Source organism: Azolla caroliniana, unplaced genomic scaffold (assembly GCF_043228905.1).
Source record: "Azolla caroliniana isolate FFs.n. ecotype wild unplaced genomic scaffold, voAzoCaro1.0.p SCAF_11, whole genome shotgun sequence".
Taxonomy (NCBI): domain Eukaryota; kingdom Viridiplantae; phylum Streptophyta; class Polypodiopsida; order Salviniales; family Salviniaceae; genus Azolla; species Azolla caroliniana.
Genome location: NW_028230446.1, coordinates 15,823,063 through 15,884,010, shown reverse-complemented (window position 1 = coordinate 15,884,010; position 60,948 = coordinate 15,823,063). Strand labels below are relative to the sequence as shown.

The 60,948-nt window shown below is 38.1% G+C and overlaps 5 protein-coding genes across 8 annotated transcripts; 3 read left to right on the top strand and 2 right to left on the bottom strand.

The window, feature by feature from the left end:
• The first annotated feature begins 1,488 nt into the window (after positions 1–1,488).
• On the top strand, positions 1,489–5,034 carry LOC147858002 (uncharacterized). Its single transcript, XM_087328024.1, has 8 exons — positions 1,489–1,622; positions 1,775–1,851; positions 2,558–2,859; positions 3,158–3,306; positions 3,412–3,793; positions 4,133–4,439; positions 4,583–4,622; positions 4,738–5,034. The coding sequence occupies exons 1-7, from the start codon at positions 1,583–1,585 to the stop codon at positions 4,589–4,591; spliced, it is 1,266 nt and encodes a 421-aa protein (XP_087184150.1). The 5' UTR covers positions 1,489–1,582; the 3' UTR covers positions 4,592–4,622; positions 4,738–5,034.
• A 2,076-nt stretch (positions 5,035–7,110) lies between these two features.
• LOC147858001 (uncharacterized) lies at positions 7,111–11,882 on the bottom strand. 2 transcript variants are annotated; one of them, XM_087327685.1, is made up of 5 exons: positions 11,601–11,882; positions 9,946–10,145; positions 8,294–8,757; positions 8,117–8,207; positions 7,111–8,080 (listed from the first exon to the last, which is right to left on the bottom strand). In XM_087327685.1, the coding sequence occupies exons 1-4, from the start codon at positions 11,854–11,856 to the stop codon at positions 8,153–8,155; spliced, it is 975 nt and encodes a 324-aa protein (XP_087183811.1). In that variant the 5' UTR covers positions 11,857–11,882; the 3' UTR covers positions 7,111–8,080; positions 8,117–8,152. The 2 variants fall into 2 exon arrangements, with proteins under 2 accessions (XP_087183811.1, XP_087183810.1); XM_087327684.1 differs by having other exon boundaries at positions 7,111–8,207.
• A 20,713-nt stretch (positions 11,883–32,595) lies between these two features.
• Positions 32,596–39,678, top strand: LOC147858000 (uncharacterized). Of its 3 annotated transcripts, XM_087327296.1 has the most exons (6): positions 32,596–32,772; positions 33,640–34,135; positions 34,239–34,400; positions 38,210–38,339; positions 38,957–39,077; positions 39,347–39,678. In XM_087327296.1, exons 2-6 carry the CDS (start codon positions 33,746–33,748, stop codon positions 39,375–39,377), a joined length of 834 nt encoding a protein of 277 aa, XP_087183422.1. In that variant the 5' UTR covers positions 32,596–32,772; positions 33,640–33,745; the 3' UTR covers positions 39,378–39,678. The 3 variants fall into 3 exon arrangements, with proteins under 3 accessions (XP_087183422.1, XP_087183423.1, XP_087183421.1); XM_087327297.1 differs by lacking the exon at positions 39,347–39,678 and having other exon boundaries at positions 33,640–34,090; positions 38,957–39,153; XM_087327295.1 differs by lacking the exon at positions 39,347–39,678 and having other exon boundaries at positions 34,239–34,391; positions 38,957–39,153.
• Positions 39,679–46,920: 7,242 nt separating this feature from the next.
• LOC147857999 (cyclin-dependent kinase B1-1-like) lies at positions 46,921–51,516 on the bottom strand. The gene is made up of 8 exons (XM_087327631.1): positions 51,095–51,516; positions 49,941–50,076; positions 49,595–49,656; positions 49,163–49,274; positions 48,977–49,070; positions 48,101–48,170; positions 47,415–47,550; positions 46,921–47,326 (listed from the first exon to the last, which is right to left on the bottom strand). The coding sequence occupies exons 1-8, from the start codon at positions 51,289–51,291 to the stop codon at positions 47,234–47,236; spliced, it is 900 nt and encodes a 299-aa protein (XP_087183757.1). The 5' UTR covers positions 51,292–51,516; the 3' UTR covers positions 46,921–47,233.
• A 6,077-nt stretch (positions 51,517–57,593) lies between these two features.
• On the top strand, positions 57,594–60,080 carry LOC147857998 (eukaryotic initiation factor 4A-9). Its single transcript, XM_087327039.1, has 4 exons — positions 57,594–57,686; positions 58,058–58,164; positions 58,692–59,122; positions 59,333–60,080. The coding sequence occupies exons 1-4, from the start codon at positions 57,619–57,621 to the stop codon at positions 59,966–59,968; spliced, it is 1,242 nt and encodes a 413-aa protein (XP_087183165.1). The 5' UTR covers positions 57,594–57,618; the 3' UTR covers positions 59,969–60,080.
• The last annotated feature ends 868 nt before the right edge of the window (positions 60,081–60,948 follow it).

The following is a 60,948-nucleotide window of genomic DNA, read 5'->3' as shown; positions in this document are numbered from 1 at the left end:
GAAGTCATGATATATAAAAGGAACTCTAAGAAGACATCATAGGTACGTTCATAGAGTTCTAGAACTCGGACGTATGTATACAAACTAAAACCAATATTGAATCATGAGCAAGAAAATGATCTTGAAAATGACAATGGTAAATATTGATGCGAAAGTTTTTGTAAAAACTAGGGCATGAACTTGCACAAAATCTGGAACAAGATTAGTGCTACTTGATAGTTTATGCTGATGGATAAATATTTGTCAGAAGGATTTATAAAGTTGATCTAATTGTGAGTTTCTGCAATCTCAAAGCAATTAAAATATGCACACTAACAATGAGATTGAAAGCAATGGTACGAGAGACTCCTCTAAAAAAACTATTAAGGGGTGGAATGCATTTTGTAACTACTTTAGATGGAATCTCCATCTTGATTCTAGGAATTGCATGCTTAGAAACAAATGCACTATCTATACGATAAGGATTCGCCCCATTTTGATGAGCCAAACCATCCAATGACCCATCTGTCATCTTCAAAATTACTAGAAATAGAAATTCCTTAACTTATTTGAAAGGATGAAATCCTCAATAAAAGGTTTGATTTTAGACACCAAGGATCCTAGGACCAATGAAGATAAAGGAATGTTTGTATCCAAAGTAAAACGGGCATGAAGAGTGCAATCTAGCAAGGGAAATAAATAGGGGGCACACAATTGATATTGAATGTAAGCAAGTTGGACAATGTTCTAGTTTCAAGATAAATAGGGCAAGTGATAGTTGGAATGGAGTGATCAACATACAACTTTTGATGATTGAGGAAGGGTGCCCCCATTGGTTTGTCTAAATATAAGAAATATGCCACACTCACACAAGAATCCATCAACCTAAAGGGAGATGCGATCAACCAATCATTCTTATGCTCTTTTGGGCTATTTGTTGGAGAAGCCAAGTGTGTTTGTTTGTCCACTGTCATTTGGATTGGGTGCCCCATCTCCCCATCTGGTGAACTAAAAGTGAGTTCCATAATGGGCAAGGCTCGTAAATTTCACGGTCGTGGTAGTCTTGTTTGTGTTCCATCGCCCATTGTATAATATAGGATAACTTATGGAAACAAGGGGAGGAGGTCTAAACTAATGCTTCACACACAACATTGTATACCCACCCACACCCACACAAATTAGGCGCTTTGCATACAACATTATATTAGGGTTTACCGACTGACCGACCTACCCACATATTATATTAGGGTTTAAACACACATACACAAAATATATTAGGGTTTCAAATGCACACACACAAATTATAGTAGGGTTTAACACACACACACACACACACAAATATGTATATATTAGGGTTTCAAATGCACATACACAAATTATATTAGGGTTTAACACACACACATAAATTATATTAGGGTTTAAACACACACACACACACACACAAACTCACTCACTCAATCACTCTCTTAAACACAAATAGAACATAATAAGAAGCGCGCGAAGACACACATACACACAGAGAGAGGGAGGCGACAAACAGAGATACAGAGAGAGGGTGACAGAGCTAGAGACAGAGACAGAGACAGAGACAGAGAGAGATTATATGCGGCTCGAGACCTCTTCTCCTGCGATGGAGTTCTGGGGTAAGCCTCTTATCCATCCATCCATCCATCCATCCGTCTTTTTCCTTCCATCCATTTCAGTCCTCCAACCATTCATTCTGAAGCATTCATTAGCTATGGGGGTGAGCAGACATTGAATTTGTGACTGTCATGTGCTTTTCTTTCTTTCCCAGGTGTTGAAGTGAAGCCGAAGCAGACGTTCAGGCTCGCTCGCTCTGACTATGGCGGCTCACGCCTTCATATCTCCCAGGTTTGCGACCGTTCTCTCATTCCGTCGATTTCTTATTGTTCCATCATTCATCGTCATCGTCATTCAGCATCATCCTGTGTGTGTGTGTGTCTATATGAGCATGGATTTTGACTGTCTCCTCGGATCATTCTCTTTCCGTGTGGGTTCATTTTTAATGCTCTCGCTTTCTCTGTCACTCTGTATCGATTCATATTGTTCTATCTGATCTCCGTCTCCTTCTTCTATTTATGCCTAAACCTCTTTCATCTCTCTCTTTTTCTCTTTCTCCTTCGTTTTTAGCCTCAGGCATGAATGGATTCCATGACACCAATCTGTATATGTTCTATTTTGCTCTGAACAAGTTCAGAGTAGTGTATATGTATATGTATATATGTGTATATATATATATATCACACTTGTCCAACCAATGCTCTCCACCTTCATCTTCACATTTCTGATTTACTTTCTCAGGCATTCCTCAACCCTGCACAATCACCCCCTTTTTACTTACTCCTTAGGGGATAGTGAGCATGCACAAAGCAGCAATATTTACAATAAAAATTCTTCAATATAGACACCCACTTACCAAATCCTTTACGTGGAAAATTTTCACTTTGTACCCATAGTTCATTTCCTTACCTCCAACCCTACACCCTTTCTATGCAGGCTTTTGTGCATGTGATTGTATCCGTGTTTTTCTATAACTTTAATGGTACACCTATTTCAGGCCACTCTGGGGAGGAAGCCAGTGAAGGGGGAGAGAGTCATTGTGAAATGCCGAGCAGGTCATGGATCCTCTCCCTCTCCTTCTCTTTATCTCTGTTCCCTTCTCCCTGGAATCTCCGAGAGCTGCTCCCTTGACCTCTACTTCGAGGACGACATTGCCATCTCTGTCAAAGGATCCGCCAGCGTCCACCTTGTTGGGTATTTTGAAGGCTCTTACGAGGACGATGAGCCTGGTGAAGATGTGGAAGACGATGGATACTCTGATGAAGAGAGTCATGATGAAGACGATGAAGATGGTGGTTCGTATCCTTCAAACATTAATATCTTACTCAGTTCAAAGAATCCATTTTCCCTTTAATATTTATGTCTTTATTGCAGATAAACCTAGTTCTATTTTCCCCTTGTTAGTTAGTGTATAATGCAGTTTAAAGGATCTACTTCACCTTCGATTAGCCTTTAGTTCAGTCTTAAAGGATATATGTTACCTTTAATGGTTCATTTGAAGGGTGTATTGAGTATGGTTGACGTTTGAGAGCAAATACACTGCTTCTTCCTGGTGTTAGATAGTTTCTGCCACTGCTTATTCCATAACCACTTTCAGTATGGATGACTTCATTTGTGACGATGATGAAGAAGAAGAAGAAGAAGATGATGATGACAATGAGGATGAATATGAAGACGATGATGTTTATTCGGATGTTGAGGAGACAACCGATGAAGATGAACTGATTCCCCTTCCTAAATCACGAGGTATATGTATATGTCTATATATATATAGATTTCCTTTCACATTCATGAATTACATAGTCTGTTGTTGGAGATATGATTCCATTAACGTTCAATAAAAACATACAGTTAAACTCAAAGCAAAGGATGATAAGGTCTCTAAAGAAAGAAAACCAAAGATAATACCCATAGTACCATCAAAGGATGAGAATAGTGATGCTGGTAAGGAGAGTAAGAAAGAAGTATCTAATGGTGGTATTAGCAGTGATGGTGTCACTAATGCCATGACCTCTAAAGAAAGCAAACAAGCAATAATACCCACAGTACCATCAAGGGATGAGAACAGTGATGCTGGTAAGGAGAGTAACAAAGAAGTAGTAGCTAATGGTGGTATTAGCAGTGATGGTGTCACTAATTCCATTGTCAGTAGTGAACACGATGATAAGAATGATGCTTCTGTGAGTAAGAAAAGGAAAGTTGAAGCCCAAGATACTCGGTCTACTAAGAAAAGGTTTGTATGATTTTCCTTTGAATATTTTCTTAACCTCTTTTAATTACATGAGGGTTTGGCACCTTGATCTCTGGTTGAATCCTGTGTACTTTTCATTGAAAATTTATATAAAATATTCTTTGGTCTTTTTTTCATCATTTTCTTTTGTTTGTATCCATATTTTTCTACGAAACTAAGAGAATGTTTTTGTATTTCCTTACAATTTCCTATCATTTCCTTCATCAAAAGGAAATTCGGCCAATTAGATCAGCAAACAAAGTTCTGCAATTTTTGTAAATGAGAGTATATATTGTATTTGTATCACCATTCTTTTTGAGACGGAAGATGACAATGTTTCAGGTTATCTGAGACAAAGCCATCTCCAGAGCCCACAAGAGCACCTGAGAATGGTCAAGATACATCAGTGGATAAAACCAATGCAACATCAGAAAGTGCGAAGAAGAAGAAGAAACATAAAAAGAAAAAGGAATCAGAGCAGAAAGAAGAGCCCTTGGATACACAATCATTACAAAATGACAACGGAACTCCTTTGAAAGAAGGGAAAGATAAAACTCCTAGTAAACAACATAAAGTCAAAAAGCATTATGAAACTGAGAATGTGTCTGTGGGAGAACCAAATGGCAAGCAAAAAAAGCCCGGAAAGAAGGTATATTCAAAGTGTTCTTTTAACAGGATCATAAGTTTGAAAAAGCTTTATATTATATCATATTTGGTAGGATAGATTATATATTTGTTAATTAAAATCTAAATGTAGATTATATATTTGTTTCCTTGGTTTTTGTTGCACAGGGTAAATAATGAAAATTGTGAATGTATCACGTTGTTTGAGGTGAATATCTGGTTTTGCGTTTCAATTTCTTTATGGGTCTAGTTGATTAAAATGGTAAAATTTTCAAGTTTAAACATGGATTTGGTCTTTCTTTTCTTGTTGACCTGATTTGCAGGTATTAGAGTTATCACGGAATTCCAACAAATTCAAATTCACGGACTTTTTTAATTTGAATTGTTTTTCAACTATGCCTATGAATTCATGGGTGGTTTTTTTGACATGCTATTGGTGTGTTTTGACTTTGTCAATGAGGAGTGAAATGTTTATAGAGAAAGGTAATTCAGCTTTTGGAGTTTGTTATTGGTTCATTTTCAACCACAACTCCTTAAGTTTTTTTGATTGAGTTCATGGGTAGTTGTCATCTGGATTGGTTGTATGCTAATACAGACATACTGATTATTTGAAATTTTAATTTTGAACTGGAATTTCAGAATTTCAAGGCAGTGTTTAATTCTGTGACAGTAACCTGTGTCTTAAATAACTATATAATCCTACCTTGACGTCTAACCTGTGCTGTGACCATAATGCCGCCTACTCCCTGAGATTTTCAATAATGTATTGGAATGAAATGTCTTAACCATAATGCTGAGGGAACTGTCTACATTGTAGGAATGGTAAGATTTTGAACTGGATTATGTAATGCATTGTGTGGCAGTCTGGATACTTGACAAAATATTCTGGTAGTTGCCAATATGATTTTGATGTTGAAAGTTCTGAATAGATTGTGCTTTGAAGTAGAGGATTTGACGGCGAGGTCAATCTCTCCAATCAGACAACTAATGTGTTATTGTAGGAGCACGAGGACAAACGGCCATTAACTTGATGGAGAAACAGGTGAATAAGGCAAGCCCAGATGTACAGCTTGAAATCTGTCCTGCATATGGGTGGGTACATGCACTCCTTAGTTAGTATCATGCTTGTGGCATCACCTTTGATCAAATAAAATGTGTCGGTTCAATTTCAAATAATATTGTTGTGATTGAAACTGAAACATGTTCTGAAAATCATGGACGTTTGAATAGAATGTGGCATAAGAGCATGGAAGTGGTGATGTGGATGAACAAGGAGATAGGCCAAACCCTACATGCTTGAGTGCAATCTGCTCATTCAGAGGATATGGTTTGTTGTTCGGTATAGAATATGTCAGAGGAAGATCTGCATTTTGTGATTGTGCAGGATAGGGGTCGTGACATGGTGAAAGAGGCATGGAAAAGAATGTGGCAGGATAGGATCTTGTTTGTGTCTCACATGTTGGGCAAACAGGAGAATGACTTCAGAACCATACGCTCTGAACTTTACATTTTTGAAACATTACTCTTTTAGAGACATACCATGTCTATACCTTTTAAAAGTCAACGTCTTGCATGGCAACATAACTACAAAAGTACAGGGAATTATAGCCACTGATATCGTTGGCCTTCTTGTGGCCAATACATTGAAGAGAAATGGAACTTTGAAATAGTAGAATAAAATCAATAATTGTGAACTAACTTATTGCTTACTACTCTGTGAAACACAAGACTTTGTTGATTATCTAGTAAATTGTATTTCTTTTGTAAATTGATTGAGTTAACATCATGGCAGTAGTAAACTAGGGAAGAATGACCATTGCTTCAAAGAACCAACTGATATCAACATTTAAATTGGAACTAGGATATGATTTAATCTCTTGATCAAATTTGGAGACCATTTTGGCCATTTAGAAGCCACTAAGACCTCTCTTTTTCTTTCTTCTACATCAATAATGGAACTTTGATCTAATTCTTGATGTTCCCTTTTTGCATCTGAACCAAACACAAAATGATTCATGCAATAGTTACTTTGTTTTACTGAAATTTGGGGATTTTTTAATGTTTCAGATGATATGATAAAGGTCCTGGCTACGCCCTGGAGGAGACTACACCGACCCTTACAGCGATAAAAAATATGTACTTGATCCGTATTTTTAAATGGTGGGAAATCGCATACCATCAGCCCATATAGCTAGGGGCGCATGGGTACATAATACCGAATGGAAGCCAGGTTAAGGCGCAGGGTCAGATTGAGATACCTGACAATTTACAACCTTCCCTCAACAATTAAACTACTACGTCGTGACCATAATGTGACAAGGTAGTAAAAGGAAATATTAAATGCGCAAAATAATCTAGAAGGGTATTTTCAAGTTTCTGAGACAAGGAATTAAATCCTACATTGTCAAAAATGTTTTGATAGAGGGGATACATACACGTTTAGTTTCTAATTGTTATGCCATCTATGAATGCTTAACATGTATACAATGTCAGGATTTCCTTAAATAGCTAATAGCATTTCACGCTTAAGACCACCTTCGATATCACCTTCAAGACAAAGATTTGCTGGATACACTTGTTCTGCTTCTAAATTGTCATTAGCATTCTTTCGTATCCTAGTATTGTGTTGAGTTCTACTCACATCAAGAACTTTTTATCTACATCTCTTGTCAAATCTACGCCAACACCCATAAATACCACAAATTTTGTATCAAATCATCATAGTTGTAATATCCTTAGAGCCCTCTTATGCTGCATATATAATATCTATACACAATATAGGAGGTTCAAGCTCAATGTAGGCTATACATGGCTCAAGCCAAGTGGACACAGTATATAAATGTATGGAGAGATGGAGTGTTAGATGTTCTTTGTCCTTGAATATAGCAATACTTCTCCAAATTAGGAAGAGAACTCCACAATTGCCAATCTCTCGTCAAGGATTGTGAGCTCCAAATCCTTGTGACACTCATATATCTTTGACAAGATAATTACCTGATAAGGATGCAACTTGGATGAGCCAATAACAAGTGTTTTTGGGAATACAGATGATTGAATCTGGATAATACTCTTATCAATCATAAATAGCAATTTGCATGAAACTGAGATATCTTTGACAAAATGATTATCCAATAATGGTGCACCTTAGATGAACCAATAGCAAGAGTTTTAGGCAAACGAGAATTATATAATACAAATGATTGAATTCGGATAATACTCTTATCAATTCATAAATACCGCTTCGCATGAAACTGACGTGCCACGCCTTGAAAGACCAGGCAATTTGACAGGATACTTCATTGGAATTTCATCAACTGTGAGATACATCGGTCAAGTGTTTCTTATGAAGGAGAAAGAACATATTATAAATATATGTCGAGAATCACTTCAAATGATGGATGAGTACATCTATTGTTTGAGTGTGTTAAACGGAACACAGCCAGCCACATTATGCTCAACATATTTCATATCTATATATTGAATATTCATGTTTTCACTCAAGGAGATTTCGATGTCTTCCCTATGCTGCAAATGATCTCCGAGTAGACTGTTCTTTGAAAGTTTACTGAGTTTCTCATTATACAGATATCACTGTGTTCGATTGTAATCATTTTCTTTGGGTTTTCAAGAACTCGGTGGTGGTTCAAGTTACATGTTACATTCAACAGTATGGGAGCTTGAGGAAAGATACAAATATCTTACTTGTCATAAGACATAAGAGATGTCAGAGATGTAGGATTAAGAACCATCACCATGTCTGTTTATGTCTTCTTGATTCTGAACCAACTTGATCCTGGAGAGCGCATATATATGAGATATTTGAGCATGGGATTAATTTTCCAGAAAATGGTAAAAACAACAATCTTTTGTGAATTTTACCTTGCCCTTACACTTCGCACATCATGCCATATCTGGTTAACTGTAGTTACCTTCTCATTACTTGTCAAATCAATATCCTCAGGCAGAATCATGGTTGCAACATGAATGAAGTCATATAATTGTGTCTCTAATTCTTCAAGATTTTTGTCGATCTTTGACAAGAAACATATATATGAATCTGATCCAGTTGCAGATATGGAATCATCCACCTTATCTAGTCTACTAGTATCTTCAGAAAAACTATGCTCCATCTCTGCATTAGGTATAGCATTGTATGTAGTATCCCCTGCCTCATCCTCATCTAGATCAGAATTATCCAAGCCAACATTTTCTTCAACTGCAAGAGCTTCTGCTTTTGGTGAAACAATTCTTACACTTGTCACTTTGTCAGGGCTCTTGTCATCTATGCCTGGGTTTGATGTTGAAAGTAATGCGATTAGCTGTGTTTCCTTTCCAGAAATAGCCTGCAAAACATTCATATTGCCGAATACATTTCATTTCCTGCCAATACAATCAATCAAATGTGTGAAGCATACACATTGGTAATTATGATTTTTAGACTCTTAAATAAAGATAAAACTTCAAAACATGCTCAGAATTCCCACTATATATCATTACAAACAAATTTTTTTGCATTACAAACAAATTTTTTTGCCAGATACTCAGAATGAATAATCAGATACATTTCACAATGTCCCAGAATGTTTCAAAAAATCATGAAAACAAAACATTGAGATATATCATGCATTAGAATTAATTGAAGAAATCAACTATACGTTATTGGGATTAATTTTGGATAAACTACTCATATGACTACAATAAAAAACTAATTAAGCATGCACATAATCAAGTTTGAGTAAATTTGATGGTTCAGGCATACTTTGGAAGAACTGGTAGAAAAGCTCTTGACAGCAGCTCTAGGCTTTCCACTGAAGTTACAAGGACAGCACTCATCTCCATACCACCTAAGATAGAGGGAGATCACAAAGACATTGACATTGACGATGATGCCACACATTAGTAGGTCTCCATGAATTACTAACCAGATGAATATGGTGACCCACTGGAATGCTTTGTAAAACATTTTTAGTTCCATGGGTCATGTTTCTGGTGCTCAAGGACATTAAAACAACATCTCCGGAGTTGTAACTCACCTCCCAAACTGGCTGCAAAACAAAAGAGAGATTTGCGCCACCAGTGCCTTTGGACATGTGACCAGATATCCAACTTTCCCCAAAGATGAAAAATGCATTCAATATGAATGATGATGTTCCCATGCAGCGACTGGAATGTAGGAATTGCATGGGAAAACCATCACTTTGTATAATTCCCACTACAGGATGTTAAGGCCTGAAACTAATGTTACTAAATCACCTGTTTAAACCCCAAATGCTATTGCCACACCCCTCTACAAGAGCCAACATTCATACCAAAATTTTCATCATCCACTAACAAGAAGTATCATAACAGAGTCCAGATCCTGTTGCTATCATTTACCCCCTTTTCTTGTGCACTATGAAAGCATTCAGTTACTGAATCCTATGCCTCTCATCTCATTGAGAGAATTACAAATGGTTGGCAAACTTTGGCTCAAAAAATCATTCAGAACAGAAGTTATTCATATGACATAGCAAAAATATGATCTGACATACTTCACCAAGCTTATTGGAAAGTTCTTCAAGAACCTCTGCCCGTTTCTTAGACCTTTCCAATGCTTGCATGATCTTTTGCTTTTCTGCTATGAGTTGTCTAGCACTTTCTTCTTTACCAGCTTTTAACTCGATTCGAGCTCGCATCCTCAGTTTCTCAACAGATTCTGTTAGCCGCATGAATCGTCCCCTTGCTGCATTCGCTGAAACATACAATGGTACTATATCATATAAAATTTACATAAAGCCAGATGTACCTCGCCAAAACATTGGCATTTGAATCCTATTTCATGTAGTTAGTACATTATTACAAGTTTGGTAATCAGTATATCCCTATTAGCTGGCCGGTGGGAGTGAGAAGTGCGGGATATGTCTGTTTTACATTCTCCTAATTAGCCTAATTTACGCCCTACATTAACCGATTACAGTTTCCAGGGTCTTCAACCCTGTCCCAAAATTCACAGAGGTGTCTGTATGGTGGCGATTTTCATTAACCAATACTTCCTAACACAAAGAACCACCCAAACAACAAATTTATTTACATACATCGTTACATGACAAAATATTTTGTTGTGTGTCAAGATTAATTGTGTCACTACTCTCTCGTATCGTTACATGACAAAATATTTTGTTATGTGTCAAGATTAATTGTGTGACTGCTCTCTTATCAGTGAAGATACATGCTTCCCAATTTTCGAAATGGAACAAAGTCCAGTTGCTGAGGCCAATTTGTCATTCACTTGTGATGATGTTAAACTTTTGTATAACCAAAATAAATGGAACTATCTGCATTCTTGAATTTTGCATGGGGATAGGGTCCAACTACTCTGGCAATAGGTTTGTTACATGATTTCTTCGAGCGAACAGGGTTCAACACCTTTGACAACAGTGGCAGTCAAGAATGAGGTTAGAGCTGTTAGCATACTCATTCGACCAGTGTCAAAAATATGGCATGGGTGACACTCACGAAACCCTTTTTGTGAAAGAGTTGACAGGTGATAGATATGAATCTGGGAAGGAAGCAAAGAAAGTGAGGATACAGAAAAGTGCTAAATTCTGAAGTGATCCATCCCTTTAAATACTATTTAAGAATCGTTATATTTGTCAACCAATGTCCATGCAACTATCCTAAGAAAGATCCACACTTGGCTTGGTTGGAAGCAAATTTAGAAATTCTGTTGGTTGACCGAAGATTTACAGTAATTTAAGGTTCCATTTCTGATAACACACCCAATAATGACCGCAAATATTTACCAGGTATAGATACATACAAAAAGAATTTATTTTTCTCCTCATACACGGAACCAAACTGCGGTTGATACATAACAAAACTTTTCATACATTGGATTCTTGAGCGATCTCACGGGTGCCTGACTCAGAACATGTGTATATTATGAAAGATTTACAAGATACAATAAAAAACGTTTCTTGAGTTCTGAGAAGCTTCCTCACTCCATAAGCTACGCAATATATATTGTCTTCGTCTCTATATAGCCAATGGTCTCCTTTAAAAAATTTAAGACGTTGGTCGAGCACTTCCGTTCTTCTTGGAACACAGGAAAACCGGACATGATGAATACTTACCACACAGTTCTGTGAGCATCCACCACGGATGACTTACAAGCAACGCGTATCATATAATGGAATGTTTTCCGTACCTCGAGCTCGAGTTCTCTCGGCTTCAGAATGTAGCGATTCGAGCTGCGACTTGAGTTCTTCAGAGGAAACCTTCATTGCATCTGAGCGGATGGAGCATGACGCCGTTCGCTTTCCTCTTGTTCTCGATGTTGGGTTGCGGTTGAGGTGTTTCATGGAGAGAGAGAGCTGCGGCAGGGACGATGGAGAAGGAAGGAAGAGAAGAAGGGGGGGTCGCGGAGACGGAGACGGAGATGGAGAGGTACCGAGCTTCGCCATGGATTCTTTTGGCCCCACACATGTGCAGAGAAATAGAGAAACAGAGAAAGAGAGAGAGGTTTGGAAGATTTATTTACATGAATGGAGAGCATGGCCTTCCTTCCTTCGAGCGGCCGGCCATCGAATCGCCGCCCATTTCGAGACCCCCAGACGTAACCGAGAGAAAGAAGGAAGGAATTGCCGCCCATTTCGAGACCCCCGAACGTAACCGAGAGAAAGAAAGAAGGAATCACCACCCATTTCGAGGAGACCCCGACTTTAAGTGAAAGAAAGAAACAAAGAAGGAATTGCCACCCATTTCGAGAGTCCCTGGACTTAAACTGAAAGAAAGAAAGAAGGAAAGAGAGAAAAGGAAAGGAGATAATGCTATATCCTTGCCATCATATCAAGTCAGGTCGTGTTTGACTACCTTAGGTATTGGGGATGTGCTTTAATTGGACCATGAGAAATGGGTTCTGAATCTTCAACACAACAACTCCAAAGGATGAAAGGGAAAATTGATTTGGCAGTTTTTGTAACTCTGTTGTATGGGGACATTGTCCCAAGATGAGGTAGATTTATACCATCTAGTATTACAACACTTGAGAGGGTTTCCCTTTGCCATATCGCTACTACCAAAGTAGTGAAGATAGCAATGGTTGTTTTATCATCTTGTTTTAATGACAAACATGGATTTGCGAAAAAAAAAAGGAAAGGAAAGGAAAGCAACGTGATGACCTGAACCAAACATAGAACTTCCCCAATACATATATATAATCGAATGCTTTTTAGATATCCTAAATCGTGGCACAATGTACCTTCGGAGTGGCCAAGAAAAGCACACCAATATTCATTCATCCTCATAGGGTCATAACGACATGGTTTTTGGGGTCACGAAACTTTCCAAGTCGAGACATTTCTCATTATGACAACATCTAGATACTTAGAAACACGTGGGACACAACTTTCCAACAATGAGGTCGTGAGTCATGACCATCTCAAGGTATTGAAATAATGCCAAGGAGAACGATGAAATCTTGCAAAAAACAACCTTATATAAAAGATGGAAATCTACTAAATAAGTGGTTGTAGTGTTAGAAATTTGAAATATGTGGTTGCTTATTGTTTGAAATTTACATATACATTTTTCTTTGTCAAAATTTGAGCCCCTAATAAAATAAAATAATGGTTGCTCACGTGATTGTATCTTAGTATGTGTGTGTCCAAGCATGCATGCATGTGTGTGTGTGTGTGAGAGAGAGAGAGAGAGAGAGAGAGAGAGAGAGAGAGAGAACCATACTCCATTGTCACACCTATTGTAAGTAGTGTTTTTTACACACATTTATTAATATAATTGTGTGTTTTCACCAAACATATGGTACTACAATAGGTGTGAAAATGAAAAGACAATGGAAAGACACCATGATACGGAGCTTGGGCAAGGTATATGCTATATAAATGTGAATTTAGGAAGCTTCCTCGAATGATCACGGAATTCAAGGTATACCACCTTGAAATGGTGACACTAGAAGAGGACAATCTCCAAGATATGATCTTAGCGAACCTAGTGGAAGTTGAAAATGCATTGGTTGGACCACTAAAGAGGCACGGTATATGTTGAAATGAATCTTAGCTTGCTAACACGGAATATACAAGGAATTGGCGGCGGCCAATTCCACATGAGGAAGAATGTATTAGCTGCTGAAATTCAGTGATGCATTGAGGCAATTGTGCCTGATGTTATCATGGTGCAAGAGCACCATCTAGATGGGGATAAGATCGGCAAAATTGGAAACATTTGCCCTGGGAGTTGGACCAATACATGGTCTGCAGCTACGGGGGACATACAGATTCATGGGGGAGTACTCATAGCCATGAAACCTAAGTATGATGCAACATTCACAGGCAGAGGATAAAACACAGATATGGGCACTTGGCATACTAAACATATATGCCCCAAATTCAGTTGCCGAAAGAAAGGAATTCTAGTTGCAACTAGTGGACAAGAAACCGGATGCAGATTTGTGGATCATTGGAGGAGATTTTAATATGGTGGAGCAACAAGAAGATAGAAGCGGAAATGCAAATGGCACGATGCAAGGGGTGGAAAAAGATGCATGGGATAAGTTTTGTCTAGCATATAATGTGATAGATTGTTGGAACGCACCTAACTTTTAGATGCAAAAAGAAAATTCTCTTCTATACTCTAGAGTAGGAGGAAGCGTGCATGGGAGGACAATGTCCAGGCTAGACAGATGGTATTTGGACCCTCGGCTCATTGATATGAAAGGCAAATGCATAATTTGTCCTGGAACGATGTTCTCAGACCATGCACCAGTCCTGTTGCATATAATAGAAAACATTCGATGCAATCCACATAATGTGAAGGTGAGTAATGAGTTAACAATGCTTGATAATTGGCGACCATGGACGATTCTCACTAATGCCTATACGATCATGGCTAAAGTTGTAAGTAGTTGATTGAAAACGGTCCTAGAGGACATAATACATACAACGCAAACTGGCTTCCTAGAAAACCGAAGCATTGTTGACAATGTGATAACTTTCTGGGAGTATTCAGCATGGGCGGAGGAGCAAGGAGTGTACCTAGCAGTAATGTTACTCGACTTCAAAAAAGCATATGATAGGATCTTATGGGAATTCCTAGAAGCAGTTATGGATGCCCTAGGTTTCGAGCAACAATGGATCCTTGGATTGGTTGCCTTTTACAAGGATGCTTCCAGCCAGGTTTTAATGGCTGGAAGCTTGGGGAAGAGCTTTAGGATGACACGATCGGTACGCCAAGGATGCCCATTGGCCCCGTACCTATTCATTATTGCAGTAGAAGCCTTGCATTATCAGATTGGTGATAGATATTGGCAAATACAAGGCCTTCCCTTACCCGAGGATGCAGGAATGAGGCTTGATACAGAATATGTTGATGATACAACAACCTACGTTAAGGGGGATGCAAACAACTTGGACAGACTGCAAAGTGGAATAAATGAGTTTTGTAGGGGATTGGGTGCTAAAATAAACTGGAATAAATCAGTGGGCATTTGGATTAACAATAAGCCTGTGGTAAATTGGGCTCCAGACCCTAATTTCATATGGTTGAGGAGAGGAAATTGGGCTCCAAACCCTAATTTTAGATGGTGAGGAGAGGAGAAGCTACTAGATACTTGGGTTTCAAAGTCAGGATGGACATTGATCACTCAGAACACTACAATCTACTTGTGGACAAAATAAAAGCGAAGCTAATATGGTGGAATGCAATAAAATTATCCTTTGTAGCCAAGATTGTGATTGCAAATTGGGTTCCAATGGCCACAATACATGTTGGATAATCGCACCCAAGTCGATGAAAGTGATAAAAAGGCTGATCAAAAATTTCTTATGGGGGGGCATAGAGGAAAAACATGCTCGTGCAAAGGTTGCATGGACCACACATTAAAGATAAAAGTGAAGGTGGGGTGGGACTAATAGATCCTGTGGTGCAAACGAAGGCATTGCTAGGCAAATTGGTGGCCAGGAGCTTGCAACCACCTGAGGCACCTTGGAAAATTCTTTAGCGACACAAATGGAAGATGTGGTTGCCAAGACAAGGTGGAAGTTGGCCAAGTAGCGCTTTTTGGGGGTTTGTGCTAGAAATGTGACCCAAATACTGGGGATGTACACAAAGTATATGTGATGTTGGAATTATGAAGCCATGACAAGGAATAAGAAAGGGAATCATTTGTAGGTGGAGCAATGATGCATATGCCCGAATGTACATGCCTATTGTTTGGAACCCACTAATTAGAGATGTGGATGGGCTGATGATAGGACAAAAAACAGGCTTCAAATGGGCCAATTTAATCAATGCCCAAGGGAATACGTTGGCAGATTGGAAGAGATTCCTATGTAATTATGTGGGCACTCAAAAGACTAGAATATGGAGGATAAACATGGGTAAATGCATGCTAATGAGGATTACAAATGCCATTGCACGCAATGGGCAAATCTTGGAAGATGAAGCCATAAGTCCCTCTAAAATTGAATGGACAAGTCACAAGACTTATTGATGCTGAAAATTATCTAATTGGAATTAAGGGAATGAAAGCAAGATCTAATGAGGCATGCTACTACAAAATAGAGCATAGAATGGTAATATGTGAGCAACTAGCCTATCAAACTGAAAGGCCGATTAGATTGCTTGCAAAAAATGGAAAGGATATGATAGTTGACCCCAAGCCGAGTGAGCTCAAACCAACGATAGTGTGTTGGCCGATAGAAGGGCATTCAAATAAGCTATCATGGGACCAACAATGTATTTCTAGAGAACTCAAGGACAAATTGATGGTGCCAAGTTGGTTCAATTTTTCAGGTACAACACGAAAATTGGGAGGCAAATTATACTAAAACAAGAACACAAAGATATTGCAGCTCGTAAATTTTGGATACAAGAGGGCATCAATGAAAGGAGATTAGCTAAATTCTGGAAAATGATATGGCATGATAGTGGTGACCGCAAGATAATGATGTGCTTATGACCTATTGTGCATAGAGCCTTGCCCGGTAGGGGCGTGGGCTAAAGGCCCCAATGTAGATCCTAGATGTAGTGCATGTGGACATCTAGAAAGCATTTCCCTTTGTCTATGGGAATGTCATGAGGCAACGACTGTATGGAGGAGGGCATTACGATGGCTATGCCATGCCTCTAGCTCATTTACCCTCAAATGGGGACATGTTTGTTGGAACTATCTTGATGATGATGTGGAGAAATTTGATAGCACATGCAAAGGAATGTACAAAGGGTAGAATGGAACTATTTGATTGATCACAGATAACAATGCACCTACAAGTAATGCCCAGAAGCAAAAAATTGGAGATTTATGGATGTTGTTTGCACCCATTATCATATGGAACATTTGGACTGCAAGATGTACCAGGGTATTTTTAGCAAACAAACGGCCTCCAGCAGAATCTATTAAGCTAATATGGCACACATTAATAACTACATTGAGGGCCCAATATGAGCGGATTGATGGTAGTACGTAGTACCGAGATGGTTGTTCCCCCTCCCATTAGATGATAGAGGGGCGTGAATGACATGAGAAACATGGAGAACAAACATGTGGGCTATTGAGTGTAAGATAAATAAGTGAGGTAGCCCATATGGAAGTAGATAATGACTAAAGTTGTGTATTGTATGTCATTTTAACTAATGGAGTATATTCTTATTTGGAAAGAGAGAGAGAGAGAGAGAGAGAGAGAGAGAGAGAGAGAGGCTATGACACTAATTCGGAGAGAGAGTAGAGAGAGAGAGAGAGAAAACGCAAAGTTCGGAGATGTTGAAGAAGGGCAAACACTAATTTTGATGTATCTTCTTGCTACATTGTCCGTTTCCTTTGTTCTTTAGCTCGTTTCGAAGCCTGCACATAGAGCTTTCTAAAGAGTATTTGCACGTATCATTTGGAGGTCTTGGTAGAACGTTACGAGTAAAAAATCCATTCGATTGCATGCATCTCATGATCGCTTGCTTTGATTCCTTCTCCAACACAATTACTTGTAAGTGAACTCTCTCCTATTTCTTGTCATATGGATGGTAGTGTTTTCATGAATATGGATGAGTCTCCAAATTCTTCAAAGGATGCGTGCATGGTTGAGTCAATATCAAGCCCAAGAGGGGATGGTAAAAGAAAACGATGTATTGGAGATAATAGTAATGGCATGTCTTATGTTGATGCAATGCGACAAGATGATATTGAGAAAGATGATAGTCATTGGGAACATTTAAGATGCATGGCAAATATATTAATGGAAGATTGTATAAGGGAGAATGTGAAAGTTGCTGAGGAGTTTGTTGACGATGAAGTGACTAAGGTAGAAATAGACAATAAGGAGTTTTTGGGCTCATTTGCTAATTTTTGTGATAAAGGGGTCATATTGTTTTTCACGGGAAAGATACCTTTCCTTTGGAGGGTCAAACAATGGTTACATGGGATTTTACAAGCTAATTGTGTTCAGGATGTTTATGCTGGTCCTCGTGGATTTTATGAGGATGTTTTGGTATCACAAGAGTATAAAGAGAAATTACTCAATAAATTGCCAGTTTTTTATGAGAAAAGTTTGGTTCATATTGTTCCGTGGAGACCATTAGTGGAATACCAAGATATATTAAAGCAAGAGTGTCTCGTATGGGTTGAGGTAGAGTACACATATTCAGTGGTTTGGCCAATATTACGGTTAGCGATGGAAAAGTTGGGAAAGATCTTGGTGCCTCCTAGTGCTAATGCTCAAAATCGATATCGGATGTGTATTCTTTGGAATACTGCTATTGTTACCCGTAAGAATATACGGGAAGGCATAAGGGGCGAAACACGATAATGTGGTTGATGTGTATGTGTAATGTGTATGAGTGTGTGAGGATGAGTATGTCTATGAACACATGCACATTTGTGTGCATGTGTACAAAGGTGAGAAAGTGGGTAAGTGTAACTCCCTACTTATCTCATTCTTTATTTGTAACGGTTACCTCTTGTACTATATAAACCCCACCCATGGGGCATAATGTAATATAGATTTTTCCCCTCTCATTTTGTATCACTTCTTATTTTCACTGTCCTGGTTTCTCTCTCTCACGTAACCCCCTTGGGAGGGGGGTGGAGCCATTTTAGACTTCACCCCCTACCCATTAACAGCTATAAAGAGGCCAAGTTGTTTACAGATTGCATGTTCTAGTATGCCGCCTATGTATTTTCGGCTTAAATGGGGTACATTTGCAGGACATTGTTTCCATTGTGGTGTGTTGGGGCATTTTATGGCTGAATGTCCTAAAAAAAGAAATAATGTAGTGGAAGTGGTACATGAAGAGCCTACAACTCATTATCAGATTCAAGATTTGACAATTTCAGAGCAAACAAAGGAACCACAAATTGTGAATGAGAAGGATGGAAAGACTCTAGAGGATGAAGGACAATGGTCAATAGTTTCTGGAAAGATGAAGAAGTCTAATAAAAATGTTGGGCATAATGTATCTATGGAGAAGGTCACACCGACACATCCCATGCGGAATAAACCATGGGCTCGTCAAGAGGACTATCCAAAGAAATTATCTTTTGATAATAAAGGTAATTTGTATGTTCCTTGGAATAAACGGAAATCGGTGCCTCGTTCACATGAGGAGCCATCGGGGTCTGGAGTTTTCAATTCCCATAGTAATTCATATGCAATCTTAGGGGATTTATTTCAGGATATGGCAAAAATATTAGCAGTGAAGGAGAAGGAGATTTCTCGAATAAAAGGAAAAAATAAAGTATGAAGATCACCACATGGAATGTGAGGGGATTGTGTTCTAGATTTAGAATGCATGAGGTTTGGAGGATTGTGTTAAGTGAGTAATGGGATGTTTTATGTGTAGTAGAGCATAAAGATCATCGAAATGCTGGTTTAATTAGTTATTCTAAGGGTTATACATTATGTTATGCTGGCAAGGTTCATGGGGATTATTCTGGGATTGTCATGTTTATAAGAGATAAATTTCACCCAAAAGTAATTGTTTCAGATGAATTTGGAAGATTTATTGTGGTAGAGATATTTTATGAAGGGCAAGCTCTTTGGTTAGTTGGTGTGTATGCATCAAATGTTTCACAAGAACGAAAGTTGTTATGGAGATCTCTAAACTCAGTGCTTCATAATGGTAGACCTGGTTTATTGATGGGAGATTTTAATGTTTGTTAGGAGACAGATCAATCAACATCTATCCACTCTATTATGGATGGACCAGAGGCTCAAGAATGGGGAGATTTTGAGACTGAAGTCATGTTAAGGGATGTATGGAAATGGATCAAGGGAGATGAACCTGGTTATACCTTTCAATCGGCTCAATATAAGGATACTTGGAGTAGGTTGGATCGAATGTATGTAATGCATACCGAAGGTTTTTTACCAGAGATTTTGGATATTTCAATGTCTTATGGGTCAATTATATTAGATCATTTCCCATTAATTTTTTGGTTCAATCACCACTCAATTAGAGGTTTTCATGAGTTTTTAGGAAAACCACCGTTGATTTTTAATTCATCATTTTTGGATCATGAGGTCTTCCATGCCTATATGTGTCAATTGATTGATGCATTTGCCTATCGTGTTCAATTTGATGGGTATGAAGCGTGGGAAGTATTTGTTGCAAATGTTCAGAGGTTAACTAGATATTATGGAATTCACCATGCTTTTAAAAGGAGAAAGAAATTAAGTCTCCTAGTTAATTTGCTTGATAAATGTAACTCATTGTTAACTTATTGGCCAATGGATGTAGAGTTGATGGGATATCAAGTGGTATTAATTTCTGCGATGCATGACCTAACGGCAAAAAATTATCAACATGCTACACTACATCGTCTAAGACAAGAAGTGGATGATGCTAATTGTCAATCACATAAGTTTTTCCATGACCTTAATGAATCACATGCACGACATAATGTGGTAAGGATAGAGGAAAATGGTATCATGTGTTGCGATCCTCAAGAAATTGTGAAGAAATGCATAGAATATTATACACAATTGTTGGATGTACAAGTGTGTATCGATGATAATGTTAAAAAGTGATGGCCAATAGGTTGCATAAGGTTTTACCTTCTATTATTCATAATGCTCAATATGGGTTTTTAGCAAAAAGAGACATTTTACATAATATTTTAAATGTTCAAATGGCAATTGACTATGCAAAGGAGTCTAAACAAGAATTAGTGTTGCTACAATTCGATATTGAGAAAGCCTATAATAATGTGGATTGGTCATTTATAAATCAATTGATGTCTCATATGGGTTTTGGTGATCGTATGTCTAAGTTGATATACACATTAGGGGAGGGTTCGGTTTCACATGTGATGTTTAATGGAGGAGTAACCCAACCGATTTCTATTCGGAGGTCAGTTAGACAAGGATGCCAGGTAAGTCCTTTACTATTCACTATTGTGACACATCCTATTCTTGTTAAGTTACACAATATGGCTATGGGGGAAGAATTGCTTGGACTAAGGTTGCCATCAGGGAAGCCATGTATTGTTCAAGCTCTCGCAGATGACCATATTATGTTTTTGGCACCTAATCGGGAAAATATTAGTAAGACAAGAGATGTGTGGGAATTGTTTTCAAATGCTTCGGGGTTGAGAATTAATATACATAAATCTGTCCTCATTTCATGTACAGAACAAGATGTGTTAGGGTTGGGGTGGTTAGGAAGGATAGTACATCGTGGTATGATTTGTCGTCAACTTGGATATCCAATTGGGGTGGAAGTTTCTGATGTGAGACTTATAGAGTGGGTATCCAAAAGGTTGGAGGATAAGTTTATGTATTGGAGGTCTCAATTTTGGCCTTTTCATGTATGACTTAAGGTGGTCCAATCGATTATGGTCTCTATGGTATCTTATTATCTTCCTTTGCTCCCATGGTCAAAGAAAGCTCTTGAAATGTTGTCACGCTCGATGCGAATGTTGTTATGGAAAAGAAAAGGGAAAAGTGCCTTGTCATGGTTGGCATGGGATCATGTTTGTACTCCGAAGCGTCTTGGTGGGGCATCAATATTGAATCTATATGAGCATATGGTGGCTCGTCGATTTACTTTCATTTGATTCATGTTTGAAGGTGTACAACCTTGGACAGAAATGGTGGCATACTTTATAGAGAAGAACGGAATAAAGCTTGGAAACATGAAGGTTGAAGCGAATTGGTGGAATGTAATTAATTCTGACAGGGATGTCAAATGTACAGGGTCTATGATTGTTAATCATTTGTTGACATCTTGGCAAAGTATGTTGGATTTTGTGGAATGGCATCCCCCACAATAAAGGGGATGTGCCAATTCATTACAAATGGAGGTTTTGGCAACATCAAGGTTGTTGAGGTGGGAAGGTAAACAAATTCTTAACCTTCAATTTAATCGGATGGCTAGATTGGGTTTGGTAAGAGTTAAGGATGCTACGTTGGTTTCACAAAGAAGATTAATGGCTTTTCGAACAATAAGATCAACATTTCGTATTCCAAAAGGTTATAACTTTATTTGGGATAAGTTGCAACAAATATTATCTTCGCATGAGCCAATTCTTGATTTAGATGGGCGATCTCAAGAGCTTGATTGGAGGTTTGTTGGAAATAAGAGATTGACTATGATCTCAACGAATGTTGCTTATCACAAGTTGATTGACAAACATAAGTGGTTGGAAGAAAGGGTTATAAAGATATGGGGTTTTCATAAGCCCATTACTTGGTGGTTTCATGTGATCAAGGCAGGTTGGTGTTCTCGATTGATGCTACGAGCCAAGGTATTTATTTGGAGAGTTATGGTTGGAGCTTTACCATTAGGGGATGCATTAAAAAGAAGAAACATTACTAAAGGATTGTGTTTCTTTTGTTCGGTGGAATTGGAACATAGTAGGCATCGATTTATTTCATGCCCGATGGCAAGGATGGTTTGGAGGTGTATCAGTTTAGTGTGGATGTCTCTAACAAGAGTAAGTCTATCTTCCTTCAGTTGGGTTTTTGCACATATGGAGAACAATGAATCAATGCCTCATTTTCAAATTATTTTTGAGTTCTTGAGGTATTGGGGGCTATGGTTCAATTGGAATATGCGGAATGCCTTCATTTTTTATTCGCAAGTTGGGGTGAGAAAATATGTTCTAAAGTTAAAAGAACTTCTTTTGTGGCAATTGACAGTGCTAGAGAAGTCACAAAATCTCAACCAGGAAGAGAGAGAACTCTGCAAGGTCACATATCATCATATTCGCCATTTGAATTGGTGTGTAGGGTGGCATTGAGTTTGGTGTCGTAGTTTTCTTTAGATCCCTAGATAGAAGGGGTTCTATAGTTTGTTGTAAGTTAGTCATGGTGGTGTTCTTTCTTTTGTAATGAAAGCCATTATTTACGAAAAGAAAAGAAAAGAAAAGAAGAGAGGCTATGACAATTTGTAGTAAATATGAAATGAGATTATAAACGAAGGAATAATAGGGTTCATAAAGCAATAATAGAAGAAATCATAGAATCTACATAGTTTGCATTGTCTCCTATTGATTCATTTACATCTTGTTTTGGGGTTCTATCAATATGGGCATGATGGAAAATCTATAGCGAATGGTAGTGTCAAATGAAATTTGGGTTCAATATGGTTTGGCACAAAGGTTATTTTAATTCCATTCTTATATGTATATGGGGGTTTGCACAATCTAACCAATATCAAATATGTGATTGTTAATGAAGGTTCACCAAACTCTTTGAATATACATGAGACTCTTAACTTGCCTTTGCTACAATTAACTTAGACTCTTGTAACATTATGGCACTATTGTATACCCACACATTTGTTATTCCTTAGGGCCGGACAATGGCCTAACACAGGGTGTCTACGGAAGACACTTCACCAAAGGGGTGCTACGACGAGATAACTTAAGAGTCGACGATTAATCAGGCTTTAATTGGTTACTTAGCAATATGGCATTAAACTTTATACATGCGTATGATAGAACAATTAGCACAGAACGGTAATCAACACTTAAAGATAAAACAAGAAGCTCTATTAATTATCCGTCAAAGTTTTACATTGTAATCGGGCCTTTATATAGGTTACCGGTGTTGAGTACAAAATGGTGCCAACCGGCACCTGTTCGGAACCGGTCCAGATCCGGATCGGCATACCGATTCCGGTCCGTCCGTTCACGTCTCATAAACTACTTAATTATAATAGATTCCGAATATACAATCCCTTTCACATTCTAGTCTTTAACTCCTTTGTCGGCCTGGTAACACATGGCACGCCCGTGGGACAGTACCTTGTACGTCGAATCCCACTATCCGGCCCTTAGCCTTCGTCCAAGATATCTAGAATACTCTGCTCCAGGGTATCCAATGGTTCTTCGGGAATCTGTTGTTGTTGCTATTGTGGTTGCTGTTGTGGTTGTGGCTGTTGTTGCTCCGGCTCCGGCTCCTCCGACTGTTGCTCCTTGGATGCCGTCTGTTCGGGCTCCCGGTAACGGCGGTGATTCCTCCGTCAGCTGCTCTGCTGGATTTGACTCCGGTTGACTCGCCCCAGCCTTGTTCTCATCGGGTCCTTACCTCGACGATGGCTCCTCATCGTTGAGGTTGACGGTCGCCGCCTGCCTTGCTTCTTCTTGCCGTAGCCTAGTCCACTCATAGCTTTCAAACTCGATTTGAGCATCCAATCGATCATTGTCCAGCTGTGCTACCAGTTGCCGGACCACTGCTGACTGTTCCTCCGCCAGAGTTACAAAGTCTTCTGCTAACTCATCTCTTACGGCGATGAAGTCCTCCTTTGTTAGCATGTAGCAATCGTCGCCATCCTTCTGCCAGTTTTCCGCGTCCGCCCTTAGCAACTAGAGCTCGGTTGTGTGCTTTGCCCATTTGTCCCACCATTGCACGGAGCTTTCGTCAATTAAGCATTGTCGCGAAGTATCACGCGTGCGTGGAGAAAGGCGGGACCATGGGGGACCTGGACTAGGGAGTGACAGAGCGTAGGAAGTCGTGCTTCACCCTTTTCGGGGCACCCCAGGAGCACACCGGAAGCAACCGAAGGGGGAGAGAGAGAGAGAGAGAGAGAGAGAGCAGGCACGCAACATCGACTCTTGCACGAACATGTACATAAGCAAGAAAGAAACACTAAGACACACACACGCACACCAACAGAGACCCGAATATGCACAACCGAATGTATATGTATTTAAAAGACAACGAGATTCAACACCGACTTCAAGCCGGACCTAGGTCGCATGAGATACAAGCGTTGTCTACTGCCAAGCCGCCGATCGGGGAGCTCTCGAGCTTGTCGCGCCGAGCGGGGTCTTGCACAGAGTACAGGGCAGAAAACCGGAACGCTAGATACCAAGGCTCGACACACAGAAGGACGAAGAAGAAGAAGCAGAGGAGAGCAAGAAGAAGAACCCTAAAACAAGAGAGAGAGAGAGAGAGAGAGAGAGAGAAAGAAAGAAAACATCTCTCCATCTAACGGTATACCCTACTAATAAAAAATGGGCAACCCTTCTACAAGGGACCATCCCTTCCTTTTATAGAACAAGGAGAGGGATGCGTTACAATGTGGGATAAATCCCGATTTACATGGGATTCTTCGCCCCGACTTAACTCCTATTATTCACACAATTACACGAGGGTGAGTGCACATGGTGCACCCCACCGATGTAGCCAATATTTCCCGGTTTCCGCCTCTGGCCGAAATTCTTCACGATAGCGTTTTGTCTTGCTCCTCCATGCCTGGACAATGAATTGGATCCGCTCAAGTCCCATCTTCGATTTGTCCTCCGTAGCTTGTCGTTCTTCCTTCAATTGCTTGATCAGCTTCACTGTGTCCGCCTCCTGCTCCTGGTAATGTGACAATTGGTTTTGGTAAGTGTTCTGCACCCTCTGCAATACCATTGTCGCTCTTTCCTTTTCTTCATAATGCTGCTTATGGAGCTCCATACGTTCCTGCGCGGCTTCCTCCAGTAGCGTTGTTCTTTCAACCCGTTCTTTAGCTAGCGTTGTCTCGGCTCGATGAACTTCCTGCCAGAGCTCTGCCATCTTCTCCTGTTGCTTCTTATGCTCCGTATCCAAGTACTTATAGTCCCGATGCAGGTGCTCAAAATCATCGGTCTTCTGCTTCAAATTCTGGTTGAGTTGCCGGCGAGCGCGGTCTTCCCGATCTTTCTGTTGACAGAGTTCTTCTTTAAGTCTTTCAATCTCCGTTTCCGCCATCTGTCGCAGCTTATCCTTTTCTTGCAACACTTTCTCTTTCTCCTCCTTAAGTCGGTCATATCCCTGATGTCCTTTCCGCAGATTCTCTTCTGCTCGGCGGAGGTTCTCAGCAGTCTTTCTTTGTTCTTCTTCTACCGCTTTCTTCAAGTTCCTTCTCGGGTGTGTAAGGCTTCTTGTGTGGCCAGTTCATCTTTCAATTCGGCAAGCTCTTTCGCTTGCGCCGCCACTGTCTCCGGGATTGGTTCCGTCTCTGAGGTCTTATTACTATGTACAGGTGCTAGTGTGTCTTTATTCTGTACATATACCAGAGTCATCGGTACTTGGATCTGTGGTCCAGTTAAGGCCATTTTGGCCAATTCTTCTGTGGCTAGGTCCAAGTCTTGTTCTAGGCTCTGGATCCTCGACCGGGCCGTCTCTAGTTCTCCGGTTGTAACTAGCAACCAGTCCATCTAAGCTTTCTCTTCCACCTCTATGTAGTGCACCACTCCGGCAATCTGTTCTCCAATCCACCAGAGCCATTGGCTGCCGGTGCCCTCTTGTTGCGTTTGCACGGAGTGTTGGCTATTGGTTCCGCTAGCCAGTGGTCCGTCTTGTCTGGTTGCAACTCTGTCTCTGGTTGGTGACCACTTTGGCGTTCTGGTTCCGGTTGCACCTCCGTTGGTTGCTCCACCTCTGATTGCTCTTGACCTGCCGGTGAGGGTGGCAACTGTACTATCGGCGCTTTAATTTCGGGTCTTGCCGTATCCTGACCTGCCGATATAGCTTGTTGTGCAAGGAGCTCTGTGACCGGTTCTGTCCTTACCGGTTCCGGTTCCACCCTTGGTGCGGGATGCTCAGTGCGGGGTAGAGGCGTTCCATCCTTCTTTGGGTCCGAACGCTCCCCAGCTTGTTCTGCGGTGCTTGCCTTCTTGCGCCACGGGAGGTGCTCTAACGGTTCCTCCTCCGCTTCCTCCTCCTGAGTCCTGATGTTGACTTTTGCTGCCAAGGGGTCCGGCTCTTGTTGAACTGGTCGGTGAAATATGATCTTGATTGGCCATGTCGGTGTCTCCTCTTGCGTTTCCGCCTGCCGCTTCCTATTGGCGCGCTCTTTTGTCGCCTTGTCCGTGTCGGCCGCCTTCCCTTTGGGTGCCTTAGAGGCCAACAACTGTTGTTGTTTCAAAGCCGTTGTCGGGGTGCCTTCGGTTGTTCTCCCCCGCTTCGTGGTCTTGACGGGCTCGATAGGTGGCGCCAATAGGGTGAGCCATTGCGCCACTGCAGTCCATATTTTCCGACCCTCCTTGCCTCTTACAGAGTCGATGGCCGCACAGAGGCCGTCCGCAATCAGTACCGGCCAATCCACCTTCACGCCTTCATACGTTGCTATGACTAAGTCGGCTCGGTTTTGAGTCATGCACGAGGGTCGAGGGTATACATGTCCAAATTCATGGAGCACATGGGCAATCTCTCGAAATAATGTATCTTCGCCGCCCTGTGTCTTGTAGGCCTTGCTGGCCAGAGAGTATTCGCCAAAATATTTTCGGAGCTGCTTCGGGGTAGGGTTGTCGATAGTAAAGATGCCCCCCTCCGGAAGGCCAATCAAAGCATGGATGGCCTCCTCCGTGATCAGTTCTGTGTCGATTTCCTTTACTATCTTCTCCGCCTCCCAGTGCAGTGGTGCCTCCATGATCGTGAGGAAACCTTCTAACCCGTGTTGCCTTAGCCACTTCTTGGCTGCTTCATAGTGTGCATGGCAGTCCATGGCTTCTTCGAGGTCAGTGATCGTTGGTGAGGGATGTGTTTGAGGAGGCTTTGTGTGCGTGGGCTCGTGTCTGATGATCTTCAATTGCTTGTGTGCGTTTGTGCTCCTCTGTTCGCGAAATGTGAAGACCTCCATGCGATGGGAGTTTTCTTGCTGCATGTTGGCACCTTTTTTTTCTTACCCGCGCGTGTGCACGTCGTGTACTAGAATAGAATGACGTGCCATGTGGCAGCGGTTTAATACCCTATTAATAGCCCACTACGTACCTTTTCAAAGTGCTTGTTCACTCCTCGTTCTTGCATGTGTCCGTTTACACCTCACCCTTGCATGATTTACTTTACTTTTATTTATTATTTATTATTTATTATTTATTTTTTTATTTTTATTAGAGAAATGGGTATTGTTCTTGTATTCATTCATTCCCCATAAGGGGTTAAATAGGTACAAAAGGGGGTAGATACATAGGGGTGTAAGCCCCCTCGAGCATTCATATTGGACACTCACTCACACCTCCTCGTATCCATCCACATGCACACACGTGTGCATGTGTTCACATACGTATAGACTCACAATTACATTTATGCCCCCTACACATACACAACAACATCATGATAACATTCGACCCTCACCCATCACACTTGACTCTCCGTACATCTCGTACGGGGTAACACAATATGGCACGCCCGTGGGAGAGTGCCTTGCACGTCGATCCCACATGCCATGATGATGATATTTCTTCGATCGGGACTTCCATCGATCCTTTCAACGATCAACTCCCTCGATCGGAGTGCTTGACTCGAACATCTTTGTCGATTAGCAAATCTTTCCACGACACGAACATTCTCGTTCTGTCGGCTTACGAACTTCGTCATGGGTCCAAAATCATGTCGTGTATATGTATGTTCTTCTTTTGTTTTGAGTGTGTGTGAGTAGTCTTAGGGATTTTCCAAATTTTGGTGGTGCCCTCTTGTTTTTTAAAATTTTGATATGTACCCTTATGTTGATGAAATTTTCTCGTTATGTCCTCATAATTTTAAAAAAGAAATTCTGTTCAATACCCCTACGTAATTGAAATTCTCGCATATGCCCTCAGCATATGCCCTTATCATCTCTTTTTCCCCTCTTCTTCTTCTTTCTACATTTCTTCATTCCTTTTTTATGTTTTGCCTCTCTCGCTCTTTTCTTTGTCTGTCCATCTTTTTCCTGTCTTTCTCTTCCTGTCTACGGATCTTGTCTTGTTTGTGTCAGTTTTTTGCTTCTCTCTCTTCTACGTCCTGGAACTCGTCTGGGACGTCGTCACCGGTTTCACCGGAATCTAACCGGCTCAAATAGTCTGCTACCGCATGTTGTATGTCGGGTCGGTGGAATATCTCGAACTCGAATTCTTGTAATAGTATCGTCCATCGGGCCAAAAACTGTGTTATTCCTTAGGGCTGGACAATGGCCTAACACAGGGTAAGACACTTCACCAAAGGGGTGCTACATCGAGATAACTTAAGAGTCGACGATTAATCAGGCTTTAATTGGTTACTTAGCAATATGGCATTAGACTTGATACACGTGTATGATAGAACAATTAGCACAGAACGGTAATCAACACTTAAAGATAAAACAAGAAGCTCTATTAATTATTCGTCAAAGTTTTACATTGTAACCGGGCCTTTATATAGGTCACCGGTGTTGAGTACAAAACGGTGCCAACCGGCACCTGTTCGGAACCGGTCCAGATCCGGATCGGCATATCGATTTTGGTCCGTCCGTTCACGTCTCATAAACTACTTAATTATAATAGATTCCGAATATACAATCCCTTTCACATTCTGGTCTTTAACTTCTTTGCCGGTCGAGTAACAACATTTAGTCATTGGGGAAATGCTATCGATGATATTACAACAACCTCATTGTATGGTTTTTGACAAATGTCACAAAAACTAGGCTAATGATCAGTATACACAATATAAAAGAAGACAAGAACAAATTATCCACATGTGTAGCATATAATGGTACTTTCACTATCACATATACAAAGCTATAAGGTCTGGGCCATTTTAGCTCTACAATGCAAGGATTTCAATGGTTTGGGAATTAATGTGCTTTTATGATTTGTTATGGCGCACACTCATCATGGTGTCCAACAATTGGGCATCAAATAAGCCTCTTCAACTTTTGACAAGGTAATATCTTGTGAAGTTTAATACCCACGATAAAAACAATTCGAGTCGCTTGATGTTTTTTGAAGAGCAATTGGTGTCATTCTTTCATACTATGCGTTATAAATGCCAAAGGGACAATATTTACTTATGTTGTCACCAATAATGAGAATGTCAAGAATTGGACATGGTGTTGAGAATCAAGCTCAACTTGGTCTAGTGTATGAACTCACCTTGAGAGTGAATAGACACTCCAATGGTCAAGAGTCATCATTAAGTCACCTCTTTGTATTCTAGCATTTAGTATGAGTCATAGAATCATATTTTATGACACATAATTTATGAGCTTTCACATTCCCCATGCTCCATGAGCCTTGTAGTTAATGAAGAGAGAGGGTGACTATATAAAGCACCCTCCTCCCACCTTGTGTTTTGTTGAGTCTTTCTCCTTTGTTAATATACTTTTAACCTTGCGTATACTCTGTGTGTGTGTGTGTCTCTCTCTCTATCTCACACACACACATAGTTCACACCTATTCTGTTTCACAAGAATCCATCTCTTGATTCTTTACACATGGTTTTTGCAACATCCACGTAATTGTTTACAAATTACAACAATATGTATATACATGTATTATAAATTATGTTTGTATAAAATCAAGACAAATGTGTGAGTAGACCAATTGCTAGGGTAACCAGATGCCCAAGTAATCACAATAAAAAAGGGGCATTTTCACAAATAACACTCTAAATTTATATAATCCTATTGGTAAATAGCAAAATTTCACCTCATTTAACACATATTTATATGTCGTCTCATAGCAACAAATGGAGTATTGAAACTAATAGAGACAATTTTAATATCCACACAAATTATTGGAATTAAAGACTTGCCAAGCAATGTAAATACTTAGTGCACAATATAAGTTACTAAGCAGTCCTGCAAGATAAAAATAATTATCTTAATAGCAACAAATTTATAAGTTGAAAGACGGTAACAACGAAATTATAATGATATTAAGTGGAAGTTGAAGTGGAAAGGGAAGGAATCTAGCATTCATCTATTACAAGGAACACCTCCACGTTCATTTAATAAACAGGACACCCCAACATACGAGTAGAATAATCTTGCGTCAAACTAACTTTTGATGTAAACAAAATCGATTATATTTAAAGCTAAAAGTTGTTAAAAAAGATATTATGTGTGTGTGATTTGTGAACAAAGGAAAAGAAGAAAGAAATGTGACTATGTGGAGAACAAAAACACAACAAATCCAATAATTTGAAAACATTTAGATTTTCCACAACTATTCAAGTTCATGGGTAGGTCATAATGGGGTATGCTATTTTATCAACTGATTTACCAACAAAACTATTTTGATAGCATGTAAACTCATATTAGTTCTACCATAGTTTGAAGCTCAAATCATGTCGACCGACACAACAAATTGAAGATTCCTTGTAAATCTTATTATATCTTGAACATTTGATTTATTCAATTGGTATCCCTTTATCTTATTATATATTTCTTTAGACATTCCATGTGTGCTACTACTTGTGCCAGTTGGTGTTTGAGACATCCCTTCGATTTCTTGAGGTATTGGTCAATGTTTGCATGTATATTTAAGACAACAACAAAAGGATTGTAGTTGTTTGAATCAATGACATGCATATACTAAACTAACATCCTTGCGATGTATGGTACAATGAAATATTTGGATGAGAACGTTTTGTGTTTCACTGAAAAAGCTTTAAATTACGAATGCCAGTTATCAATGCTTTTATTGTGCAAATATAAAGAGTTACACTCCTAGGAAATTATAAAGCATTGACATTAAATTCCATGCTTATATTGTTCGTAATTTATAAATCCCACACTTCTTTGTGCGTAACATAAGTACTTAGGCAATGTAGCGCACCTTGGTAATGTGCCAAATCTACTTTATTTGTAAAAGCATTCACGTTGACATTATAGGACACATGCTTGGTCCTTGGCAATGTGAACCTTGGGAGGAACACCATTTGAGTTTGAGAAGAATACTCTAGTTGGGTGCACTGTCCACGAGGCTCAAAAGAGTGACACTGGAATTAAGTCAGAGCTCTTTGCAAATCATGGTGCTATTCCTTGGAGCACAATGCTAGCTTTCACATATGTCCTCTTCTTATCCACCAAACAAGGAGGACTTGTATTAATTCAAATCTCCTTAAATTGACTATTTTGATCAACCGCGTCCTTTATTCTCTAATGTCTAAAGTGGTACTTAAATAAAGCATACTGTCAAACCATGCATACAACTTGTCGCGTGGACCTCTATTGCGAGTTGGCATTTTCATTCTATCAACAAGAACAATTGCATGAATGATGCCTCCCCCTCACTCTAGTGATGGTGAAGGGTAAGAAGTTACACTAAAGGAGGAAGGGGAGAAAAGCATCATATATGTACATATAAATATATGCAAGTTGTTAGCACAAGAGTCTTTGATCCTGAAACGAGTTTAGTTTTGACATTTTCAAAATCTCTCCCAAGACCTCGATGTCCACATGGGAATACAGCAAAAATCGAGGCCATGATAATATAAAAAATCTCTCTTCACTCGGACATTGCAACCATTATCACCTACTAAGGGTCACCAAATGTACAGGAGACAATTGCACCTCGATATGGCCAGTTCAAAAGGTCAAACGCCGACATGGGGGAAATTGTGTGCCAATGCTCGGAAATCGGTCACATGCTCGAATCAACCGAGAACAAATCGAGAGATCGAGAGATATATTGAACAACCAATTTCCTTCGATCCGACAAACTTGTTAGCCGGGTCATTGAAATCAACGAACACGGGTACCATCCATCCATCCATCCATCTATCTATCTATCTATCGACATATATGTACACACATGTGATTGATTCGAGTGGTGTAGATCTTACTGGAAATTCGTGTGCAATGTCGGGTCTGTCCCCATGGGGCCGTCTAGCCGGGAAACTTACAAGAGAGATGTCGAGACAGTAGGCCCGGCCACATCGGTTGGTTGATCAGATCTAGATAGGCAGGTATGCATACATTTAAATTATTTAATTAAATCTGCAGGAAATTAGAAGCCTACCTCTTTATAATAAATAAGCTCCTTCTCTGATCCCTCCCTCTGGTTAGCAGGTGAAGAAGAAGAAGAAGAAGAAGAATAAGACATTGAAGCTCCTCCCCACCCCTTCTTCGCCTTTTCCTAAACATTGGAAAGTTCCTCTTTTTCTTCAGCCTTCTCTGCATCAGCATTCTGCTCCAGTACACCGCCTGAATCCATATTCCGAGTAAGTTCTCTCTCCGTAAGTTTGTAGATCGAATCCAGTTCATTCTCTGTCATTTCTTACCTGTTGGACATACACACATTTTTTTCTTGTGATATATAAGACAAGACAACCTCGTCGAATGATGCTTTCAATCTGGTAAATCTTTCTGTCTTAAAGAACTGCTGTATTGATTCCTTTCGAATCTTATAGATGTATATTTGTATGAATTTCCCATTCTAATCAGGCAGAACTGCTGTAATGATTCCATTTGAATCTAGAATTCCGTCCAGAAAGCTATAACTTCCATGATCCATTTGAATCAAATGCAAATATGGCAGCGAAATGGCCATACATATTTGTTGGACATTCATGCTGGAATGCATAAGAAACAATCTAACTCGCCTAAAGATGTTATTGAATCTAGAAAAATTCTGCTCCGAACTATTGTCATCATCATCATCATCATAATCTGTTGATGTCTTAAATCTCGTTTTCCTTTGAGAGCAGAAACTACATTTTATAGTTGATAACCAAGTTTCTAGATGAAACTAGAATTTTCGTCATTCGCAACTGTATAAGAAGTCCTCATCTATCCAGTGACACAATTTCTTATATTATTTAAGCAAAATCTACCTGTTATGATTCACGCCTTTAGAATCAGAAAGAGGTTTTCAAATTAATATATATTGATAAATAGCCATTTAAGATTTTATATTTCTACATCTTTGCTATGCCTCAGTACTTGAATGTCTAAGACAAAATCCATCTTTTCAGTGATGATGAAGGCGCAAAAAATTATTATTTCTTTGTGTCCATTCAATATAATACACTTTACTGAACTGTTTATTACTCCTTATTTATCTCTACTTTAATTTCTTTGTCATTCAGGTCATCAACCTATATAGTTCTCTAAACAAACAAATATAGAGACACCAAGCAGGCGAATATTTCCCTATTAAGTAACTTACCACATACACAGATTTAGCTAGTGACAATGGTACAGGAGAACCATGCTGTTTTGTCTCCTGCACATCGAAGAAACCAGAATCCACTTTCACCATCGAGTTCAGTGTTTAGGAGGTCATCAACTTTCTCACGTGATGAAACAGATCTTTCCTGGATGGCTTTGATAAGGCGTCACCGTTTCCTCTTATCAATGTTAGCCTTGCTAATGTTCCTATGCACAATTTACTTGTATTTTGCGATCAAGCTTGGGTCAGATGATTGCTCTGGCTTGATTGGGAATGAAGAAACGTTATGTCGATTGAAGAGATCCAATGCCAAGATATCACATGGTCATAAGTCCTCCAGAAAGCTTCTAAATGTGCAAGAATCAGCGGTAAAACTTCTTAGTCGGACTCAGAATCACATTCTGAATCCTGAAGTATGTTAAATGTTTTCATTCACCTTCTGCTTTGGTTTCTTCCATTTAAAGAAGTTGGTACTTATTCTCATTTTAAATCAAAGAACAAATTCTTTATTTACAGATTCCTCACATGTCAGGTGGTCTGCATTTGATAGACTTTCTTTTACACGAGGATAATATCAAATCTGTTCTCGTTTTGGGACGCCTTGGAGATCACTTGATGGATTACCTGATTGGGAATTATGAGGTTTCTAAGCTTAATCTAGATTGTGAGGTGTGTTCTGTCTTTGAATTTCTATTCTCTTATAAAGTGTTGCTGCTTCACTGAGTTGAGAAGCCATATCAGTTTGTTGTTCATATGAATATATTCCATTAGATTATTGCTATGATTTATTTGGATGTTACAGGTTCATACAGTGCATATTTACGTTTTTAAATGCTGTTTGATAAGGCTTGATTTAATGAAAAAAACAAGAAATGCATTTGGGCTGCCCATAGCAGCTGATGAAGCGGCTTGCCATGATAGTGTATAAGGTCATAGAGTGTTTAATGTTGCAATGACGAAAAACAAGAATAGAATTGAGACTGTGCATAACAGCTGATGAAGCGGCTAGTGATATAGGGCTCATTTACACTTAAGGCTTAATATTGCAATGATGAAAAAACAAGAATAGAATCGAGACTGCCCATAACGGCTAATGAGGCAGCTTGTGATATAGAGTTCCTTTGTCTATGATGATAATAACCTGTACCAAAGCTTCTTAATAATCATTCTGGTCATATGCCTTCTGAAATGCATATGCGACCCCATTATTAATGGGAAAACATCTTGGGATATTGGGGATAAATGGCAAAAGTGTTTAATGATTTATGAGAGTCTTGTTATAGTTGTCAAGATGAATTATGAAGACATATATGTAGTTCTCAAACATGTTATTGTTTTTTTGATGTTTTGGATCACCCTTGGCCCTGAATGGAAGATGAAATGTATATTATAACTTCCTTGTATGAGTGAAGAAAGAAAGGAAGAAAGATCTATTAACATCTTTAAGAGGTCAGAGTGGTCTATGAGACGAAATGAGAGATTGCATCAATATGTAACTAAATTAGTAAAACTGCCTAAGGACAGTTGCAAGCATAAGTTTATTCATATTTGGTTACTTTGTAAGCAGGCCAAATTCTTGTTTGAAGAGGCAGAGGTATCTCTGTCACTGGAATGTATTACTTGGCTTGCTTTTATTATTTAATGCAAAAAATTGCTATGTCCCTGGAACTTTTGAAATCGTCAAGATGACATGGCATGACCTTTAAAACACTTTAAAAGCCAATGCTTTGTAGGTCAGAGTAGTCGTGATGGGCAGTGCTCAGATTGGCATGCGGGTGGTCCAATTTATATTGAATTCTAATGTGTAGAGGATTTCCAGTGTGGCTGAGAAACATTTGGCTCATGTTTTACTTTCCCACAAGTTATTTTGGCCTATTAAAAACATGAATATAATTTTCTCTCTTCTTTTCCTCTTGTATACATACAAATATGTTGGGGTAGTCCTAGGGGCCTCTTATTCTGTGCCACCTAATCAGTATCTAAGGTAGCATCCAAGTCAGCTCTCCACCCACTTATTTTTTACAATAAAAAGGGTCCTTGCCTCTTCAAAGAATGATCCCCTTTCATTTGAGCCCCCTTTTGGAGTCGGGGACTTAAGCCTAACTTTGTGTCTCTTTCTCTACATTGCTGGCACAATGCCTTTCCCCCTCACTCAGTTGAATTTCTCAGTGGTTGCAGTTTTACTTATGATTCCATTCGTATCTTTTGTTTTCGTCTACTTTGTTATGTAAACCCTAGAAAATATCAACATGCCATCTTATAAACCATCTCCGAAAGCCCTGGACCCAGCTGATTGAAAGTAATTTACTTTGGTGATTCTGTGCTACGAATATAAATTTTCATGCACTTTTGGGAGGCAATTTCAGTATATAGCTCTTATTTTCAATATGCAGTTGCATTTGAAAGGCATAAAATTTTCTTATCCTTCTTCCAGTGTTAAGTATTATGGAGAGTATGGGATTCTGTGTTCTTAAGCCCAGCATGGTGACGCCAAATTTTCTTTTGTACTTCCCCCATTTCATTGCGTGAACTCTCTGAAATATTGGATATAGTGGGAGATGGTGCATCCAAGGAAAATACTGAAAGTGGTGTAGTTTCTGTTAGGTGAAACAATGTAAGTCAAACAACAATGCCGCGAAGGCATTCCATCATAAAATATGACTGTCTGTTGCCAATTGTCTAAAAGAGTCAAGATCCAATCTAATATAGAGGTAGATCCCTGTGCATTAAATGAAGGATATGGTCTCAACTAGAGCCTCTATGACAATCAGTTGTTCAACCTTCTCAGCCCAGATCATCTTAGACATCATGAATACAAGGGATCTGTCCGGTGTAGTTTCTGTTAGGTGAAACAATGTAAGTCAAACAACAATGCCGCGAAGGCATTCCATCATAAAATATGACTGTCTGTTGCCAATTGTCTAAAAGAGTCAAGATCCAATCTAATATAGAGGTAGATCCCTGTGCATTAAATGAAGGATATGGTCTCAACTAGAGCCTCTATGACAATCAGTTGTTCAACCTTCTCAGCCCAGATCATCTTAGACATCATGAATACAAGGGATCTGTCCGGTGTAGTTTCTGTTAGGTGAAACAATGTAAGTCAAACAACAATGCCGCGAAGGCATTCCATCATAAAATATGACTGTCTGTTGCCAATTGTCTAAAAGAGTCAAGATCCAATCTAATATAGAGGTAGATCCCTGTGCATTAAATGAAGGATATGGTCTCAACTAGAGCCTCTATGACAATCAGTTGTTCAACCTTCTCAGCCCAGATCATCTTAGACATCATGAATACAAGGGATCTGTCCGGTGTAGTTTCTGTTAGCTGAAACAATGTAAGTCAAACAACAATGCCGCGAAGGCATTCCATCATAAAATATGACTGTCTGTTGCCAATTGTCTAAAAGAGTCAAGATCCAATCTAATATAGAGGTAGATCCCTGTGCATTAAATGAAGGATATGGTCTCAACTAGAGCCTCTATGACAATCAGTTGTTCAACCTTCTCAGCCCAGATCATCTTAGACATCATGAATACAAGGGATCTGTCCATCTATCTCCATCCCACTATGCTGATTAGTTTGGGGTAGCTGTGAATAGATATGCTTTTCTGAAGCACAACCAGATGCCAGAGTATTTTTCTTTTCGTATTCAATGTGAAATTAGATAGGCAAAAGGATTCGTATATGACAGTAAGATTCTGTCCCCACACAGCTACATCATATTTGAAGGCGCGTTGTTCTCATATTATTTAGTAACGCTGATTTAAACCTCGGTGACTCTGGTTACTATATGGTGTGAGCTCATTCATACCTTTAAAAGACATTGGGATTATTTCATGGCTTATAAAGTGCAACAGAGAAGAATGCAGTCTTTCATTGCTTCATGTATGGCAGTAAGCTCCCATGGACTGGCTGTGAGTGGTTCGTCATGTATGGCTCTTCTCAAGGGTTTTGGCTGAGATACAATAGCTATTGCAGTTCAATACACTTCTGTTCAATTGTCCAGAACTAGGAGACATGGCAGTACTGATGGTTTGTGCACATGGTATTATTGATCAGATCAAAAGCCTTCTTATATCGGCTCTTCTCTTTGCAGTCCCATTCAGATAAAGTATCAGTTTGTTATTTGGTGCTACACCACATTTGATACATGAGTCCCCAATTGTGACAATTGTTAAGAATGGCACCAGTACAACTGTAGAAGGTTAGAGTAAATACAAAGCCATCTCTTAGATTTCTTGAGGTATTGTTGTATGCTTATCTGAAGGATTGTCCAACGTCTAGGAATTGCACACTATTAACAACAATTTCACCTGTGCCTCGTCTTTATGTATTGTCACTGGTCTTGTGAGCTTGTAACTTAGTTCTGTAAAATGCATCAACATCTTTTACGAAAATAAAAGAAAATAGAGGAGAGAGGAGAGTTAGTGAGAGTCAAAAGTGGGAGATGGAGAGGTAGAATGAGATTTTGTTTTGATTAGGTATTACCAGAAGGAAACAATGTAAATCTTTCATATGTTTATCAGAGAATGGGATTGTTATACTCTCCACAACAGTTTGATTTGATTATCAGTCGGAATTGCAATCTTCATCACTTCCAATTTCCAGATGGTAATATAGTAGTAGATCTTATGGTGGTGTTACTGAAATGCTCTTTAAAACTCTCCCAATATAAAAAAATGGTGTTTCCAGAGTAAATTTTCATATGTTAAAAGAACAACGTATCACCATGATTTTAGGCAGTTTCAGTTAGAATAAGAGAAATCAAAGCATATCATCATTAAAATGAAAGTAACCACAGCTATGATCTTGGAAAATTTCAAAAGTTCTTTTGAGAGATCTTAGAACTTTAGTATATTAGTGTGCATGTATAAACATATTGTATTTCCTTGCTTAGCATATGGCAGATCTTTTTTCTTTGCCACAACCAGTAAATAACTATAAACGTGGTATTTGTTACCAACATTAAGATCTCTTTCCCAGGCAGTTCTCATCAATTAAATAAGATAAAAGGATTTACAGCCATTTTACCTGGATAGAAGTATTATGATTACATACTTCCAACATGGCCTTCGACTGTAAACAGTAGGCATCCCTGGAGAAAGTAACCATGAGATGATTGTTATGCAACTTAATCTTATATTTAGATGGTCAATGTTGGTCTTGTGATGATTTTTAAGTTTATTTACTTCAAACATTCTAAAACTGTGTGCATGATTGTTTGGAAGGAAGCAAATTTTGGAATATGATGTACTTTCTTCGAAATGGGGGATTTCTACTTTCCATAGTTGATGAATCAACTGAAGTAAATTCTGATGAGAGTGTCGTTACAAATATGCAGTTGCATAGGTATGTTATTTATCTGTCCTGTATATTATGCACGATGCTTATGAAGGGATGTGATTTATGATGGAGTGCATTTTCTCTAGTGTGCGTGCTATTAATATGTTCTAGGATTTGGAAACAGTTATCTAAATACTTAACTGTTACAATCTACTCTAAATAGTTCAAATATTTTTCTTATGGAAACTGGGGAGCATTAAGGAGTCATGATAAATGATAGCATTTCAATTTTTCTGATTAAAAATGGTAAGCTAATTGTGTTTTTAATGTTGCAGATTAAATGGTATAAAGCTTGTTCAGAAATGATAGGATCAAGATTTTCATTTTCAACTTCCATGGCCAATTTATGTTGTATGTTCGTTGACTATATAACCATTCAAATTGCCATAAGTACCTTAGAGATAAGAGGTAAAAAGGGGATGCTACATGTATGCATCCGTTTTACAACACATAATGACGTGTAAGATCTAACATGTTTGTGAAGCTTGCAAGTATTGATCTAAAATCACCGATACTAGAGCTATGAACGTTTTGCTCATGTAATATCACAGAGGAAAATATATTTGTATGTAATGAAGTTATTAACAACTTCATTACGCTTGAGTTACATCTGATTTATTCACATCAGAGTATTAGAAAGGTGAAGAGTGTCTAATGATCATGATTTAGTCTTGAGGTACCATCTATTGTTAAATCAATCTTTATGCAATGAATGAGTTTATATTTAACTTCTCTTCATTTACACTAGATGATTCATGGATTTGCTTTTCTGTAGGATAACATTAAATCTTGAGTTGTGAAGCAAATTATAGTCACTTGGTTATATTAACTTGTCCATTCATGTTATCATCTCTAGTTTCGATACCAGACACATTCTTGTATCATGTTTTGTTAAATACTGTTCATATTCATAGAAAACCTATTGTGATAGTTCGGAACAATACTATTTTTTGCCATTGGGTGATAGTGTGAAAAAGTATTCATATAAAAATGCGCAAATGTAAAAAGAAATAATATTCCGAAGAGCTTGTATGTAGTCACAATTTTGTTAACTCAAGTTTTATAACAACTCAATAGTAGATGGGTTGAAGGTAACAATTGGCAATGGTTCGGTTTGAGAGGGTCCAAACCGTTTAAATTTTTTGAAACCTAAACCAAACCGTGAAATTGAACAATTAAACATTTTTAAAACCGTTAAACCATTAAATCGTAAAAATTGCGGTTTCGTGGTTCGGTTTCGGTTTTCAACATAGGTCAAATTTTTAATTTTTTAAAATTGATAATATTTCATTATTTAGAATTTTTAAAATTTTTAAGATGTTCCTAAAATGTGAGAATAAGGTGTAAAAATGAAAAGATTGTTTAAAAACAATTTTTAAAATTTTTGTGCCATCATAATAAACTAGCCATACTTCTTTTTTTCGTGTAGGTAAAGGCCTTTTCGGGCCTTGTGTTGACCTCATTGTCACCTTCATCGATGGTAGAACTACGGTCAATCTCTTATTCAAAACATTCTCTCTGCTCAAGGTTGTCATTGTAAACAATTAGCTGAGCATATCGAAGTAGCATAGGTGAAGGTCTTCACTTGATGTCATTCTCACCTTTCACCATAATAGAACTACAATAGTCTCTCATTTGTAATATTCTATTATATTAGGATGAGGTTTTGCACTCTTAAATGCAAATATTACAAAGTTATGTGTCACAATAATAAACTAGCTAAGCTTTTTTGATGGCTCGTATGGACTTTCCAGGCCATGTGGAGTTGACATCATCCTCACCTTCCTCCATTATAGAACTTTGGGTAGTCTCTTTCCTCTATATTCCTTTGTTGCCATGTGGAGTGTTCTTTTTGGGGTTGATGGGATCTTCCCAAATTGTTAGTTCCACATATGCCCATGGTCTCACATAATGCTTCTTATCCTAGAGGCATTGGAGTAAATTAGGAAGCCACTGGTCTTGTCTTCAAGAGTATGGATAATCTTTGGTCATGCAATATATTCAAGAAGACGAGCTACTCGTGAAGGTCCAAACATCCTCAAAAAGAATACTCATCTTACAAGAATAACAACCTTTCATTTAGCACATTGTGGGCTTTGGTAGTAAATCAGGAGAGAGCATGCACTTGAAAGCCGTGTCATAATCCACAATTGTTCACGACTCCTTATCAACCCTTTGGCTTTTGCTAGGTGTATGTTCTATCTAAGACTTTTTACCACACAAATTTGCTCTCAATCTTCATCATTGATAACGTTGTTGCACTCAACAACCTTTGGACAATCCTCTTTCTACTTTTTTGAAATATGCATTTAGCCTTAGTGCTCCGCTTATTGGTTTTGCTAAAATCTAAGATGTTTTGTCTTCATTTACAAACTTTTGGTGCATGGCACCCTATCAATTAAATTGACTTTCCAAGTACATTAATGATACCTTATGACTTTCAAAGCACCCTATCAAAATTAATTAGATCTACTTCTTGGATCCATTTCTACATGAAATATCACTTCACATGCAACAATTTATTCACTATTGAACTTGCTGATCTTTTAATCCCAAATTACGAATAGCCAAAAGGTATGTTTTGAGAGGCACAAAAAATATGTTTATAGATATAGCTATTATGGATTTTGATCTACATAAAAAGTGGCAATACTGGTGCTAAATATACATGGATGGGTATTCATATAAAAACACAACGAACAAAGATGGGTCCAAATAAAAGAATTACTTATCAAACATGAACCTCATGCAAATATGGATCTAATGGTTCAATTATGGGCCTTGTGGGGTGTTACTAGATCATCAATCCTAGTTTCAGGTACCATGATCTAATGCACTGAGACAGGAATAGAGAAGCTTGTAGCCATTATAGCCTAATCAAAACTAAATTAGTGATAATGTTGGGTTAGTGTATGGAAGCTTTCACTTATTGTCTCATCAGTCTCCAATGTTTGGTTGAGAAAATATTGGTGAAGAAACATCATCAACTTGCAACAATGCATGGGTTGATATGCATTTGACCTTATCTTAGTATATGGTATTGATATTAAGCATCAACACAGATTGGGGGGATGATTTGAAACACCATTTGCTGTTCTCAATATGCACATTTAGGGCAGTACAATTCCATCCGTTAATCACACTCATATGAGTAAGATTTGTACATGTCCCTTTTTTCCATGAAACTGGATATATATTCTACAACACCTTGATCTAAATCAGTTATGTTTTCCATGATCCTTCGTGAGAACTCTAGTCTCAAGCTTCCTTTCATGTTGTCAATGCCAGTTAGAAGCTTTTCCCAATAATCCAGTCGATTGAACTCGATCAGCTTCCTCATCAAGGAGTCAAATGTCTCGTTATTAGGGCATAAACCCTTATTAGTGATAACTTGATTCAATATAGAGAGTGCCAATTCAGCTTGGTTACAACCAGCACAAGCTTCAACAATTTCATTACATATTTGGGCATCGAGATCAATCCCATTCTCAACAATTCCATTCCAAAACTCTTCTAACACTTGCCATTCCTTTTGTTCCAACATTGACCTAGTCAAAGTATTACACAAAGTGGGATCGAGCTGAATCCCAGATTTGACCATCTCTCTGAAAAGCTTATAGGCCACCTTGACATTCCCTTTAAGCTTACAAAAACCTGAAATCAAGAGCTCAAACATCTCTTGGCTGGGAGTGAGAAGCTTATCCTGGATAGCATCCATATAATACCGATAAGATTCTTCTATATTACCAGCATTTGCATGTCCATAGACTAGACTAGTATAGACATGAGCATCAGGTTCTAACCCTAATTCATGCATTTCAATAACAACTTCTTCGGCTAGGCACATTTGTTGACTATCACACAAGCCATCCACAAGATGGCAATAAGCTTCTCTGGTGACAACCTCATGTTTACTTCTTCGCATAGCCTCCATTATAACTTTCCGGGCCTCTCCTAATTGACCATTCTTTCCTAAGCCATATAGAAGAAGATAATAAGTTACCTTACGGGGTCGACACCATTGATCCCTTTGCATTCTTTCAAATAGATTTTGGGCAACGTCCATCTTTCCTTTTTCGACCAGAATTTTGAAAACTAGATCATATGCATCTTCATCTGGCCTACATTTGTACTTATTTATAGAGTTAAAGGTCTCCATAGCTTCTTCTACCATTCCTTTCTCTGCATATATCTCCATTAGAAGCATAAAAACAACCAAAGGAATATACCTTTCACTAAATTCCATGCCTGTTAACAAAGATTGGATATCATCTAAATTCTCTTCCAAACTTTTCTTCATGATTTTACAGGCTTCAGAACTCTGTGAGAAGCCTCTCTGCTGAATGGACCATATGAAAAAATCCAACGAAATGGAAAAGCTGTGTGTCTTCAAGATATGGAGAACTTGGATAGATTGATGGGGAGTAAGGATAAAGTTCCGGAGCCGAAGGTTCTTCTCAAAAGAAGAAGACCAAGGGTTATGAAGAAAGACGTGGCAGAGAAGGTGAACATCTTTGTTGGAAGGCTTCTCTGCTCCTTTAAAGCCTAATAAGCCATGGATGTGGCTTCTCTTCTCTGCTGTTTCTTCTTCTTGAGCTTGCTCTGTTGTGACTATAGTGGAGGAGAGGAGGTCTACCATGTCTCGGAAGGCACCTCTATTCCATGTCTTGCAAGACCATTGAGAGGGAGAAAGAAGCCCTAGTAACAATACATTTCTGTGCAGGCCATGGAAGCTTCTTCTTCTCATTTCCTTCAAGTTCCTCAGATTTGGGATCTAGACCTACAATCTCAATCCACCACAAGGCTCATTAGAAAGCAATCAGAAGAAGTGAATCATAGCTCATGATTTCCATCCTTTGGAAGGCCCTCCCGCACAACCTCCCCTTGGATCATCACTTCATGCTCCTTCAACATTTGTCACTATTTGTTCCCTCCACTGATTGAGTCTACCACATCTACGATTCAGCTTCTTTGTTGTCTTTGTCAATCACATTCTACTCCCTATCTAATGTGCTCCAAGACAAGCTGGAACGGATCAAACGAGATGATTATTAGTTACCCAACCAATTGATTTCACAATCAAGTCATGACACATAATCCATTGACATTTCCATCTATATGGCTCGCCAACCCTTCGTTGGAATATGCTTTCTATCCAAAGGTTGGAGCTAAACAAAATCTAATAAAATGATTGAGCATGGTCTATATTTGTACTCCTCAAGTCATGGGGATGGTGCCATGGTGTGGGTGATCCTGTAAACAAACCTCCAAGTGTGCATACATTATGGCATCACAAATTTATCAACAAACTACTCATGGGCAAGCCCATCCGCCCATAAATCGAGTGAACCCTATTGTCTATACTCTCCATCAACAATGGCATTGGCATCTAACTCCTCTCAAACTGAAACTTAGGAAAGGGTCTTTTGTCTATGCAAGTGTAAAACGGGCACAAAGAAAAAGCGATCTAGTACCTCCTCACAATATATATTAGAACTAGAATTGGATTTTGACAAATGCTTGGAAATAGTATTTTCGTTACTAAATAGTGCATTAATAGTTCATTATTATTGATAAGTATACCATAGCTTTCTCCACAAAGTATCTAAGAATTTAATTGGTTTCATACTTACATTTAAAGAACATGCTAATATGAAGTTGTCATCACATAGATTAAGATATCAAGGTGGTTATGATGAAACAAGGAATTCTTCCTCCACATTGAGGTCGTGATAAGGGATCATGCAAAGCTCTATTGAACGCTCCAAGCGCCAACCACAAGTCCACACAAAAATGAACACAAGTTAGACCACATCTAATAAACAACAACAAAGAAAGTAGACAAATGATTAACACAAACAAAAAACTTGCAACCACTAGAAGACTAGGGCACACTCAAGAGAAATCTATGCATGAATAATAATGTGTGCAATTCAAGAATCTAAACCTACCACTTTGCTACGCAATCTATATTGCATGTTTCTTAACATTATAAAAACTCATCTTGCCTAAGGACCTTTAAAAAAAACTACTAATGTTTAAGATTGCTCCTAAACACATGTTTTTAATAATGAGGTCCTTATACAAGGATCGAGCTATGGGTGTCAACAATTCTAACCCACTAGTGACATGGTAACAACTTCAACAAAATCCTCATTAAACTCTTTACTCTACCAATTAATTAGAGGAATGACGCTAAACCTTAATGAACACTTAAATTAGTAAATATTTACATTAACTAGAAGTCAAACCCAATTGCGTAATTTATTAATATAACTTAAGCAATTTAAGTGTTTGTTTACATTGAGAAAGAGCAAGAGAAGTGAAAAAACTGCAACCTAGGTGTTTATGTAAAGCATTACAAAAATGTAGTTTTAATAGGTTTTAACAACAGATCTTTTCACATTAGAGTGGCCACAAAATCTTATATTCTTAACAATTAGTCTATAGTCTAGTTTCTAAGATTATGTCTTTTACCCTAGTTTCCTTCCATGCAGACTTGTATCCTTGGTACCAATATCAATGTAATCAAGGCACGAGAGTTTATGGTTTAGGAGACAAAGCATAGAATAGGTACTTACAAGCACATGCATGTATTAGATAGTAATGAATCTACAAATACAAAGATTGTCACTCTGAATACATATGACATGCATAGCTCAAAATCACAAACACTAGGTCTAAGTGGCACACAAGCTAGGAAATGTAAGGTTTAGGTTGGACACAATGAATTGTGCTTCCTCACCACCACCAAAATCATATTGATGTTTGAATCATGGATCAAGGGATGTATCACCCAAACATAACCTTTGCTTCGAGGATCATAAAAAGTGGAGAACAAATCCTTTTGATTTTGTGTACACACTAGTTTAACGAGGCAAAGCTCTACACAACCAATCATCTTACACTGTGTGCTTAGAGGTTAAAGGAACAAGCAGTGCCACACAACCTTAAATTAATTACACTCTCATCTTAGTAGACCGTAGTAGTTCAACAAGTCGAAGTCCATGCAACCAATTATTTCACAAGATAATGGCAACATATGGCTTTGCCATTGGCCATTGGCAACCCAAGCATGGCTGGTTCTATGTTGTGTATAGGGTAATTCCTCCTTGGCATAGGTGTCAGCAGTCACAAGAAGTAGGCAAATGCTTTTGAGGCATACCATGTTGTGGAGGTGATCATTGTATTCTCCTTGACAGTTATCCCTCTCTTTTTTCTCCATTGTTCCCTTTTTTCTTTCTCTAATCTTTTTTTTCTCCAACATTCCTTTTCTTCTTCTTCTTTACGGACCTTGGGTGTAATGATTCTTTATCCAGCTTTGATGACATTCTGCAAATGTCATCACATGGCAGTCAAGAGTGTGATAGATAACAATTGCCAAACATCTAAAGGAATACTTGAAGCAGCCACTAGGCACCTTGATGCCAAGATAAGAGTTTGGTTAACCCGAGGTCATTTTGCTGCACAACCCAACATTTTCACCAATTGCAATTGTGTTACACCTATTGTAACCAACTTAGTTGGAGTTAAAAAAAAGTCATGGCCAAATCTTAACTAACTCCACCTACTGTAAGCAACTTAGTTGGAGTTAAAAAAGTCATGGCCAAATCTTAGCCAGTCATGTCGTGCATATCCAACAGAGACCAACTGTATATTGCACTTGCCTTTGGCATGGATGTACAGCTTTGGTCGTTAATCTTTCTTTCCATAATTGTTCTGGTTGCATTTCCATAATAAAGGTTAGTGTTTTAACCTTTGCCGTATGCAAGGGCACATAATCTCTGATGTGATTCCAACTCAAACAAGTGGATGGCATTAACAACCATCAAAAGTACAAAGCAACAACTTCAACATTAACATACACTAAATTATAATCTATTATAATTCTATTGTTGGATCAATTGATTCAGAAAATTGCCTTCTCTATGTTTACCTCACTTGAAGGCCCACATGAACGTTCTAAAACTCTTTGCTACAAAATATTGCAATCATGATATTCTTATTACATACATCATAATGTACATATCACCACAAACTTACGATAAAATACAAGTGGGGGAGGCCAGAGTCAAAAACAAACATCTTTACCCCTACTCCAATCTGTGCAAACTATACCTAATGGTGTCCTTTTCATATTCTTCCTTCTCCCACCATTCTTCTCAAAACTGAGACTTATCAAGAGTATCAAAATATGGATGATTAAGAGCATCCTTGGCAGTGACTCTCTTGGCAGGATCATATTCCAACATTTTCTACATTAACAAGAATTACGGAAAGGAATCATTCGGGTGACTTTTGTAACTTCAGCAAACTAAATTACTTGAAAGCATATACACTTACAGAAAGAAGATCTAGTCCCTTAGAATCGAGAGGAACTGATTTAGAGAGATCCTGAGGTTGCCATTGAGGATATTCATGCCAATCCTTCAATTTACTAACTCCAGGCCATATTGTCTCATTAGGAGTACCCATCAATCTATAGCAAGATTTACAACAAATCAGACGATCATATCAAATCCATTTGTAACAATATTAATGTATATATTGCATCAATCTACAACAAGATCTGTAATCAAATTAGATGATCATAAGACCTAGAGAGATCAATCAAAATCGAAGGAGAAAAATGTTCAAAGGACAAAAAAAAGAGATCCCAAATCAGATTTGTAACTCACTTCATAACTTGGAAATGGTTCTTCAAAACACAAAGATAAGGCTTGTTGAAGTGGCACTCAGAATAGATAATATTATCACAGAGAAATAACTAAACTTAGAAACTGTATCAAGGCACTAATGCATGCTTAATGACTAAATGCTTGATGAAGAGGTAATCCAAATTAATTATATTATCACACAGACCTGACCTCATATAGCTTAGAGATACTTCCTCAAGGCACTAGTACATGCTTGATGACTTGTAATCAAATTTGATGATATTATATCATAGAAAAATAGCTCAAATAGAAGGATTTTCCACAAAATTAAAGTACATGCATGACATTGAAGATGCTTTTTAAGTATATTACCTAAATATATGAAGAAGCTGTTGAAGCTCAGATTCTCCAGGAAAAAGTGGAGTCTTACGAACCAGTTCAGCTGCAGGAGTAGGGAAATCAGGCTTAGTATTATCTGAAATGTCTTCGAGTTTCAAAATCAAAGTTACCATAACAGATAGACACACATTCAAATCTTCACACATGGTCTAAGATCCACATTGGAAATTTGAACAACCAATACCATAGACACATACTAAGCCATAATGAAGCCATCAACAGAAGAATATCCAAACATGAATAACAAAATTTATATATTGATTACTATAGAGTTGTAGGATGCTGTTTGAACAAGAGAATACAGTTAAACCACAATCAAACATTGCATTCATACATCGTAGAAGAGAATTGAGACATTGCAAACTAGCAAATTATTGCTTATAAATTCACAATATTACTTTATTCGAGTTTATTAAATTCAAATTCATAAACAAGTGATACAGTCATGATGCTTTACCTCTACAACATTAAGCTTGTGGATAATGGCTCAAGTAATGTGTAACATTTATTAGTTCAAGATAGTGCACACTCACAGTTTACTGTAAAATTATAATTAATAAATTCACCAGGCAAATATTTACTCTACATTTGCCACGTCAACTTCCAAAGGCTCAGGAGTTCCAAGTGAAACAAATCGTGTTTGGCTTGCCGAAGTTCAGTGGCCGGAAGGCCCAAGTTTGTGAAGTCAAGTTCAAGCTCATGCACATTAATAAATTTACCAGGCAAATAATTCCAGTAACAAGGTGCATTAAATTTGAGTAACACAAATTATTCAAACCGGTACAAATTACACAAACAAGCATTAAATTCTAATAACAAAAACAAGGAAATAATAAAAAAGAAAGTTACCAAAAATGCATCCAACAGACCAAATATCCACCGGGATTGAGTAATGAGTAGCCCCAAGCAGAACTTCTGGTGCTCGATACCACAGAGTAACAACCTGAATTGTTTAATGGCCGTAAGCCCATACCTTCCAATTCATTTTAGTCTTTGATTTGATCCACCATACACATAAGCATACTTATTTTTCACCTCATGTGTATAACTTTTCATTGGCACGGTGAATGCTCTGCTCAGACCTAAGTCACCAATCTTTAGAAGCCCATTCTTCTTGTCAAGAAGCAAATTTTGAGGTTTCAAATCTCTGCAAGGTTCAAACAGATCATAGCACACTGCAATATTATAGCAAGACACTCCATTTTTCTCTCCCCCAACCAATTCTCTTGTTCAACCTCTGAAAAGTACAACTATATGATCACTTGGTCAATTCATCCCCTTCTTCTCAATTATATTTGCTATTTTAGCCACTACATGGTAAATTCATCCCATAATTCTCTTTTCCAAGGTTGACCAATAGCATTTGAGGAGATATTACAAGAAAGAAAAACTCAGGAGTATTTCAGAGTTTTTCCTAAAATCATACCATCAAAGAACATGGTGTATCAGTCAGAATCTTTCTGCTACCTGTGCATTACGCCATGGCCATGACAATAGGCAACTCCTTTGCATAACTGGTACATGAATTTCTACATGTGACACCAAATGCACTTATAAATATCAGATCATTCCCCAATTTACTAAACACAGTTAAATTTTTACGTTTCCCGGTTGCAAATATTGACAAATAGAACAGACATCATAGAAACATAGAAATTCTTCCCGTAGTTTTATAAATTTGCAGTATTTTCTCATAACTTGTTTTCATTCCATGCATAAAAAGCAAACTGAGCCAATTAATTAGTTTTTTATCAAACTCTAAGACAAGAAACTACATTAAGCTTGACAGAGAGGAAAAGATACTGATGCAAACCTTGATATCTTCAGGAAGTATAGGATGATTAATACCATGGCCATCAATGAACTTCTTCAAATCTGAGTCAAGGTATTCAAACACAAGATAAAGCAGAGGTTTTCCATTTTTTGCAACATTCTCTACACTCAGAAGCCTGGGAAAACAAACCAATATAATTGTAAAGTTGTGAGAAAGATCAAACTCAGAGTCACATATATATACGGAAAGAAAACAAAAGGCATGGAGAATGGGAATGTTAAAGAACAAATATAGAATTTCTGAATACTAACATAACACTATAAGATTAGGAAAATATCTGAGATTGGAATTTCCAAGAAAGAATCACCAAAAGCAGTTCGATAAATGATGTCCATTGATTCACCTCCATCAGTGTCAAGAAATTTCCTATACTAACCCATTTTCTTTATTTGTGCTTCTGCCAAGGAAATAACGTCGAAGATGCTTAATTGTTCACATAAGGAATTTGAGTTTCTTTCTCTTAGATCTTCCATGATATTAATCTAGCAGCAAATATAACATCTAAATGTTTTTCTTAACAAGGAATGATCATAAAGAAAAGCAGCTCCTCGTGAAGATAATCTACATAACTGCTTGTCTTTACTGTTTCTTCTATAGCTGAACCTCACAGAATTGTTTCATTATCTGACAGCGCACAGAATTTACTTCATTATGCTTGAAATATTTATGCTTCTTGCCCTTGTCAATCCTGTCAAGAATGGTAATGGTGACTTTCTGGCAGTACCAAGAAATCTCAGAAACAACCTGCTTTCTTATGCTTTTATCCTTGTAGAAAACCATTAAAAATGAGTACGATTGTCTATGACATATCCATGAGTAACTCTATTTCTTTCTCTTCTTTACTCTCCAACATTTGATTCTCTGACGATTGAGTCAGACAAGTACGCAAGTTTGAGGAAGATTGTAACAAATAAACAATGGCATGAACATTAAATGTTTTGCCTGTAAAACCTTCGCTCAGACATTTCATTCTCTGACAATTCAGTGGGACAATCGACAGAGATTTCAAATAAGAATACTAAAACAAACAGATGTCGATGCATGTAATTGTGAACTGAATACGGAGAGAGATTTTGGAAGAGAGAATAAACAGATGATTAAGAAGCTGACAATGATGGATTTTCGCCAATTACCTTACAATGTAGATACTCTGAGAGAGCATTTTCAGGAGGGAGACCTCGCGGAGTGTGGTGGGAGGGACGCCTTCTTCATCTTTGTCTAGGCGAGTCTTCTTCAGAGCGACCAAACGTCCAGAAACCTTGTCGCGAGCTTTGTACACCTTCCCATACGTCCCTTCACCCACCTTCTCGAGCTTCTCGTATCTATCCATGGCGATGGAAATCTACCTATCTTTCTCTATCCACTCCCTGTGTGACTTGACAAGGGAATATCTCAGAAGCTAGGGCGGAGAGTCAAACTTCTTCGACGAATGAAAGCTGACGTCGTCATCGTATGCTCTCTCGCTGCGTGTCTCTCGCCGCTGTCTGTCTATCTGTCTTATCCCTACCAGCTATGGCGAAGCTTCGACTTGGAGCACTTACAGCAGAAAGAGAACGTAGAAATGAGAACCAAAAAACAGCGCCTTTTTCTTCTTCGTGGTCTTACTCTCTTTTTTTTAATTTCCCGCCTAAAAAAAGTGCATACGTACATACGTATGCATGTATATTTTAGGACAGGTGGCAATGTAATAATGTATGTATATCCATAGATGTAGGTGCGTATGTGAGTATGCTATGTGGATTTTTAACATAGAGATGCATCTCATGACTCGGGGTGTTATGTATATATATGTATGTGTGTGTGTGTGTGTGTGTGTGTGTGTGTGTGTGTGTGTGTGTGTGTGTGTGTATTTTTCACATAGAGATGCTCGTGTCTATTATACACCAAATCATAAACAGGGCTGGTGAGGGAATCGCAGCCACTGACAAGGGCTGCTGAGGGAATCGCAGCCACTGACAGTGCAGGTCGCTCAGCTGATGGTGCGTGCGATCTACACCGTCTGATTTGGATAACAAAGAACGCGCGAAATAAAATCTATCAGAGGTCGCCCAACTCCGACATTTTAACTTTAGCTTCTTTGGTCTCTTCTTTAACTTGTTACTTTTTCAAGGTTTCGACGTTTGGTTTTGGGATTTTGGCAACTAGTAATTGATTCTTGCATGTATATTAATGTATTCCCCCCCATCAACAAGGAAGAGATTAATATATGATTGATTCAATATGTGAAACTTATCGATCAATATATGTGCTACATATTAATCACACTATTGGCAATACAACAAATTAATCACACTATTCCCTTAAAAACGCAACACTAACAAAGAGGTTAACAAATTTTGCTTATAAGGTGAGATGAGAAGTTTACTAAACAAGATATTTGTGACATAATCTATGCAAAAAGTAATATTTGTCTAAGCCTAATATAGCATACGAAGATCATAAAAGAGCTATATGTATGACATTACATAGTATTTTGTAGATATAATTAGAAATCTATGACTGAACCTTATTTCACTTAGTGGAATCTGTTGCTCAACCCCAAAATGTTTTCTTCTTTTCATATTTCATCTATCTAGTCAATGTTGTACCTCTTGTTACATACAAATGAACACAAATTCAATCTTAATATATCTAAGTTGGGATTTAAACCTAATGACATTTCTCCTAAGGTAATAAAGTTGACCTAATAAGCCTCAAGTAACAATAAGTAATCTAGGACCAATATTTGTCAAACTACTAGTGGTGCTATAGTATTTTTCAACTTGAAATTTTTTGTCAAGTAGTCCTAGAACAATTGAATACTAATGATTACTACTTGTGTATAAACTCATAATTGGTGACCTTTGTATTTGTTTCAAGGGTCCCAAAAGAAAAAGTCGTTCATAAATTGGGAGAGCTTGACCCTTTACAAAAGGTCATGAGAACTAAGATCAAATCGAGAAAAGGACACTCAAACAACTAGAACATGGTGTCTTTTCATAAGACACCGTAATGGTACACTCAAAACAACTAGACACATGTGCCTTTTGTTTTTAGCATCGGATGAACATTCAAGTTTTTCCATGTTCCCTTGCTTTTTGCTTGCTTGAAAGGTTTCCAAGTTAGGTTTTGCCACTAGACACCAAGATTGTCATTTCGAAGAAACACTATTGATCATTTACTTTTCCGTATTCCTGAGTACATAGATGAGCAAGCAAGCCATATATGAATTTTTCCCATGTTCCCTTTGCTTTTTCGCCTCCTTGAAAGGTTTCCAAGTTAGGTTTCGACACTACGCACCAAGATCGTCGTTTCAAAGAAACACTATTGGTAATTTACTTTTCATATTCTTGAGTACATATATGTGCAAGCCATATATGAATGCATGCCACTACCATAACATCATGTCTTTTAAAAAAACACCCACTTGAATAAGCACATATTTACAGATTTTTTTACCGCCACTTTGCATTACCAGCAACAGTGTGTGAACAATATATATTGCAAAGAATTATACATTGCTTCGCCTTTGTAACATCAAGTAACAATTGGGATGTTAGATGAACTATATTTTTGTTTATCCAGACAACCCTTCTCTTTGACTTCAACTTTTACAGCTCACAAGAATAAATTTCCGCAACCAGAACATTGGCTACAAAACTTGCTATAGTCGGTCCATAAATAATGTTGTTACCTATCCTGAAATTTAATCTTTTAGTAGCCATATCCTGCAAAAATAGTTTCCTGTTAGAAAACATGTCTATTGTATGATATGGATATACATCAATATAGATCTATCACGTCCCTAAAGCACCGCGTTCAGCATACGAATATAAACGATTGTGTATAATATGAGTTTATAGAAACATGTAAGTGTAAATATAATGCACAAAGGAATCCATTCACAGATGTGGGTATATGTCATGTATAAGCAAGTAGATAAGGATATATATCATACAAGCAAATTGCATGCACTCCTTAATCAAGTGTGAGCATCTAGATGTACATCAAACATCAGTCTTATTTCTTATTTAAGATATGCATGCAATGATTCATATCAGATTTACCTGAATTATCCATGGGGTTACCAGCTGGCACACTGGGTTCAGGTTCTTTGATTTCCACCACCACATGTAACGTAAGGAATGTCTTTGCCGCTGAGGCAGCATGCTCTAAGCAGCACCTGACTACCTGAAGCAGGAAAACATCAGTTAAAATGGAATCCTTGAAAATCAGCACAGCCCATGTCTACATACTCCCAAATATGCATCATATAATTTCCCATATAAGGAATTTCTCTAGCGCAACCCAATTTTTAACTCTAGCATTATCACATAAGATCATTTCACCGCCATAGCCTCCGCCCACCATAGCTTCCACCACCGTCACCATCACCACTGTAGCCTCTGCCCCTGTCATGATTTGGTGTTATGTATATACATATATGTATCAGTATGTATGTGTCCTATCTATCTATCTACATAACGTATATGTTTGTGTGTCTGTTCAAGCGAAAATACATATTTATGTGACTTGTGTGTTTGTGTATACATATATACATATATGTATGTGTATGTGTTATGTGTATATATGTATGTCCATTTGATGACTCGTGCTAACTTGTTTTGTCGTTCCTCGGATGGACGACCACCCGGTAATATAAACATTTGCAATAACTCATTAACTACTTGTTTTCCATTGCACCTTCATCCATGTGTCATGCTAACAATAAGCTGCACATATGTATCCTTGTATATGTCTCTTCGAATGCAACAACTTTGTGCGATCACATTCACATGACTCCTACTGTTGTTTCGTTTCCATCAAACCTCGATTAATATGTCATCATATATCATGTGTGTGTGTGTGTGTATATACTTGACTATTCTAACTTTATGGAACTATTCAATCATATGTGTTGATTCATGTTGGGGATTTGTTTTATCTTGTTACAAACTCACTTGATACAAGTTTATTGTTTATATAGCTAGACAATGGCTAATATTGGGCTCATGCTCTGAACACATAATTTGTTCCCCTCGTGATATACATCCACACAACAAGCATTTGGCACAAAGGCCAACCCTTGTAGCATGTCTTTGAATGTTGCCTCTCTTTGCTACAGGTATACATCACGTCAAATGTACAAGAATGTATTACATCTCAAATCTTCTTTGATATGTGATATTGTAGCATGACTTTTGCTCTGGATATAGAGTGATATATCCATGAAATGATGTGAATACTAATCATAATTGCTAACAAAAACACATCAAACAAGTTCTCAACCGATTATTTTGCTTTTTATTGATTGTGGCCATCGTTGCATTTTTGGATTAGAGCTGAGATGAACATTGAACATTTTGTGTTTCCCATGTCTCTTATGTCGTGTTCGATGTAACAACGCAAAGACTCCCACTTGTTCGTCATGAAAATATGATGTCACACTAAGTCTACTAAGTTAACATTATTGTAAAATATTATTTATGCGATGCGAAGCAAAGAACGTCTCTTATTAGTGATGTGGAGCAAAAAACAAGTGCATGGGTTGAAAGTAGAAACAAAATAACACTTGGCCAAGCAAGTTTTAGACCTAGACACTTCATCGAGGATCATTAGGTTACTTTAAGAGTGGTTATAGAAGAAAACAAATACAAGGAGTTGTCTATTGTTGTTTACAATACCACAAAGTGAACCCGAAAATAGAATAGTGGAGATCAACATGCCATTGATGTATCAAGTTGGTATTTTGTGATTACTTGAGCAAATAAGATGACAACAAAAAAACAACAACGTATGTGTGCACATACACACATTATTGCTTTTGTTATGTTTGATTGTCAATCAATTTGATTAAACATGTCCCATTTGTATGCAATTTCACATGACATCAAAGCTATAAAATAATGCAACAATTATGCATCGAATGACTATAACATTTGGGTTTACGAGAAATGAAAACTTACCCAAACTCATTCTCTTAGTAAATAAACATGGGATGTATTTTCTTTCCATTTGTTCTGATTTATTTTTACTAAATTGGAGTTGAAAGAGTGTCAGGATAGTTTTTCTTCCCCTTTATCCTAATTCAAAATTCTTATGTTGGAGTTAAAAGAGCATTAAGTTTAGGAGGGGGGGGGATCACGTGCTATGATAGAGGTAATGTTTTTAATCGCGAACCCTACAATGTAATGGCCATGGTTAGCTCGTGTGCATGGGTTATGATCGAGGGCATTACAACGATGATAATAAAGTCTTTGAAATTTATCATGTCATTGTTGTTTTGCAACATCGTATATTGTAAGATGAAATATTGCTAGTTCATTCTCATAATGGGTGGGTTTGATACTTCAATATGAATAAGATCGATGCAATTTCCCAAAGGATGATATCAGTGAAGCCATGGCTATCAAGAATCAATTGCTTGGGAACAAAGAGGTGCCAAACTCATTACGATGAAGGGGTCAAAATGGTTATCAATACATTGGCCACTATTTGATCAATAAAGTACATATTCATCGTAAAAAGTGGGCTAAAATGGGGACAAAATAACGGGTTTTCTACACCTCCAAAGAGGACCATCTAGAATCATAGCTTCTTGCACAATAATTATCTCCACTTGTTGTGGCATATCATTCTTGGATTTTTACAAGTGAAGTATTATGATGCCAAACAATGCATTAGAACATCAACCAAGAGAGCCTTTGATTATGCATATTGTACATGTTTGTAAGTCCATGTACCATACTCTACTACAATGCTCCATTGTTTACCATATTTGAATTTGTCGTCTTCATGGCTTCAACATGTAGTCATTTTTAATCACATTTGCCACGTAGTTAGCACGAGCACACTCAATTATAATGTTCATTAATTAAAAATTCTTGGACATTGAAACCTGAGAGTCACTATAACCTCCACAAACATTACTTGGAAATGTCTCATGGTGGTTCTATAAGAAAGATGGCAAATGGAATATATGTCATTGTGGTTATCACATGCATAGACACCTTGAATGAACCCAACGCAACGTTGGATCTTAAGAATGCGCAAGGTGATTAACTATCAATACCTTTCTCGATCGTAGCCTGGTTGAAGAAAACCATGGAAGGAAGAATAATAAAATGGCAAGTGGAATGGTTGGAAAAGGCAAGGGAGAGAGAGGAGATTTCTTTGTTTCATTGGAAGTGACCAACACGTAGGTCCATTCACAAATCATACAACGAGCTTAAGGATTCCTTTGAAAGGTAAACCCGAAGCCATGCATACATGAGAAACAATAAAAAACTTGAGTTTGTGCACACATTAAAAACACATCTAAAATCATTTGATCGAAGCAACAAGATAAGAAGAAGAAGAAGAAGAAGAAGAAGAAGAAGAAGGAAGAAGGAAGAAGGAAGAAGAAGCTTCTCCATCGTATTTAAATTTTGAGGAGATGATGTGATGGGCGGCCCATGTGTGAAACCGGACGTTTCTGCAAAACCCTAAAAAACTCGGTTTCTGCATCAATGGCTTTTCCCTCCTTTTGATTCTCATCGTCTTCCTCCAGCTTCCGCAGACTCCAGGCAAGTCTCTCTCTCTCTCTCTCTCTCTCTCTCTCTCTACCCCCATTAACACCCATTTCTTACTGTTTCTCTTGGTTCCTCCCCGCAGGAAAAGAATACCTGCCTTTTTCTCTATGGCTGGCCTCGCTCCCGACGGTTCTCAGTTCGATGCTCATCAATATGACAGTAAAATGGACGCTGTGTAAGCTTCTATGGATTCCTTATCTCTCCTTTGTGTTGCTGTTTTTGTATTAGTACATGTAATTCTCTTTGGCGTCGTCTTTCACCTCTCTGTTCTTGCGATGGGACTTTGTTCTATGTCCGTATCGTCGTTTGGTTATATCCTTGTCGAAAGAGCCTCTCACTTCGTTTTCGCTATGACTAGCAGCTTTCTATTGCGATGATTTTCCCTTGTGCCGTTTTGTTTTTCGTATGTCTCGATTTATTTTCTTACTGTTCCTTTGCACCGATTTTTATTGTTTCTAATGTCGATATATTATTATGAAGTTATCTGATAATGTTTTCATTTTCTTCTGTTTTATGCTTTAATGATTTTTTTATGGTTCTCGACAGGCTTTCTGGTGACGGAGATGATCTCATATCTACCTGGGATGAGGTGAATGAGAGCTTCGATTCCATGAACCTGCACGAAAATCTGCTCAGAGGAATTTATGCATATGGTATGTTTCAATACTTATCTTTCTCTATAATATGTGTTGAGTTTATGATTTTTCTACGCATGGTTAATCTTCTTGATATGGATTGTTCACGTATGTCTTTGGTTTGACCTGATTACATATTACTGGTGGATGTGATGGTTGTACGTGTTATATAGTTATGGTCATACTTGTGCGAATAAATTTGAAGTATTATTCTATTTGATATAAATTCAATCATGCTGAGTAGATAAGTGTTTATATTTCTACTGTTTGATTCTATCCGAAGTTTAGGTGTGGAGATTAAATGAAATTACTTTAATATAAAGCTTATTAGGTGCATGATCTCAATATTTTTTTTTCTTTAATGTTTTCGGGTATGCTTGAATAAATTATTTTTTGTCAAGAATTCGCACTTTAACCGGACTTGATTCTACTTGATAACAATGAAGCAGTTTAATTTCATATTATCTATGGCTTTTACTGTTGGGACTCTTATTCTTTAGAGGACAATTTTGTTCTTGATTATTCAATTGAATACTTGTGTACAGGGTTTGAGAAACCATCTGCAATTCAACAAAGAGGCATTGTTCCATTTTGCAAAGGTCTTGATGTCATTCAACAAGCTCAATCAGGAACCGGAAAAACTGCAACTTTTTGTTCAGGCGTGTTACAACAACTGGATTATAATCTACTTGATTGCCAAGCTCTTGTGCTTGCTCCCACTCGAGAGCTAGCTCAGCAAATTGAGAAAGTTATGAGAGCACTAGGAGACTACCTACAGGTTAAGGTTCATGCATGTGTGGGAGGGACCAGTGTAAGAGAGGATCAGCGTATTCTGCAAAGCGGTGTACATGTGGTTGTTGGCACTCCAGGAAGGGTTTATGATATGCTTCGGAGGCAGTCTCTCCGTGCAGATTATATCAAGATTTTCGTCCTTGATGAAGCTGATGAGATGCTCTCACGTGGCTTTAAAGATCAGGTATGGGTTGTTTAAATTTGTCTTTTGTAAACACAAATCAATCTGTTTTGCATTGGCTTGTGCAATTTATTTCACATGGTATACATGACACAAATACTGCATCTCATATTGTTCTTTTCACATTGCTGAATGCAGTCATCTCATGGTGTTTCTATTTCAGATTGATAGTACATCTATGAACTAATAGTTGTTTGCTTAATTGTTTCTCAGATATATGATATCTTCCAGCTGCTTCCTTCGAAAATCCAGGTTGGTGTTTTCTCTGCTACAATGCCCCCAGAAGCATTAGAGATTACGAGGAAATTCATGAACAAGCCTGTCAGAATATTAGTGAAAAGAGATGAGTTGACACTAGAAGGTATCAAGCAATTCTATGTGAATGTCGACTTGGAAGATTATAAGCTAGATACACTTTGTGATTTATACGAGACCCTTGCCATCACTCAGAGTGTCATCTTTGTCAACACACGCCGAAAGGTTGATTGGCTGACAGACAAGATGAGAGCTAGTGATCACACTGTCTCAGCCACTCACGGAGATATGGATCAGAACACTAGGGATATCATTATGAGGGAGTTTCGGTCAGGGTCATCTCGGGTTTTAATCACAACGGATCTTTTGGCCCGCGGAATTGATGTGCAACAGGTTTCACTCGTGATCAATTACGATCTTCCAACTCAGCCTGAGAATTATCTCCACAGAATTGGGCGCAGTGGAAGGTTTGGAAGGAAAGGAGTTGCTATCAACTTCATTACTAGAGACGATGAGAGAATGCTTCAAGATATACAGAGGTTCTACAATGTTGTCATTGAAGAATTGCCCCAGAATGTTGCTGACCTCATCTGAGTAAACCCAGAGAAATGTTTTTTACCTGGGGCGTTTTGATGCTTTAAAAATACTCGGTTTACTTTGTGTGTCTGTTAATGAGTAATGACCAAACTCTGAACTTCTTTTCTTATTTCTGAATTCGTTGTCTACTGCAATTTTTTTTCACTGTACTCGGAATTTTTATCAGGGAAATGAGATTTTTGAGTTATAAGTTGTCCCAGATCTTTCCAGTTTTTGTAAAGTACATATGCTGTGTTAGGATTCATGTTTTTGATACTCTATAGTCTTTTCAATTCTACTTTATAAGAAACAGAATCAAAGCTTCTTGTATGTTAAGGTAGTATGAAGTCTGATGGTAAGGCTCTTCGATAACCTGTTTTAAACTCTTTGAAATTGTAAATGCATTTTATACTTCTTGGTGTGTCACAATGAGAAATCAAGGTAAAAGTAAATGGGTGAAGCACTATATGTAGTCGTAAAAGTGAGGTTATTTCAATGTAGGCGTGTTCACTGCCAGAAGTGTATTTATAAATTGTATATAACAAATTGCTTGAGATTTTGTCAGTGTTCATAAATACAACTATGTACTCTTCATTTTTCATGCAATACACTATCGAGAGTGTTTTATTAAAATTGTCTTCATTTTTCATTCCATATTACAAGGGTAATCCATGATAGTAGACGTTGCAATCAAATGTTGGGAGGGGGATGTTGGTGTGGTTAATGATTGTTGAAAATATGGGCACAACAAGTTGGCTTGTGATAAAAGTTAAACCATTGTAGGAAAATAATTGTTCTTCTTTGTGGCCCAATGCAAGGGTGTAAGATCGAATAGAATAACAAATTCAAGTAGTTTTTTTTTTACATCTATGGTAGTTTTATGCTTTAGTTTCATTCAATTCTAGGAAATTGATGTGAGAATCTCAATGGACATTATCCGACCTTGACTTTAAGGGGATATCAATAGAGAAACTTTGTAAGCGAGCAATTTGGGATGT

Bases quoted from the DNA above. Each gene is read 5' to 3' on its own strand.
- LOC147858000 (XM_087327295.1), top strand. From the start codon at position 33,746: ATGGTACAGGAGAACCATGCTGTTTTGTCTCCTGCACATCGAAGAAAC. The intron at 34,136-34,238 runs GTATGTTAAATG...CTTTATTTACAG, and splicing joins ATCACATTCTGAATCCTGAA to ATTCCTCACATGTCAGGTGG. The intron at 38,340-38,956 runs GTAATATAGTAG...ATTGTTTGGAAG, and splicing joins TCACTTCCAATTTCCAGATG to GAAGCAAATTTTGGAATATG.
- LOC147857999 (XM_087327631.1), bottom strand. From the start codon at position 51,291: ATGGATAGATACGAGAAGCTCGAGAAGGTGGGTGAAGGGACGTATGGG. The intron at 50,077-51,094 runs GTAATTGGCGAA...TTGTTTTCCCAG, and splicing joins CAGAGTATCTACATTGTAAG to GCTTCTGAGTGTAGAGAATG. The intron at 47,327-47,414 runs GTAAGTGTATAT...TTGTTAATGTAG, and splicing joins AGGGACTAGATCTTCTTTCT to AAAATGTTGGAATATGATCC.
- LOC147858001 (XM_087327684.1), bottom strand. From the start codon at position 11,856: ATGGCGAAGCTCGGTACCTCTCCATCTCCGTCTCCGTCTCCGCGACCC. The intron at 10,146-11,600 runs GTACGGAAAACA...TGTATGTTTCAG, and splicing joins CGAGAGAACTCGAGCTCGAG to CGAATGCAGCAAGGGGACGA. The intron at 8,758-9,945 runs GTATGTCAGATC...AATGTTTTGCAG, and splicing joins TTTCCAATAAGCTTGGTGAA to GCTATTTCTGGAAAGGAAAC.
- LOC147857998 (XM_087327039.1), top strand. From the start codon at position 57,619: ATGGCTGGCCTCGCTCCCGACGGTTCTCAGTTCGATGCTCATCAATAT. The intron at 57,687-58,057 runs GTAAGCTTCTAT...GGTTCTCGACAG, and splicing joins GACAGTAAAATGGACGCTGT to GCTTTCTGGTGACGGAGATG. The intron at 58,165-58,691 runs GTATGTTTCAAT...ACTTGTGTACAG, and splicing joins CAGAGGAATTTATGCATATG to GGTTTGAGAAACCATCTGCA.
- LOC147858002 (XM_087328024.1), top strand. From the start codon at position 1,583: ATGCGGCTCGAGACCTCTTCTCCTGCGATGGAGTTCTGGG. The intron at 1,623-1,774 runs GTAAGCCTCTTA...TTTCTTTCCCAG, and splicing joins TCCTGCGATGGAGTTCTGGG to GTGTTGAAGTGAAGCCGAAG. The intron at 3,794-4,132 runs GTTTGTATGATT...ACAATGTTTCAG, and splicing joins ACTCGGTCTACTAAGAAAAG to GTTATCTGAGACAAAGCCAT.